The sequence below is a fragment of the Pan troglodytes genome, chromosome 3 (assembly GCF_028858775.2).
Source record: "Pan troglodytes isolate AG18354 chromosome 3, NHGRI_mPanTro3-v2.0_pri, whole genome shotgun sequence".
In the NCBI taxonomy this organism is placed as follows: Eukaryota; Metazoa; Chordata; class Mammalia; order Primates; family Hominidae; genus Pan; species Pan troglodytes.
This window is the reverse complement of record NC_072401.2, coordinates 58,341,741-58,413,829: the sequence shown is the minus strand read 5'-3', so window position 1 is coordinate 58,413,829 and position 72,089 is coordinate 58,341,741. Positions and strand designations below refer to the sequence as shown.

Here is a 72,089-nt window from a genome sequence, read left to right as displayed (position 1 = left end):
GAGGCTGAGGCAGGAAAATCACTGGAACTTGGGAGGCGGAGTTTACAGTGAGCCAAGATTGTGCCATTGCACTCCAGCCTGGGCAACAAGAGTGAAACTCCATCTCAAAAAAAAAGAATACAACCTTTTCACATTTTTTCTGACACTGTCACTATAGTGTTTTAAGTTCCCATACATTCCTGGATTTCTACTTTATTCTGTTTATTTACTGGTATATTATACATTACTTATTTGTATGGCTTTGTATTATGTCTTGGTATTTGGTTAAACACATTACCACATGTTACTCATTTTTGTGGCAGATTTTATTGTAGACTTTTATGTTTCTACATAAAATTTTTAATAAGAATGCTGAGTGACTAAAAAAATTCATCTGGGCTGGGCGCGGTGGCTCACGCCTGTAATCCCAGCACTTTGGGAGGCCGAGGCGGGTGGATCATGAGGTCAGGAGATCGAGACCATCCTGGCTAACAAGGTGAAACCCCGTCTCTACTAAAAATACAAAAAAAAAAATTAGCCGGGCGCGGTGGCGGGCGCCTGTAGTCCCAGCTACTTGGGAGGCTGAGGCAGGAGAATGGCATGAACCCGGGAAGCGGAGCTTGCAGTGAGCCGAGATTGCGCCACTGCAGTCCGCAGTCTGGCCTGGGCGACAGAGCGAGACTCCGTCTCAAAAAAAAAAAAAAAAAAAAAAAAAAATTCATCTGGAATTTTAATGGGAATTGCATTTAATTTATTTATAAATTTGGGAAGAATCGATACTTTTATGATAGCAAGTCATTTACTCCAAGAGCATGGACTGACTGTCTTTTCACTTAATTGGACTATCTTTTACGACTTCTTTAGAGTTTTAAACTTTTTCAAAAGCAAAGGCAGATTGTAGAAGGTTTTCTTCAGCTTTCGTTGCCCCAGGACGAATCTACTATAATTCAATCTCCTTTTCTCACAATGTTCCCAAGTTCAAGGCGGTCTTTAAGGAATGCTTCAGCCTTCAGACATCTCAAAGGCTCTCATAATTATTGTTGTTATGGCTATTAGTTTCTTAAGTTATTGCTAGTTTCCTCTCATACTTACAGTTGTCACCATCCTGAAACACTGGGGCATATGGTTTGGCTGTGTCCCCACCCAAATCTCACCTTGAATTGTAATAATCCTCATGTGTCATGGGGGAAGTTTCCCCGATACTGTTCTCATGGTAGAGAATAAGTCTAATGAGATCTGATGATTTTATAAATAGGAGTTGTCTCTGTACAAACTCTTTTGCCTGCCACCATGTAAGATGTGACTTTGCTCTTCCTTCACCTTCTGCCGTGATTGTGAGGCCTCCCCAGCCATGTGGAACTGTGAGTCCATTAAATCTGTTTCCTTTATAAATTACCTAGTCTCAGGAATATCTTTTATTAGCAGCATGAGAATAAACTAATACACCTGGGTACAATTTGTTGTTAAACCTGTTTGGGTAAGGCTGTATATTGCTGTTGTGTAGCAGGAGAAAGAGAAGTAAGAGAAGTCACTTACTTGATCCATTTCAGTACCTCTAAAATAAATACCTGACACTGAAACTGCAGGCCTATGCATAAGAATACAAATGGAGGCCCACATAGCATGTGTCTAAATATTTAAACCTTTGAAATCTAGCTGACAAGCTGTTAAATAAAACATGTTCTATCCTCCTAAGTTGGCAAATATTCTTTTAAAGTAACCTGAAAATTAAGGTTTAGCTTTAAATAATATTCCTCTGAGCTCTAAAATAGAACTTGGCAGAATGAGGAGAACCACCTTTCAGTCCATGCCTGTCCCTCTTCCTTCCCAGCCCCAACTCTGCCCAGTTCTGTGGGATCACATACATATGCATGTGCAGACCTCAGCCCGCATGTCTAAACACTACCTACATCCTCCACAAATAACTGCCTCTTGACCACCCCTCATGCCTAGAGTTTTGCTGAGAAGCAGTCTTGTCTACTTAGAGAGGAGGTCTGTTTAGTCGCTGCAAGTTTGCATGCAATTCTGGCATCCAAATGAATAAAATTTATCTTTGACCCTCTTATTCTGTTTTTCGGTGCCCCTTCTTCTCCAAGGCTTTTCCCGACTTCCTCAGGTACTCCATTCCACAATGGCCAGGAAATATTCAGATGCAACCCCCTCCCATATGTCTCAGCTAGTTGCCAGTTGTTCTTGGCCATGTCCTATTGGCCAGCATCCTATTGTTACTACTCAGGCCCTATACATGCCAATTGTTAAGTACTGTATTTTGAATGTCACCCCTGTAAATGGTCTTTGGTCTCATTTTTTTGCCCTAAAAATTTGGCTTTTAGGAACATGGTCGGTGATCTCATTTTTTAACATATTTCTATAAATTTGGGTCAATGTCTTACATTTTCAAGAGCACTGCATTGGAGGATAGTGAGGTGGTTTTGTTTAACGTTGGGGCATTTAAGTAAATAGTGGGTAAGGTTACTTACAGAGTTGACTGGCTTCACAAAGAATCTGAGAGGACACATCCACATGCTATTTTCTGGAGAGCCAACTGTTTAAAATCTTTTTTCCTATCCATGTGTCTCTAAAACTTGTAACATATTGAGTCCCTTGGCTTCCACTTTCAGCCAATAAGTTTTTCTTTTTTTTAAATATATTTCTTGGAAAGATAATATTAAATTAAATCACTTTTGGGTATTAGTCGATTTTGGGGATCAAATAAGCATATCAAATGCAGTAATAAAATTAAAAATGCATTGAGATATAAAAATAAGGAATTATTATCGTTGTTATCAGAACACTGGAAACCTTGAGGAGAGTTTGAGGGAGAGAATTCCTAAAAGTACAAAAGGGAGTCCAGAGCTGGTTGTTGTGGGCCTTGGAAGACATATCCTGCCTCCTCCCTGTTTGCCCAGAACCTGGTGGTTTAGAGGTGGCAGCATGATTTCTTCTATTTATTATTTGATGTGTCAACTCTCCACCAATCATTAAAGTAAGCCAAAATAAATTTAAAAAAAAGAACGCAAACAACTTACAGTGACTTTTCAATGAGAAATCAATGAACGATATATTGTTCTCATTGCCCTTCTAAGCTTCAAATCCCAGATAGAATTTCAGGAAAGCTGTGTTGCCTGGTGAGATGAAGGAGAAATGACAGATGGCAGCTCCCTGCACAGTACAAGAAGCCTTACAAGGTAATCTGCCCTGGAGCTAACTTAATAGCAGAGAGCACCATTTCATGTTAAAAAGCCTGTGCCAATATTCAAACTGCAGACCTGCCACTGACCAGTTTTCCTCTCAGCTCATCCTCAATGATACCCTTCTGTCTACCTGGGTCGTTCATTTCCTAACTTTATTAGTGCATGTGTCTGTCGTCTGTACTAGAGCGGAAGTTCCTTTGATGATAGGGACTGTGCTTTGTAAATGCTGACTAGATGCTCAATAAATGTTTATTTAAAAGGTATATTCTGCAAAACATACCCTGGCTAGATATAATTTTCTTATAAAACTAGGATAAAAGGAAATAGAAATAAAGCCTTTTTAATTTTTTTACCTGATAATTGTGATTGATAGCAAAATACCCTTCAGAATTGTTAGTATATATCCAGCTACCAATTTCAACATCAAGAGAGTATGCATAGAGGTTAAGAATATATAGTGTGCTAGGTGCGGTGGCTGAAGCCTGTAATCCCAGCACTTTGGGAGGTTAGGTGGGAGGATTGCTTGAGACCAGGAATTTGAGAATAGCTTGGGCAACATAGTGGGACCCTGCCTCTACAAAACATAAAAAATTAGCTGAGTGAGGTGGTATGTACCTGTAATCCCAGCTACTAAGGAGGCTGAGTTGGGAGGATTGCTTAAGCCCAGAAGATTGAGGCTGCAGTGAACCATGTTCACTTCACTGGACCCCATCCTGGGCGACAGAGTGAGACCCTATTGATACATATGGGCTGCGCTCCCAGCTAAACCCCACCCTTAAACCTGGAACCAAGGCCCTAAGTGAAAACAGCTGACCCTGTTTTTCTGCCTAAATGTTGCATTTTGGCCTGCCACACCCCTATCCTGTGCCCATAAAAAGATTTCAGCTGGCAGAGCAACACAAGTGGCTGAGCGCTGAGAATACAAGCAGCTGAATGGTGAGCAGAGAAGCAACTGAGCATTGGAAACTACAGATAGATGTGGTTAACTTCAGATGTGCGACTTCAAAGAGGGGCCTGGCCCTTAGCCAGGCTTCAGGGAAAGAACACCTTCTTCCCGCGCCATCTTCTTCGAATTCCCCATCCCGCTGAGAGCCACTTCCATTACCCAATAAAATCCCCCGCCTACACTACCCTTCAATCCATTCGTATGACCTGATTCTTCCTGGAGGCCAGACAAGAACCTGGGTGCCGAGAGGGCAGGGGCTGCCACCTGGGCCCTCCGCTGAGTTGGTTGGCACTTGATCATCCCTGGATGGCAGAGCTGAAAAAGCATTGGTTGTAACACACTTGGATGCTGCTGTGGGGCCTGCACAGAGCCTGCTCCTGCCAGACAGGAGTGACTGGCCAGTTTCAGCGTTCATTACCTCCGGTTCCCCCACTCGTTTGCACACTCCCTTTTACGAGGAGTGGCCAGAGGCAGGCTGAGTGAAACGAGCCACTCCAGTTTCTGCCCACAAAGGGGGTCAAGGGAATTATCTCGTCTTGCCATCTCAATAAATAAATAATGTATATATATATATAGTATATATATGTAATGTTGCAGGGTCAAACTATCTGGAATTAAATTTTACCAATGAAACTTACTAGATATTGACCATGGGAGATTATCTGACCATGCTGTGCCTCAACTTCCTCATCCATAATATAAAGATAATAGCAGTACCTATCTCAAGGAGACTACTGAAGATAATCTATATGTGATTATTTTAAAACATCTGCAAATTATTTGATACTATACTCATCAAAAATCGCAGTCTGTTTCTCCTCTTGTTGAACTTAAATGGGTCTTTGGATTTCTTTGATTAATTTAATATGGTAGAAAGGAAGTTGCCTGACTTCTGAGGGTCGGCTAAAAAGGATAACTTCTGCCATTGTCTTGTGGGAAACTCACTCTAGGACTCTTCAGCCACCACATGAAAAATCTGGCTGCCCTGAGGCTGCCATGTGGAGAAACCACCTGAAGAGACCACTTAGAGAGAGATGCTCAAGGAGCCCATCTATTCTGGACCCCAGGTGTTTGATTTCTTCCAGCCCAACTGCCAAACTACATGAGTAGAAAACCTTTCAAGATGGCCCGGCCCAAGCTCCAGCCACTGTGTGGCTGCAACTGCATGAGAAACTCTGAGCCCACTCAACCCCCAGATTTGTGAGCACAGTTAATGATTGTTATGGTTTTAAGCTGTTTTTTTCTGGGTGGCATGTTACTAAGCAATAGATAAGTGACTCAGTTACAAAGCAGTAAGGGTTGTACTTAAGAAAAGTTCTCAATAAATGCTCTCTATTGTTAAATCAGTCTTTGCTGTTTGCTTGTGTGTGCCCTTATTAGTGTGTCCATCTCACTGAACCTATTCTATCTGTAAATTACATGTAATAGACCTGGGTTATCAGCCTCATGTGATTTTGATGAAGATTAGATGAGAAAATAGATAGGAAAGTCCTTTGAAAAGTAGTAAAGTGTATAAAAAATGAGTATTACTATCTGTTTTGCACATTTTTTCCTTTCCTTAAATTTAGCAGGAGTTTAATGTTGAGTAGACACTCGTACTCCAAAACTAGTGCTATTTTAAGAGATATTTTTTCTCATATTTTTAAACATTCTCAGGAACTAAATGAAAAATTTGGATGGATGATTTGTTCTGTGTGTACAAAGTTGCCAAATTGACATAATTGTTAAAATCTCTGAGAATAAAAGTGTTAACTGCTTTTCATGTTGCTCTACAGCTGTAGCACAAAGTAAGCATATCCCAGATGATTTTGTATTAATTTAATTAAGATCTGATTTCAGAATCTATTTTTGCACAGTCATCTGCATTTAAACATGTCATCCACAAGGTGGAAGCAAAGGTTTTTATCTGAAGCAGGCATTTCTTTTGAGGCTTTTCATGGTGCAGCATACAACACATGCAAAGATTTATACTGTTTTTTTTTTCACTTGTCTCCATTTCACTTTATTCTTTTTTTTTTTATTATACTTTAAGTTTTAGGGTACATGTGCACAACGTGCAGTTTAGTTACCTATGTATACATGCGCCATGTTGCTGTGCTGCACCCAGTAACTCGTCATTTAACATTAGGTATATCTCTGCTATCCCTCCCTGCTCCCCCCACCCCACAACAGGCCCCGGTGTGTGATGTTCCCCTTCCTGTGTCCATGTGTTCTCATCATTCAATTCCCACCTATGAGTGAGAACATGCGGTGTTTGGTTTTTTGTCCTTGCAATAGTTTGCTGAGAATGTTGGTTTCCAGCTTCATCCATGTCCCTACAAAGGACATGAACTCATCCTTTTTTATGGCTGTATAGTATTCCATGGTGTGTATGTGCCACATTTTCTTAATCCAGTCTATCTTTGTTGGACATCTGGGTTGGTTCCAAGTCTTTGCTATTGTGAATAGTGCCACAATAAACATACGTGTGCATATGTCTTTATAGCAGCATGGTTTATAATCCTTTGGGTATATTATATACCCAGTAATGGGATTACTGGGTCAAATGGTATTTCTAGTTCTAGATCCCTGAGGAATTGCCACACTGACTTCCACAAAGATTGAATTATTTTACAGTCCCACCAACAGTGCAAAAGTGTTCCTATTTCTCCACATCCTCTCCAGCACCTGTTGTTTCCTGACTTTTTAATGATTGCCATTCTAACTGGTGTGAAATGGTATCTCATTGTGGTTTTGATTTGCATTTCTCTGATGGTCAGTGATGATGAGCATTTTTTCATGTGTCTTTTGGCTGCATAAATGTCTTCTTTTGAGAAGTGTCTGTTCATATCCTTCACCCGCTTTTTGATGGGGTTGTTTGTTTTTTTCTTGTAAATTTGTTGGAGTTCATTAAACTGAATCCAGCAGCACATCAAAAAGCTTATCCACCATGACCAAATGGGCTTCATCCCTGGGATGCAAGGCTGGTTCAACATACGCAAATCAATAAACATAATCCAGCATATGAACAAAACCAATGACCAAAACCATATGATTATCTCAATAGATGCAGAAAAGGCCTTTGACAAAATTCAACAACCCTTCATGCTAAAAACTCTCAATAAATTAGGTATTGATGGGACATATCTCAAAATAATAAGAGCTATGTATGACAAACCCACAGCCAATATCATACTGAATGGGCAAAAACTGGAAGCATTCCCTTTGAAAACTGGCACAAGACAGGGATGATGCCCTTTCTCTCCAGTCCTATTCAACATAGTGTTGGAAGTTCTGGCCAGGGCAATAGGAAGGAGAAGGAAATAAAGGGTATTCAGTTAGGAAAAGAGGAAGTCAAATTGTCCCTGTTTGCAGATGACATGATTGTATATCTAGAAAACCCCATCGTCTCAGCCCAAAATCTCCTTCAGCTGATAAGCAACTTCAGCAAAGTCTCAGGATACAAAATCAATGTACAAAAATCACAAGCATTCTTATACACCAATAACAGACAAACAGAGAGCCAAATCATGAGTGAAGTCCCATTCACAATTGCTTCGAAGAGAATAAAATACCTAGGAATCCCACTTACAAGGGATGTGAAGGACCTCTTCAAGGAGAACTACAAACCACTGCTCAATGAAATAAAAGAGGATACAAACAAATGGAAGAACATTCCATGCTCATGGGTAGGAAGAATCAATATCGTGAAAATGGCCATACTGCACAAGGTAATTTATAGATTCAATGCCATCCCCATCAAGCTACCAATGACTTTCTTCACAGAATTGGAAAAAACTACTTGAAAGTTCATATGGAACCAAAAAAGAGCCCTCATCGCCAAGTCAATCCTAAGCCAAAAGAACAAAGCTGGAGGCGTCACGCTACCGGCCTTCAAACTATACTACAAGGCTACAGTAACCAAAACAGCATGGTACTGGTACCAAAACAGAGATATAGACCCATGGAACAGAACAGAGCCCTCAGAAATAATGCCGCATATCTACAACCATCTGATCTTTGACAAACCTGACAAAAACAAGCAATGGGGAAAGGATTCCCTATTTAATAAATGGTGCTGGGAAAACTGGCTAGCCATATGTAGAAAGCTGAAACTGGATCCCTTCCTTACACCTTATACAAAAATTAATTCAAGATGGATTAAAGACTTACATGTGAGACCTAAAACCATAAAAACCCTAGAAGAAAACCTAGGCAATACCATTTAGGACATAGGCATGCGCAAGGACTTCATGTCTGAAACAGCAAAAGCAATGGCAACAAAAGCCAAAATTGACAAATGGGATCTAATTAAACTAAAGAGCTTCTGCACAGCAAAAGAAACTACCATCAGAGTGAACAGGCAACCTACAGAATGGGAGAAAATTTTTGCAATCTACTCATATACTTTTGATATTGAAAAGAATAGACATAGACAGTCAATCCATTGTTAGAAACTTTTTTACTTGAGTAGAAGCATTGTATGAATCCCAAGTGCCTTATCCATGGATGGGCAATAAGGTACTACTATTGTTAATTGCAAACTAGAATTTTCCAGAATGCTTTACCTATGAAACTAGTAGCCTTGTGGTGGTGGTTGTCATGGAAGAAACAATTAGATGCTTTCTTGGCCTAATAGAGAGAAAAGAATATTTCAGATCCTGGAAAAAATGGACAAGGATAAAATAGCCTCTGGGAAAGAGAATCTTTTGACCTGATTATCAGTGACTGAGATCTGTTTAGTGGGAGTAAGAGTTTATTTTATAATTAAGGACAAAAATACTCAAAATGCAGTGCAGACTGAGATAATACAATGTTGGAAATTTACACTTGCTACAGTTTCATTAGTTATGTGGCCAACCTCTTTAATTGGTTAATCTAAAGTGCTTTTCCCTTTCTAATTTGGGTGAAGGCACCAAGCTTCTAAAGCAGTGATTGGCAGGTTTGGTTGCAGGGCATGTTTCACTCAAGATAGCTTAAATCTGAATCTCTGAGGGGGTGCCTGGGCACTGGTATTTTTTCCAAAACTCTCCATATAATTCTAAGATGCAGCTAGGGTTGGGAATCACATTTATAGGTTGGGGAAGGGTGAGACCTCTCTGTTGGGGAGAAGTGCACACCAGGGAGACCAGAGATGTAAAAACAACCTTCTAAGCCTTCCTATTTGAGCTATTTATCTCCAAATGGAAATTGGGTAAACTCTCAAGCTGATCAAATTCTTGCTTCATTAGGGCCTATTGCTATTGAATTAAATGACACCTTAGAAAGGCCTTTCACTTGTTATGTTTTTAAATTAAAATCGTCATAAAAAGAAGCTTTGTTTCTTTAGAACTTCCAGGTGAGATATTAATACTCTAATCCCGTGAAGACCATTTAAGGTGATGGTTCCCAGGTGATATATAAGAACGACTTGTGGGATGATCTCGGAATCCAGAGAAACACAGGAAGTCAATACTGCAACTTGAAAGACTTTAGACCTTATAGATGACAAGAGAAAGTTTGTGAGATAGTTAAATTGTATGTGCCAATTTGTCTAGGCTATGGTAATCATTTGTTTGGTGAAACATTAGTCTGGACATTGCTGGAAAGAGATTTTGCACATGTGATTAACATTTACCATAAGTTGACCTTAAGTAAAGGAGCTAACCATTGATAATGTGATAATCTGAGTGAATGTCATCCAGTTGAAAGCCTTAAGAGCAAAATCAGGTTTTTCCAGAAAAGAAGAATTCAACCTCAACACTGTAATGTAGAAATCCTGCTGGTGGTCTGGGTGTGGTGGCTCATGCCTGTAATCCCAGCACTTTGGGAGGCCACGGCAGGTGGATCATGAGGTCAGGAGTTTGAGACCAGCTTGACCAATATGGTGACACTCCATCTCTATTAAAAATACAAAAAAATTAGCTGGGTGTGGTGGTGCACACCTGTAGTCCCAGCTACTTGGGAGGCTGAGGCAGAAGAATAGCTTGAACCCAGGAGGCAGAGGTTGTAGTGAGCTGAGATCGTGCCACTGCACTCCAACCTGGGTGACAGAGCAAGACTCCACCTAAAAAAAAAAAAAAAAAAAAGAAATCCTGCCTGTGTTTCTAGACTATTTCAGACTTGCCAGCTTCACAACTGCATAAGCAATTTCTTAAAATAAATCTCTTTATCTCCTGCTGTTTCCTTGGAGAATCCTAACTGATAGAACTTGTAAACATCATTCTTAGAAACAAATTTGATATGGTTTGTCTGTGTCCCCACCCAAATCTCATCTTGACTTCCCGTGTGTTGTGGGAGGGACCCAGTGGGAGGTAACTGAATCATGAGGCCAGGTCTTTCCCATGCTGTTCTCATGATAGTGAGTAAGTCTCATGATATCTGAAGGTTATTATAAGGGAGAGTTTTCCCACACAAGCTCTCTTTGCCTGCCGCCATCCATGTAAGACGTGACTTGCTCCTGCTTTCCTTCTGTCATTAATGTGAGGCTTCCCCTATCACATGGAACTGTGAAGTTGCCCAGTCTTGGGTATGTATTGATCAGCAGCATGAAAACAGACTAATACAGTAAATTGGTACCAGTAGGGTGGGGAACCACTGAAAAGATACCCAAATATGTGGAAGCAAGTTTGGAACTGGATAACAGGCAGGGGTTGAAACAGTTTGGAGGGCTCAGAAGAAGACAGAAAAATGTTGGAAAGTTTGAAACTTCCTAGAAACTTGTTGAATGGCTTTGACCAGAAGCCTGTCAGCCATATGGACAATAGGGTCCAGGCTGAAGTGGTCTCAAATGGAGATGAGGAACTTGTTGGGAACTGGAGCAAAGATGACTTGTTACGTTTCAGCAAGAGACTGGTGGCATTTTGCCTCTGCCCTAGAGATTTGTGGAACTTTGAACTTGAGAGAGATGATTTAGGGTATCTGGTGGAAGAAATTTCTAAGCAGCAAAGCATTCAAGAGGTGACTTGGGTGCTGCTAAAGGCATTCAGTTTCATAAGGGAAGAAAGCATAAAAGTTCAGGAAATTTGCAGCCTGACAATGTGATAGAAAGAAAAGCCCATTTTCTGAGGAGATATTGAAGCTGGCTGCATAAAATTTGCATAAATAATGAGGAGCCAAATGTTAATCTCTCGAAGACAATGGGGAAAATGTCTCCAGGGCATGTCAGAGGTCTTCATGGCAGCCCCTCCCATCACAGGCCCAGAAGCCTAGGAGAAAATGGTTTCGTGGGCCAGGCCCAGGCTCCATGTGCTGTGTGTTCAGTCTAGGGACTTGGTGCCCTGCATCCCAGCCACTCTAGCCATAACTAAAAGGGGCCAAGGTACAGCTCAGGATGTTGCTTCGGAGGGTGGAAGCCCCAAGCATTGGCAGCTTCCATGTGATGTTGAGCTTGTAGGTACACAGAAATCAAAAATTGAGATTTGGAAACCTCTGCCTAGATTTCAGAAGATGTATGGAAATACCTGGATGCCAAGGCAAAAGTTTGCTGCAGGGGCAGGGCCCTCATGGAGAACCTCTGCTAGAGCAGTGTGGAAGGGAAATGTGGGGTTGGAGGCCCCACACTGAGTCCTTACTGGGGCACTGCCTAGTGGAGCTGTGAGAAGAGGGCCATGGTCCACCAGAATGCAGAATGCTAGATCCACCGACAGCTTGCACCATGCGCCTGGAAAAGCCACAGACACTCAACAGCAGCCTATGAAAGCAGTCAGGAGGGAGTCCATACCCTGCCAAGCCACAGGGCTGAAGCTGCTCAAGACCATGGGAACCCACCTCTTGCATCAGCGTGACCTGGATGTGAGACATGCAGTCAATGGAGATCATTTTGGAGCTTTAAGATTTGACTGCCCCATTGGATTTCAGATTACTGCAGCCCATTTGTTTTGGCCAATGTCTCCCATTTGGAATGGCTGCATTTATTCAATGCCTGTACCTGCATTGTTTCTAGGAAATAACTAACTTGCTTTTGATTTTAAAGGCTCATAGGTAGAAAAGACTTGACTTGTCTTGGATGAGACTTTGGACTGTGGACTTTTGAGTTAATGCTAAAATGAGTTAACATTTGGGGGACTGTTGGGAAGGCATGATTGATTTTGAAATGTGAGGACATGAGTTTTGGGAGAGCCCAGGGTTGGAATGATCTGGTTTGGCTCTGTGTCCCCACCTAAATCTCATCTTGAACTCCCACGTGTTGTGGGAGGGACCGGGTGGGAGGTAATTGAATCATGGAGGCAAGTCTTTCCTGTGCTGGTCTCATGATAGTGAGTAAGTCTCACGAGATGTGATGGTTATTATAAGGGAGAATTTTCTTGCACAAGCTCTCTTTGCCTGCTGCCATCCACATAAGATGTGAATTGCTCCTGTTTGCCTTCTGCCATGATTGTGAGACCTCCCCAACCATGTGGAACTGAGTTCTCCATTAAACCTCTTTCCTTCGTAAATTGCCCAGTCTTGGGTAGGTCCTGTTCAGCAGTGTGAAAACAGACTAATACAAAATTACAGCACGTTTGTTTGTTTGTTTTCAATCATAGTGAGGACCCAGGTTTTCAGATGAAGGTGATATGTAAGGTGTAAAAAATTGAGGACTTATTATACAAAGGAAATTATCTAGTGAGATCAGCTATGGTTGACAGTAAATGGATATTCAAAAGCATCTCTTTAATGTTGAGCAGCACTTAGGAAGCAGGCATAAAATTTGGCAATATATTATCAAAAGAGCTCTGCTTCCTAGGAAATGGAACAAATGACATCATTATGCATATTAGATCTAACATTAAAACTCTTTTACTAAAATTACAATATTTCTGTCAGCGATTCTTAATATAAGAAAAAATGGTGAAATGTGTTTAGAGTGTGCTGGAAAATATATCCATGGGAACTATGAAAACCCTACTTCAGTGAATTGTATATTTATTGACTACTTCGTGACAAAAAAAACACCCAATTCCATCAGGTCAAGCATGAAAATACTTTACCAAAATGGACCAGTTTGCAGTAGTTAATGAATGATTTATAAATGTAATTTTTCAAATAAGAAAAGAATTTTCCAAAATTAATTTTATAGAGAATAATTCTGGGAAATAGAAAAAGGAAAAGGGGTTAGCCCTTAAATAAATCTGGAAGCACTGAATTACATACAGCACACTGGGACTCTTCAAAGAAGAGATATACTATACTGATGGTAAAACTAATTTGATCAGGTAACACATTCGTCAGGTATGTCCATCCACCTTCCATGGAATGCTGCAATTGAAAACTAAGGCCTTGTTTTGTTATTTGCTAACTCTGTGACTTAGAACCACTGATTCACATTTTTGGAGTCTCAGTCTCCTTGTGTCTTATCAATGCAATGATACCTACTTCTCAGAGTTGTTTGAAGCTTCAGTAAGGTAATTTTTCTAAGAGAATTTTTTAAAAATCTAAAATGCTGCCTAAATATTAGCAGATAGTTTGTTGCTTTTTGACTTTCTGTCATCCAAAGAACTTCTCTGTTTGAGGTTTATTTCTCATTTTGAAATCTTTGTGAAAGGCAGGGCTGCACCTTCTATGTAGAAGCTGCAAGCGGCAGGCATTTTATTTCCCAGTTCCTGGCAGCTAAAGGCATGGTCACTTGACCTTGGCTCACTTAATGAAATCCTCCTTCATGGGACTTAGAATTTTGAGGAGTGACAGGTATGTTAGTTAATTTGACTCAAATTATATATGCCATAAAATTGTTTCATCTATTGTATAACTCTACATCTAACATGAGGTGAGTTCAAATTCCCTGATGCAATTAACTCTACATATAGAAGGTTGCATGGTTTTTAGTAGTTTCAGAGAGGTATTTACTCTGAACATATGAACTTTCCTTTAAAGCAGAATAGAGAGAACACTTTCATTTTCCCTGGGCAAAGACAGCACATAGAATGTTGTATATGTTTTTATATGTGGTATATTGAATTAAGCAGAAAAATCATGTTTTTAGAACTTTGTCTCTATAAATTTCTCTCAGGAGTTTTTGTAAAAGTAAACTTGTCCAAGCTACAAAGATTTTCTTTTTGCAAGACAGATACTACTTAATTAATTCCAAGCAACTTGTGGCTGGAAGCAAGAAGGTAGTTTCAGGAGTATTTTTGTTACTGTTGTTGATTTTTGGCTGTTAGTTTTTAAAAAGTGAGATATTATAGGCTTTATAGTGGAAGGCTGTCTAACTTTTTCTTTTCTTTTCTTTTTTTGAGACAGAGTCTTGCTCTGTTGCCTAGGCTGGCGTGCAGTAGCGTGATCTCCCTCACTATAACCTCCACCTCCCAGGTTCAAGCAATTATCCTGCCTAGCCTCCTGAGTAGCTGGAACTACAGGCACATGCCACCACATCCGGCTAATTTTTGTATTTTTAGTAGAGACAGGGTTTCACCATATTGGCCAGGCTGGTCTCGAACTCCTGATCTTGTGATCTGCCCGCCTTGGCCTCCCAAAGTGCTGGGGTTACAGGCGTGAGACTCTGTGCCCAGCCTAACTTTTTCTTAATGGTACCTACTAAGCCTGAGAATCAATCAGGGAATGGAGTTTAGCATACTGGGAATTGTAAAGTGGATGCTTAATGTTGAGTCTTTTAGAAGGAAACAGCAGAGATCTAGACAAAAACAGGCCTTATGAGATTGCCTACTGTAGCATTTTTGTGAAAGACACAGGAATAGTTCTGAAGATCAACATTGCGAAGAGCCACATAATTCTCAGTCATATTTATGGTTTGCATTATATTTCAATTTATTTTGATAGCAAATCATCATACTTGTCATTGTATGAAGATATTATAGCTAGAAAAAGTAGAAAGTATCCTAGTTGTCTTCCCAGAAGCTCAGTGGTTTTGCTTAGGTTAGGTCATCAGAGATCATTCCCCTGGGTGGCTCCAACTCTGGTCTATGAGAATAATGAAATGAATTTTATGTTAGAAAAACAGAGCTAATGGGCAACAACCATAATATTGCTCAACAGACGCATATAACCTCATGCTATTTTAATATTTATGCCAAAAATGACTCTGTCTAGGATGACCCATATATCCACTATGGCCCATCTCATAGGTCCAGAATAAGAAAAAAATGTTAAGACAGTCCAAATACCAATAGTGATGGCTTTATATGCCATACACCAGGGTACATTGTACATTGTGCAGTGTTTTTTTAATTATATTTTTAACTGGTGATGAATGTGACTTTTTGCTCTGTGGTAATAACAATTATGGCCAAGGCAAAACTGTCAACTAGTGGCATAATGAGGCCCCCAATCATCATGGAATTGAGACAATAGTTGAGTAGTTTTAGCAAAACATGAGTGTGAATTTTTATCAAATCATCTTCTACTTTGTATTAGGGCCAATTCGTCTCCCTTAATTTTTTCCCTCTTCCAAGACAATATAATATAGTTATGTCACAGTTCTATTTGCACGGTATAAAAAATTCCATGTTTCATTGTCTTCAACAAGTTTATGCTTTGGAGTGAGGATGCAATAAGGGACACGAATCTGTTCCCTCACAGCCTCAGTTCCTATGTTTCTCTCACAGTGTGAGCAACTCTCTGTGCTGAGTGTGATTCTGGTATCTAAAATATTTTCACCCAATCTGATTCTACACTGTGAGCCAATTCATTTATGTTTTTGGCAACCCAGAGGGACTACTCCTTGCTTCCAAAGCTAACAATAAAAAATACCTGGCTTTGTGAGATAATTAAGAGACAGAGATTTGCTGGGCATGGTGGCTCACGCCTGTAATCCCAGCACTTTGGGAGGCCAAGGTGGGTGGATCACAAGGTCAGAAGATGGAGACCATCCTGGCTAACATGGTGAAACCCCGTCTCTACTAAAAATACAAAAAATTAGCCAGGCATGGTGGCGGGCGCCTGTAGTCCCAGCTCCTCGGGTGGCTGAGGCAGGAGAATGGTGTGAACCTGGGAGGCGGAGCTTGCGGTGAGCCCAGATTGCGCCACTGCACTCCAGACTGGGCGACAGAGTGAGACTCCGTCTTGGTGTGGACAGGGTGGGGGGTAAGAGACAGAGATTCTGTCTCCAAAAGTGCATGCAAGTGTGGCCACAATCAATTTGGAGCTTGAAGGCTTGAAGAAAAAGATTGATCAAGGAGACCAATAACTGTCAAGATGAGAACTGAAGTTTTTAATAAGACTCTAATTGAGAGTGAAATAGCGTGAAACTGTTGACTGGAAGACATGAATTGTAGGTATTACTAGGGATCGGAATACCTTGAGACAAAAGGCTTCAACTTCTATGAGTGAGTCAAATCTCTAACTAGAGATGGGTAGGCTTAAATGGAAATGAAACACATAGCCAACCAAAGTTGGCTTAATGGTTTTAGGAACTGCTTCACTCTAAACAATGTGCCACTTCTGCGGATCACCTGTTACAACAAGGGAAAAATCATTGAAGAAAATGGATATTTTCTACTTGAATAATTTAATATATGATGAAAAGACTGATCTATCTGAGGGAAAGTACTCAGCACTTACTCTGAAATCATTACGTTAAGACCTGGATTTAGAGCAACTCATGACTAGGATTGTGTTATTTTGGGGGCAATGCTGCTGATAGTTGGATGACTTCATAATTGTCCAATACAGCTACAAAATTCTCCCTGGAACCCAGGAACTGCAATGAGTTGGTTGTGTTCTGGAAACCTAAGATAAGTGGTAAAGTTGTGGTCTCATTATTTCTGGATATCAAGTACCTCAGACCTATAACTTTGTGAACAAGGTATAATTTGCTTTTTCAAAGCCATGTAACTATTCCTGAAATAATTGAACATTGGTAGGCCTTCATCATTGCAGAATGCAATGGTGATAAACAAGCAGTGGATAAAATTGAGCTCAAAACACTCAATGCATGTTACCAAAATCCATGGAAGGGATATGTGAATAATTTTAGGAAGGAATATGTGAATATGTGAGTAATCCATCCAGATGATCAAAATGTATTTGGGTAGCCAAACAATTTAGTGGTACAGAAATCAAAGGATTAATTAAAGGCCAGAGAAAAATGTAGACTAACACAGGAGAAATGATAAGAAATTTCATTTCTTCATCTTATCAGATGAAGATAATGACCATGAACCAGAAGAATCAGTATATTAGAATCTTCATTAGCTTGTCACTGACAAACCAAGTTTATCTCTTGATTGAGTTAGCATTAAAAATACTTCTGGGCCAGGCGCAGTGGCTCATGCCTGTAATCCCAGCACTTCAGGAGGCCGAGGCGGGAGGATCACGAGGTCAGGAGATAGAGACCATCCTGGCTAACACAGTGAAACCCCATCTCTACTAAAAATACAAAAAAAAAAAAAAAAAACCAAATTAGCTGGGCGTGGTGGCGGGCGCCTGTAGCCCCAGCTCCTCGGGAGGCTGAGGCAGGAGAATGTCGTGAACCCAGGAGGCGGAGCTTGCAGCAAGCCGAGATCGCGCCACTGCACTCCAGCCTGGGCGACAGAGTGAGACTCCATCTCAAAAAAAAAAAAAAAAAAAAAAAGTTACTTCTGAAATTTGTTCTGAAAAGAAATCTCTTGAAATCCATCAAATTATTACTTCCTCCTTACTTATCTTAGGATATCTTCTCCTATTTTAATTAGTTTTCCCAAAGCCTAAAAACATACAACACTAAGGAAATACACTCTGAGTTCTGAATAATAACACAGTCCAGTGAAAAACATATTCAAAATCAAAGTTATCATATAGCTTTCCAAATAACCCTGACTCTTAATTAAAGCTTAAGAAATCTTGAAGGATGAGAGGTGAGGTCACTGTTGCATATTGGGATTTTAACTCTTTGGAGATTATTATATGGGGATTGAGATAAAGGGAAAGATTCATTCAAATGGGTGGAAGATGTAATAATTTAGCAGCAACAGAGATCAGAAACTATTTTAACTCTATTTACACTTCAAATAACTTGCATTTTGATTTTTATTCCTTGGAAAATTATTTAGAGAACTTACTTTATCGTTGGGACATGATATTTGTATACCAGAGCACAAAAATATATGGGCAGGAAAACTTTTTAGTTTAGATTCAACCAGTAGTAGTAGGAGCATCAGTGCAACAACTTTGCTAGTATTACTGCTAATATTCATTTTTACTACTTTTTAAATATTTGATATACATCACCTCAATCACTGTAACAACACTGTGAGGGAGATATGGAAATTTTCATTTTACATGAAAGGAAACTCATCTTTAGACAGGATAGATAACTTGCTCAAATTCACAGACAGATAGTTAGAGTGGGGATTCTAATTCAGGTTGGGTGATTTCAAATACAAGTTTTCTTGACCATCCCCCTTGTACTGGTTCTCAGAGTGTTAATTTTCTTTTTTACAGCTTCAGAGGATTTAAATAATAGTTGAAAAGCTGAATATGGTGAAATGATTTAATGTTATTAATGAATGGATTGGAAGGCTTTTGTTTCCACATTATTTTGGGCAGAGTTGTCAGTAAGTCAGCAAAATAAACGTTGACATTATTGAAAAGCCTCAGTTCAGCTAAGAACTGAGATCCAAACAAGTTTGCATCAAAAGTCTCAGGTGTAATATCTTTAGCATACATACAATTGAATCTGGAGAGAAAATATTGTTGTTGAAATGTGCAGAGTTCGGCGGGGGTGCTCTTCAGTTTAAGATGTGAACTTACGTTGGAATAAACTATTTTATGTTCTTAATATCTTCATCTGGCATTTTTTAATAGGTGAAAATATAGTAACTGAAAAAAGCAAGTAATAATATTTTAACAGTATTGTTTTCATTTGAATAAGAATGTCCCTTTCCTCCTAAGGTCCTTGCTGTGTTATTTTTAAGACTTGATGAGCCCTGTCTTTAAACTCAGAGTTCTTCCTATTGAAGTGCATCAGATTCCTTTAAATGTTCTTTATGGTATCATTATGTTACATGTGAGATTATGATGGATGAAGCACAAGGCAGGGGACCAGTAAACCTGGATTCTAGTCTTACATATATCAGAAATTGACTGCTCTTGTATAAGTGTAAGCTCTTTAACTTTTCTCGGTGCTTAATATTCTCATCTGTAAAATGAGTTTGAACAGATAAGAATAAATTTATTAAAGTCTCCTTCCCATTCTTTGATATTTAAAATACATCCTACAATGCTGGATCTGTTGGTCCTGCATTTATAAAATATACTTACCAAAGTTAATAAACATGCTTCAGGACTACAGGATATTCTTCAATTCAGCATCAATCTGATAATGAAAAAAGAATGTTATATAACTTATGAAGTATTTCATTTGTAGGCTACTAGATCATGCAGAAGGTATACAAAATCTTGAAACCTTGGTTAGGGGAGCGGATTCTTGCCAAGATGCAATGTTACATGGCAGTTTTTTATTAGCCACCCTTTGCATTTATTTAGCTTTACATCATCTCTGCCCTTGAAGGGCTTACAGTCTGCTGGGAAAAGTAGACAAGAAAAAATGGCAGTAGAGTTTAATAAGTGCTAATTATTGGGTGCAAACAGAATGTTGTGGGACAACAGAGAAGTTTGAGTGCCAGGGAAGAATTCTCAGCGGAGGAGATGTCTTCTAACTTGAACTCTAAAGCCTGATGAACGATTCAGCCAAGGCAAGCCTGATGAGAAATAGGGCAAGCGGGTGGAGTCATTATGTGCAAAGGCCTTGAGGTAAAAGCAAGTTTAATGTGTTTGGAAAACTGCAAGTAGTTCAGGAGAACCCAAGCAGGAGGCACAACAAGTGATGATAGCAAGTCACTACTTGGAGAAGAAATCAAGGTCCAAAATACCTCTATTTTGTTAAAAAAAAAAATAGTACTTTAATTTGGAAGCAATGAGAACTATTAGAGAAGAGTATTAACCATTTTTGTGTTTTAAAAAGGTTGATTTGACCTCAGTATAGAGATGGGATTAGAATGTGAAGCACTGTGGGCAGACTGGAGGTGGGAGACCAATGGACAGGCTATAAACCAGGTGAAAGATTGCCTGAAACTAAATACCAAGATTGTAGAAGAATGTGGGTGGGAGATTGAGAGATGTTGCAGAATTAGAATTGATGGGATTTGGAATTTTATTTGATGCATATGGAAAAAGAGAAGGAGAAATAAAAAGAGTCACTAAATTTTCATCGTGGGGCAATGGGTAAATGATGATAATATTCATAAACTCAAAAAACATTAAGAGCAGGTTATAGGAAAAATATTTTGTCCATGTTGATTTTCAATTTCTCATGGGACAAGATATTGGGGGAGAAGAGAGTCCTAGACAGCTGGATAAAAAATCCTAATGCTGAGGGAGAGATCTTGGTTGGAGGTAGAGATTTGGAGATTAAAAGCATAAGCATTGATGAAAACAGTTGAGAAAATGTAGTGCCATGGAAATGAAGAGCAAGGAAAAAACTCTGGAAACAAATTTAAGAGACAGGTAAAGGAAGAGGACAATATGAAATAGAACAAGAAGAGAGGAATCATAGAAAAACAAAAAGTAGAAAATAATACTACAGGTGCTAAGTAAATTGTTTCAAGAAGGAAGGTATACTTATGGGTATCAACTGTTTTGTGGAGAAATCTGGTAAGAATTGAAAAATGTTTATTAGATTTAACAAGAAGGATATTGTTGGCGTGCCTTTGTTGACAGTCATATGGTACCATCAAAAGCCAGACTGCAAAGGGTTGAGGAATTAATAAGAGGTGTGAGGAGTTGGAGTATATGGTATTCTTGCAAGAATCTTGGCTGTAAGGGAGGAGAAAGAAATATAGCTAGGGAGGTGTCTAAAGTGCCTTATTTATTATTTTTTAAGATAAGAAGAAGAGTAACTTTAATACAAATTAGACAGAGCTGGCAAAAATGTTGACACAAAAGAAGAGAGTATACCTAATGGAGGAAGAGTCCAAGGAAGTGAGATGGATAAAATTCACAGCGATATTACCAACCTGGTATCATTTTTGCTACTTAAAAATAATTTTGGATTTTCAGTCAATAGTCTTCTATCAATAGTTTGCTTTGGTCATGACTAGCTAAGTTAGGGCTGACGTCTATGACAAGGACATTGAGGGAGAGTAACAGACTAATACAGAATAAATTTAGATTTTCCTAACATCATATAACCTCTGTAAGTTTCATTCAACCCATCTGTAAAAGGGGGAATTAAAATATTAATTAACATCTAGCATTGTTTTGGGTTATTCTATAAATACATACATGCCAGGCTATTAATATTTCTGCTTAACAAATAGCAATGGCTTAATCAATGATAGCTATGACACTGAAGATTATAAAATCAAGTTATACTGAGAGATAAAACAAACTACAGTGACTATACTAGTTTTTCCTGACACAAGAAAGACAGGTGGTGGGGGGTAGACAGTATATCACTCTACTTGTTAGTCTCCTCTTTGCCCGGCTTCCACTTGGCTATTTGTATTTGTCTCTGTGTTTTTAAGATTTTAGTGATCAATTCCAGCATATTACAATGACTTTTGGAATACTTTGGGAAATCATATCTGATGCTCACTAGCAGTCTGTTGAAACATTTTAAAGGAAGCATAGTAATGAGTTCTCAGAAGAGCCCAAAGGGATGCCCTGCCTGAATGATGGTAGAAAGAGAAAAGAAGATTTCAAGTCTAATTTTGTAACTATAGGCTTTTCTGTAGGCAAATGGGCCTTTTTTGGCATAAACAAATGAACCACTTCTAAGAGTGCCATGGTAAAGCCAAAAGAAAATGATATTGATTGTTCTATTTCCTGGTCATTTCAAGATTGGGTGAGGATAGGGGTAGATAGCCATGTAATGAAACACTAAGTATGGTTCAGAAGCCCCTTTTCCCAGTCTTCCAGTAGTTGTGCCAAGTGTATTTGGAATGACAAGTAGAGACTGATCCCTGGATATAAGTGACTTGCAGTGAAAGGAGTAGATGGATATTACTTTTAAGGAAAAGTTTTTTCAAGCAAATGTATGACAAGGAGATCTCACAAATTAGGATCCAAATATTATAGGACAAATGGGACATTCATGTTAGGCATTGGAAATTAAAGAGAATGCTGTTCAAACAGATGTTGCACTAAGGTAAAGTCAGAAAGGAGGGGTGAGCTTGCCTACCTAGCTATGAGATCAGTTTACAAAGGCAATCAGAGGGCTAATTGAAATAGCAGAGGATTTAATCTCTGCGTACTCTGAATAATCAAATGTGCACAAGTATCTCAACAACTCCATTCATCGCACTCTACTTTAGCAATTACTGAAAGATAGGCTACTCAGCTGCTATAAATTTACTGTCGATAAAGCAAGAAGTGAGAGAGCTACAAACCTGTCTTCTCATCATTGTAATGATTTGAATGGCAATATGTTATATTGAAAACCAACTCAAAGAAATGAAAAACCAGGGGCTTTTAGGAAGCATGAATTTGCGCTTAAAGCTCAGTTTGTCTTGTATGGTGTCAGGCAGGACAGTGCATATCTGTATAGACAGATAACAAAGGGACAGGGAAGGGTTTCAAAAGTGATATTTCTTATAGAATCTAAAAGACATTTAGACTGTTTTCTTCTTCTTTCATAATAACAGACTCTCAGAGAAAATTTTTCTGGTAGCAAACAACTTCTATGTAAGGTGATTTTATTTTTCTAGGTTAAGGCCACCTAAATTGGAACTAAATTTAGATTACTAAAAGCAACTTGGTGTGAAAAGAAAGAACTGTTCAATTTAATTAATTATTTTATGCTAAAAATGTTTTAAGGCCCACAATGACCAAAATATTCTGACAATCCAGCTTCTTCTGTTTTTATGTTGAGAATCTTAAGTAGTTTGAATTTTAATGAAAGATTAAGATGGCATATTTGTCAGGAGAATTTAAAGAAAAGGCTTTTATTCTACTGTACTCTCTTCATCTGGAATTCTGACTTTATAAATTGTTACAAACAAGATTAGCAAATAGGTTTGGGACCAGGGTGTAAATATGGAAATTAGAAAAGAAACCAGAATCCCTAAGGTTATAAGGAAGAAATTAGAAAAAGATGTAGCTCCATTTGTCAAACTAAGACTTTTTTCTTAGGCACTGTACAATAAAATAAAACAAAACAAAACATAACAAAACAAATAAAACTTTACTAAAATATGAATATTAAGAAATTTGGAATGCATAGCCCAAGACTTTAAAAAAATACTTAACACAGCTTAATTTTTAAAAAGTCACTTCAAGTATAAAAGAGCTGCTATTGCGGACAGAGAATAGACATTTTCTAGTTGATAGAGAAAGCCAGGGTGATTGCAGGAGAAATTACAAAGGGAATATCACAGCTTAATTTATAGAAGAATGTCCTCATAATGCAGCTACCTGGCAATGAAATAGGCCATTTCCATTTCTACTCTTAGGAGTAGATAAATTGACTATAGAAATTTAAATGGAGGCTGAATGCACCTCTGGAAGGAATTAACTGAGTGAGAAATTACACTAGATGATCTTTATAGTTTTCTTTCAACATTTATACTTTTGTGACTTGCTTTTTTAAAAATTAAGTTCTTGGGTATTTTTAAATGCAGTCTAATAGAAACTGGGCTTTATTGCTTTCGTGGCTGATAAATGAACAAAACTTCAGGTAAATTCTTAAATTATTTCACTTATAGAAAGGGGCTTCTGGCCGGGCACAGTGGCTCACACCTGTAATCTCAGCACTTTGGGAGGCTGAGGCGGGCGGATCCCTTGAGGTCAGGAGTTCCAGATCAGCCTGGCCAACATGGTGAAACTCTTTCTCTACCAAAAATACAAAAATTAGCTGGGCGTGGTGGCAGGCACCTATAATACCAGCTACTCGGGAGGCTGAGGCAGGAGAATCACTTGATCCCAGGAGGTGAAGTTTTCAGTGAGCCGAGATCTCACCACTGCACTCCAGCCTGGGTGACAGAATGGGACTTCATCTCCAAAAAAAAAACAAAAAACAAAAAACAAAAAACAAAAAAAAACAACGGGTTTAAGGGCTTCTAATTCTAACTGGCATGAAATCATTTAACCTAAATATCATTTGGTATGGCATAGAATTGTTCCTAACCCTGCCTCTATATTTCAGAAATAGAGTGGGCAAGACAACACAATTCTTGGAGTTATTACTAATGTCTCCAAATAAGCAGTAAAGTGAAATGAAGTGCTGTTTTTATCTTTTGACTCTTCTAAAAAAGTGAAATGCTTGCTGGAGAGTAACAGGTAAAATGGAGGATGTGAACATATGGGCTGACATTTTCTGAAAAAGGCCAGCAAAATACACCTCTCACCATGAGAATAGGGCAGATGCTGACTTGGTGAAAGAAATCTTAGCATAAGACACTTGAAATCTCAGAAGTCGAAGCATAGCTCAGGTCTACTAACAATGGGCCCACACAACCTACCTGAGGTCTCCTCCCCTCTCTCACACCTTCAGTCTATATAAAGATGGGCAGAATACAAGATACCAACCTAACACTGTGGTTTATAGGAGAAAACCAATAGGCCTCGGATGTGGTGATTAGATAAACACTAATTCATCTATTAATACTGTCAGAGAAAACAAAAAGGTCTGGTCAGAACTGCTGGTGTTTTGCACAAATTAAAAAATAAATGATCTGGCAACTATGCAAATACATTTATGGGAGAGAAGGGAAAAGAGAGAAAGGAGGAGGGGAATAGGGGAAAGGGTTATTTTACTGTTAACAATATTGGACCTGAACCAGGAAGCGGGAGGGGAAGGAAGAAAAAGGGGAGACAGGGAGGAGGGGAAGGGACATTTAAAGAAAGATGAATCCAAGAACTATCCAAAATTGAGGGGAGTAGGGAAGGAAATTGGAAGATATATAGGACTTCTAATATCTTTAGCTTTCAGAGTTTGGAGCCAATTGATAGTGTCTAAAAAAGAAATTCGTAATAAAAAATAACTAAAATTTTAATATTCTTTAAAATCATTTTTTAGTGTTTAGAAAATAACTCTTATAGTAACAAAACATTTATGTGACCTTTAGAAATTCTTCAGTTGCATTTTCTTATGTCATATTAAAACAAAGTTAAATAATATTTTTATAATTAACATATTAATAGAAGGTATGATATGACCCCATTTTTCTAAAGTATTTATTTTTATCAATCTACCTGCCTATATATGCATATGTATATATCTACATAAACACACATACAGGTATATGAAATACAATTTACCTTCACTATGTGAAGGTAATGAACTCTGATGTTCTCACTGTATTCTTATTCTTCTCTTTTTCATTTAAATAGGCTGTTACTAGGTTACAACTCACAATTTGTAAAACACTACACATACTTTGTTGCCTGTATTCACAGACTCTTTTGTTTCTTAAAAAAAGTATAAAATGTCCTAAGTTTTACGACTACCTCAACTTGCTTTTAAATGAGCATAGCATGAAAACAGTTATGTTTCTTACTTTCATTGCAAAGACAGCCAAGTTACAATAACACCAGGAAAAGCCTGTCACATAATGGCATCTCAATAACAGGAAAGAAATGAGTAGATTGGAGTGCATACGTTCTTAAAAGATTCTGCCATGTTAAGTGGAGGGTTACATTTTCCTACCTCTGAATCACAGTAAAGAGGAGGTGAGTTTATGGAACAGCAGTTGGAGGCAAAGTCTGAGCGCTTGTTAACCAGCTTTGCCAGTTCCGTGGGTGTGGCATCAGGCAATTTTGCTTTTAGTCGCTCTGCCAGTCTGAAAAACCATTTAAATGTAAGGTCTTACCACATGTATTTATTTTATACAAATTTCTAATGCAAAATAATAGCCATTTCAGATCTTTTACAATAAAAATGAAAATAGAAATACTTGCCTGTCTCAAGAAAATTCTATACCTGTGGTATAGAATAGTCAATTTGAGATCAGAAAGTGAAACATGCCTCTTCGAGATCATAAAAATAAACATACAAATCGCTGCTGAATTGGAAGTCCAGTCTTCTTTCATTTGCTCATTATTTCAACATGGAAGAGTACCTCTTCTATTTTATCCTAACCTTTCACCTTCTCTTCAGTTTTAAATTTCAAATTCCTTAAAGAATATTTCCTTTACAGGACCTCATACCAGCTTAATGCCTTTTTTTCCTCTCATAATTTATATAATTTCACCCTCAATTTATCTACTTCTCAACTCACTATGTTGGAAAACACCAATACAGGAGTAAGGAAATTTTCACTCTTATTTTTAGCTCTACTAAAAATGAACTCTCCATCTCTCTTTCAGGATGGTGATAAGACTTGCTATCTCCTGATTCTTTCAATTTGTACAATCGATGATCTCGGCGTCTCTCCACTCCCATGAACAACTCAGCCTGGTTTTATGACTTTCTTCAGGAAATGCTTGCCAGCCCAGCGGTGGGCAATGGGAGGTAAGGAGACTCAAATTAATCTAGAGTTGGGCTTGGCAAGAGTGGATGCTGGGAAGGGACAAAAGGGTAAGGGGGACCAGTTAGTTCATAAAAGCATTGTTGAAACAAGTAGGTTTGAGCTGCCGGGGGGTGCAAATGAGGCAAGAAGAGACTCAAAGGAGGCAAAAAAAAAAAAAAAAAAAAAAAGAAAGTTGGGGGGAGGGAATAGGATCTGAGAAATTTACTAACGTTAGGAAAAATGACATGGTCTTCTCAATGGAGACTTTCCCCAAGAACCCAGTACCACTTCTTACCTTATTATGGCCTATTATTTTACTGTTAATGTCTATTTATAGAGAAATGCTTTTTCCTTCTCTTAATTGAGAAAAATGACTATTATATAACATTATTGGTAGTTAACATTTCTATTTCTAATTTATAGGGAATATATGCTGGTGATAGCTGACAGTATGCTTGATTGAAAGTTTGGGTCTTCTTGCCAGGCAATATGACATGAAGTTAGATAACACTTTTAGCAGTTTTATAGGTCCTCAATTTTGTACAGCAATATCTACAGAAAATTCTGGGGTAAGAATGTTGCTAAGCTATGTGCTCATTTTGCCATTTTGACTCAAGTTCCTGCAGATAGATTTCGTCATCTATATTTTTATGGCTGTTTTAATTGGCCACCCACTTGCTACACATGACATGTTTCCCCCAGAAAAACTTAGCTTCTTCTTATACAGATGTTAGATTCCAACTACGTTTAAAAAAATAAAATGATTTAGGGGGTACAAGTGCATTTTTGTTACATGGATGTATGGCATAGTGGTGAAGTCTAGGTTTTTAGTATAATCATCACCCAAATAGTGTACATTGTATCCAATAGGGAATTCCTTATCCTTCACCCCTCTCCTACCCTCCCACCTTTTGGGGTCTCCAGTGTCTATTATTCCACTCTATGAGATTCTGACTACTTTAAAAAACTCCTAATTGAACCTCCTTTTGTTGTTGTTCACTGAAGACAAGCTTAAGTGTTCAACTATGCTTTCAATTCATAGTACTATGAAAATATTATTGATAAATTTGGAGGATACAGCCAGAACAAGTTTCTTACTTTTTCTTGTACTCAGTAAATGTATTTTCTGAATAATCTGCACATAGTTCTTGTCCCTTGTCAATGAAAGAAGATAGTTCCTTCTTTAGTAGAGGGCCCTGTAAGAAAACAATAATTGCATAACAAAATTATTTGTCTTGAAACATTGTCCCATCAAGCCATTAAATCAAAATTCCAAATATTGTATCAGTATGAGTATTATCTACATTAAGCATTGGCAACTATTTTCTACAGAAGGCCGGATAATAATTTTAGGGTTTGCAGGCCATATGTGGCCTTTGTTGCAACTACTCAACTCTGTACAGAAGCAGTTGTAAGCTTTGCAGAAACAATGAGAATGATTGTGTCCCAGTGGAAGTTAATGTATGTATGAACACTGAAATTTGAATTTTGAATAATTTTCATGGGTCATGAGATACTGATGTTCTTTTGCTTTTTTCCCAACAATGTAAAAATGTAAAACCATTCTTCTGTTCTTAGTTTGTAGGCCATACAAAAGTAGGCAGTGAGCAAGTTTTGGCCCATGAACTATAATTTTCCAACCCTTGATCTATGTGCTTGATAAAGAAAATCTAGCAAATATACCTTAGCATTAAAACAGGTAGTTGAGTCTTCAACATCACAGCATTCACCAAGGCTTTTTAGGGTTGGCTCAAGTACTTTACTGAGGAATACTTCCGGAAGATGAGTCCTTCTGCTTAGTTCAAACGTATACCTAGCATGAGGGAGAAAAGGAGATATGTGTTATATATATTTCCTATTTATTTATTTATTTATTTTTTGTGACAGAGTCTCCCTCTGTCACCCAGGTTGGAGTGAAGTCGTGCCATCTTGGCTCGCTGTAACCTCTGCCTCCTGGGTTCAAGCGATTCTCATGCCTCAGCCTCCTGAGTAGTTGGGATTATAGGCGCCCACCACCATGCCCGGCTAATTTTTGTATTTTTAGTGGAGACAGGATTTCACCATGTTGGCTAGGGTGGTCTGGAACTTCTGACCTCAAGTGATCCGCCTGACTCGGCCTGCCAAAGTGCTGGGATTAGATGGATGAGCCACTGTGCCTGGCCTACATTTTAAAATGTGAAATATCTATCATAAAGGCAGAGCACCTGGTTTCTGCATCTTAATTAAAAAGAAGAGATTTAGCTCAGACTGACTCTAAATCAACAGGCTTTGGATTATAAAATACTTTCATTGAGATACAAGCTGTTAATACTTGCTGTTGTGACTAGTCAATACTGAATTAAAGCTTTGCGTATAATATACATTTAAATATATTATATGTAAACATATCTACTTCAAATGCATATGGAACTGTCTTTGTGCAAGCATAATGCAATTGACTGTATAAAGCATCAAGTGGATACTTCAAAAAGCTTTTCTGTGAAAATTGGTTTGTGTAAATTCTTTCATTATGTCTTACCCCACTGCTGTCTATGCACGTATAAAAGCAATACACATTTAGAAAAATGTAAATTAAAGTTTCAGTCCTATGTAACTTCTGCCATCTGATATTGCTAATTGATATTTCAACCTGCTGCTTCAAACTATTTGTGAAATATTTTTATGCCATCATTATGCATACACATCTATTCAAACCATGGTATATTTAACTTACTTTTTTTTAGTTGGATGAAACAGGATAAAAGTTTACCATTTCTTTGCATTAAATCTCTTTTTAAATTTAATGAAAATGAATATTGATAATGCTAAGAAAAAAATATTCTGTGCTTGGTATCTCTTTTATTTGTATCAAATGCTTATTGTCCAAAAGTTTAGTATACTTTAGACTTTTGATTTGTGACTTTGAACCAGAAGTAATATGATAAAACTAGTTAATAATATTATAAACATTTCCGGTTGCATGATATATTTTACATGTGTTCAGCATTGTATGCAAATATATGTTTTCACATTTACTTTCACTTACATTTCTACATGCATTTCTCATTAGCAGTCTGTGTGTTAAGTAAGGCAAGTTTAACATTTCCAAATTAATTAACAATAGGCTGAAGTTCAGAATTATCAAGTCACTTCTTTTGGCCATGCACAGGAAACAGAGAAGGCACAATTAGGAACTCTAAGCTCCTTTCTCCCTACACAAAATATTTCTATCACACTCAATTGATTATGGTGTTTTAAAAATTTTAGTCATTTACAATTAATTAACAAATACTTAAAGTCCATGAAAAGCATAAAGGTAGTACTTTGCCTATGTTTGAAATGAGTGATAGCATACCTTCCCTCCATCTGGCTGGCCCCCACTTTTTGTCCAGATGAACTTAAAATGGGAACACGTTTTCACATCACCTCTACTTACTTATCCATGACTTTGGTGTTTCCTGGATCACACACATCTTTGTTTGTGGGCAACTCTACATCTGGAAGCTCGGGGAGTTGGGCAGCTGGCATGAAGTAAGTGCACACAAAAACGTCCATGGCTGTTTTTTCTTGACAACAGTCTTGAAACTTAGAATTCTTTGTAGATAAATTGTCACAGAGTTTTACTGTGTGTTCAGGCAGCTACAAAACGAATGGTTAGTTTGTGCATTGTTAGTTTCCTGATAGTCTAATTAAAAATAAGAATTACATAGGCTTACAAGCTTTGGCATCACATTTATGAAAGTCAATATGAAGACTCTCAGAAAGAAAATTGGTACAATATTTGGAAAGGCAGTTTGTCAATATGTACTGAAAGTCTTAAAAATGTACAATTCTATTTTTAAGAATTTATACTCAAAATAATTGTAGATAAAACGACAACAACTATAAGGCTATTAAGTGCAACGTTGCCTAAAATATTTTTAAAAATCCAACACAACCTAAATACAATAGAGGATTAGTAAAATAAAAATATGGTGTGTCTAGATAGATAGATGTAATACATGACATGGATATAGGCAACAGAGTCCTATTTAGCCATTATAAATCCTTATAGAAAAGCATCTATTAACACAGACATGCATTTTTAATGGAAAAAGACAAGGCAACACAATGAATCTATTACTACACAGATTGACAAGATCTTGGAGACTGACCTTCAGCTAAAGCAATTATTCAAATTTAAATAGTTTTAAAGGATTATGAAAATGAAAAATGGTAAAAAAAAAATTGAGATGGGCATCAAATTATAAAAAGTATACTAAAAACAGTAGTAGCGTCTACTAGTATAATGGTTGAAGTGCTGCTTAATGGAACTTTACGCAATAATGAAAATGATCTGTATTTGCACTATCCAATACCATTGTGCATTTGAAATGTGGTTAGTGAAACTGAAGAACTGAATTTTAAATCATATTCAACTTAAACATATATGTTTAACTTTAACTATAATTAAATTTAAATGACCATATGTGGTAATGAATACCATACAGTGCAAGTAGCATAAGGTCTTGGGAATCAGATAATCTCATCTTTGCATATGGACTTTGCCACTTACTAGTTGTGTGGTAACAAATTATTGACCCTTACTAATCTTCTGTTTTCTCACCTGTACAGTGATGTTAATAATTATTTATATTTCATAGAATACATGTGAGCATCCGTTAGGATAATGCATATGAAATAGAGCTTAGAAGAGTACCTGCCACTCAGTACTTGGCACTCAATACCTGGCACATGGTGATAATGATAATAAAGCTTGTCTTACCTCTTTGGCCATGCAATCTTCAGAGGCAGACTCACAGCATTTGGAGAGGATGTTAGTAATATCTTCAGCTAGTGGCAAAACATCCTCCAGATCAGCAGTAGGCACTTTTTGGGCTAACTTTATGAGATTGCTAAACAGTTAAAAATACATTTGTTAGCTTATCAACATTCTCAGTTTTCTTGGTTTTGTGATGAACGCACTATTTGGAGAAATAATATCACAGTTTCAACTCCTTGGCCTCAAGAGATGCATGGGAGCACATCTGCCATGTGATAGATCTTATGTACCCAAGCCACAGACTCAAGATCAAGAGATCCCTAATGAATCTTTTCAAATTTTCAGTACCCAAATGCAGCTTCTCTTCTTGCCAGATATACATAATGAAAGCACTCCTTTAAAATGTTAGATCTAAAGCATCAATGAAGAAGTCACAAATGTCTCTTTCTCTCTATTCATAAGGCCAATGTTGTATTTTTGTGGCCTCTCACAGAGTTGTAAAAGTGTGTTTTATAAATTCTTTTAGAAACTATAGAGACCTGTAGCTTTACACCACAGAGTTAATAAATGTTCACATTTTGGGTGTGTAACCTTTCAGTATTTTATGTGTGAATGGTATGCTATACTATTCTCATATTTGCCTTTTTCACTTAATATACCAGGAATAACATTAAATATTTTTTCAATATTAATATTCCTAATATATCATGAATATGATTAAATATTATTTTAAAAAATTGTGGTGAAAATGACATTAAATTTACTATCTTGACCATTTTTAAGGTATACATTCAGTATTTAAGTATATTTACATTGCTTTGCAACAGATCTCTAGAAATTTTTCTCATGCAAAACTAAAACTCTGTACTCATTAAACACTGATTTGCTCTGCTCCCACTTCCCCTCACTCATCCTCCCACTCCTTGGCAACCACCTTTCTATTTTCTGTCTTTATGATTTTGATTACTTTAAATACTTCGTATGAGTTGGAATTGTACAGTATTTGTCCTTTTCAGACTGGCATATTTCACTTAGCATAATGAAAGTCCTCAAGGTTCATCCTTGTAGCATGTGACAGGATTTTCTTTTTTTTTCAGGCTACATAATATTCCATTGTATGTATATACCACATTGTCTTCATCCATTCATCTGTTGATGGACATATGGGTTGCTTCCACCTCTTGGTTATTGTGAATAATTCTGCAGTGAACATGGAAGTGCAAATCTCTTTGAGATCCCACTTTGAATTTTTAAGATATATACCCAGAAGTGGAATTGATGGATTACATGTTAATTCTATTTTTAATGTTTTGAGGGACTTCCATACTGTTTTCCATAATGATTGCACCACTTTACATTCCTACCAACAGTGTACAAGCGTTCCAATTTCTATGCAACTTTGCTAACATTTGCCAATTTCTGTTCTTTTGATAGTGATTATCCTAATGGGTATAAGGTGATACCTCACTGTAGTTATGGTTTGCATTTCCCCCATCCAATTATTATACTAACTAGGCCTGACCCTGCTTAGCTTCTGAGATCAGACAAGATTGGGCGCGTTCAGAGTGGTATGGCGGTAGACTTGATTTGCATGTATCTTAAGGTTAGTGACGTTGAGCATCTTTTCATATGTTTATTGGACATTAGTATATTTTGTTTCAATAATTGTTTATTCAAGTCTTTTACCCCTATTTTAATTAAGCTACTTGTTTTTTTGTTATTGAGTTATAGAAGTTCCTTATATATTCCGAATATTAAACCCTTATCAGATAGCTAAATCTGTTCATAGCAAATGCTATTTCCTTGAAGTACATTTCTGGACATGAATACAAGTATCACTTAATGATTATATAAGTAATATATATGGTGGCTTTATATTATAAATTCCCTCTGTTCTGCCTGTCAAACTACTATCTCTATGTAAAAGGAAAACTAAAGAAAGGACTAGAGAAACTGTCATTGAGTATTCAAGTAGTTCTGAGGGACTGTTATATTTAAAGAAACTAGTTTTTGTTTGTTTGTTTGTTTGAGACGGAGTCTCGCTCTGTCGCCCCAGGCTGGAGTGCAGTGGTGCAATCTTGGCTTACTGCAAGCTCTGCCTCCCAGGTTCATGCCATTCTCCTGCCTCAGCCTCCTGAGTAGCTGGGACTACAGGCACCCGCCACCATGCCTGGCTAATTTTTTTTTTTTATTTTTTTTTTATTTTTAGTAGAGACGGGGTTTCATCGTGTTAGCCAGGATGATCTCGATCTCCTGACCTCGTGAACCACCTGCTTCGGCCTCCCAAAGTGCTGGGATTACAGGTGTGAGCCACCGTGCCTGGACAAGAAAGTAGTTTCTATTCCCATTACGGAAGCTTATTATGCATTGCTGGCAAGAAGTTATTTGATTATCATTAGAGGAAAAAAACTTCTGAGGACAGTAGAAGGAATCAAAGAGACTGTAAGTACGGAGGGAAAAAAAGTTGGCAAATCTAGATGTTTGATAAAGTATGAGAGAAGTGCAGCATAGAAACTATCAAAATTAAAATACAAGTTAACAGTAGTCATACAAAAATCAAAGTGAAGGTTGCAAATATAAGGTTGATATGGTTTGGCTATGTCCCCACGCAAATCTCATCTTTAATTGTAACTTACACAATTCCCACATGTGGTGGGAGAAACCTGGTGGGAGGTGATTGAATCATGGGGGTGGGTCTTTCCTGAGCTGTTCCCGTGACAGTGAATGAGTCTCACAAGATCTGATAGTTTTGAAAACAGGAGTTTCTCTGCACAAGCTCTCTCTTTGCCTGCGACCATCCATGTAAGATATGATTTGCTCCTCCTTGCCTTCCACCATGATTGTGAGGCCTCCCTAGCCATGTGAAACTGTGAGTCCAATTAAACCTCTTTCTTTGTAAATTGCCCAGTCTCAGGTATGTCTTTATCAGCAGCATGAAAAGAGATTAATACAGTAAATTTGTACCAGGAGTGCGGTGCTGCTGAAAAGATACCCGAAAATGTGGAAGTGACTTTGGAACTGGGTAACAGGCAGAGGTTGGAACAGTTTGGAGGGCTCAGAAGAAGACAGGAAAATGTGGGAAAGTTTGAAACTTCCTAGAGACTTGTTGAATGGCTTTGCCCAAAATGCTAATAGCGATATGGACAATAAGGTCCAGGCTAAGGTGGTCTCAGATGGAAATGAGGAGCTTTTTGGGAACTGGAGCAAAGGTGACTCTTGTTATGTATTAGCAAAGAGACTGGTGACATTTTGCCCCGGCCCTGGAGATCTGTGGAACTTTGAACTTGAGGAAAATAATTTAGAATATCTGGCAGAAGGAATTTCTAAGCAGCAAAGCATTCAAGAGGTGAATTGAGTGCTGTTAAAGGCATTCAGTTTCAAAAGGGAAGCAGAGCATAAAAGTTCAGAAAATTTGCAGCCAGACAATGTGAGAGAAAAGAAAAGCCCTTTTTCTGAGGAGAAATTCAAGCTGGCTATAGAAATTTGCATAAGTAACAAGGAGCTGAATGTTAATCCCCAATACAATGGGGGAAAATGTATCCAAGACATGTCAGAAGTCTTCACAGCAGCCCATCCCATCACAGGCCTGGAGACCTAGGAGGACAAAGTGGTTTCTTGGACCAGGCTCAGGGTTCCCGTGCTGTGTGCAGTCTAGGTATTTGGTGCCCTGCATTCCAGCTGCTCCAACCATGGCTGAAAGGGGCCAATGTAGAGCTTGGGGCATGGCTTCAGAGAGTGCAAGCCTCAAGCCTTGACAGCTTTCACGTGGTGTTGAGCCTGTGAGTGCACAGAAGTCAAGAATTGGGTTTTGGGAACTTCCACCTAGATTTCAGAGGATGTATGGAAACACTTGGATGTCCAGGCAGAGGTTTGCTGCAGGGGCAGGGCTCTCATGGAGAACCTCTGCTATGGCAGTGCAGAAGGGAAATGTGGGGGTGGAGCCTCCAAATAGAGTCCCTACTGGGGCACTGCCTTATGGAGCTATGAGAAGAGGGCCACCGTTCTCCAGACCCCAGAATGGTAGATCTACTGACAGCTTGCACTGTGCACCTGGAAAAGCCACAGATGCTCAATGCCAGCCTTTGAAAGCAGCTGGGAGGGAGGCTGTACCCTGCAAAGCCACAGAGGTGGAGCTGCCCAAGACCATGGGAATATGCCTGTTGCAGCAGCGTGAGCTGGATATGAGACATGGAGTCAAAGGCGATCATTTTGGACCTTTAAGATTTGACTGCCCCACTGGATTTTGAACTTGCATGGGGCCTGTAGCCCCTTTGTTTTGGCCAATTTTTCCCATTTTTAATGGCTGCATTTACCCAATGCCTGTACCCCCATTGTATCTAGGAAGTAACTAGCTTGCTTTTGATTTTACAGGCACATAGGCAGAAGGGACTTGCCTTGTCTTGGATGAGACATTGTACTGTGGACTTTTGAGTTAATGCTGAAGTGAGTTAAGACTTTGGGGGACTGTTGGGAAGGCGTGATTAGTTTTGAAATGTGAGGACATGATATTTGGGAAGTGCCAGGGGTGGGATGATATGGTTTGGCTGTGTCCCCACACAAATCTCATCTTGAATTATAACTCCCACAATTTCCACATGTCATAGGAAGAAACCAGTGGGAGGTGATTAAATTATTGGGGTGGGTCTTTCCTGTGCTGTTCTCATGATAGTGAATGAGTTTCATGAGATCTGATCATTTTAAAAACAGGAGTTTCTCTGCACAAGCTCTCTCTTTGCCTGCTGCCATCCACGTAAGATGTGACTTGCTCCTCCTTGCCTTCCACCATGATTGTGAGGCCTCCCCAGCCATGTGGAACTGTTAGTCCAATTAAACCTCTTGCTTTTGTAAATTCCCCAGTTTCGGGTATGTCTTTATCAGCAGAGTGAAAATAGACTAATACAAAGGTAGATAACTAATGAGAATAAATTAATGAAGGGCAAGAGATATATACTGTATAGCACAAGTCTTCATACAACAAGTAAGAATTCAGATGTCTCATTCCAAGAAAAATTGGGCAAGGCAAATAACAGGTAATAAACAAAAGGTTGTGTTTTTTTGGTTTGTTTTTGTTCTTGTTTTGCTTTTTTGCTTGTAACATATGCTAATATGAACACTGAAAAAATATTTTCTAGTGGTCAACTATATGGAAAAGATTGATTAAAAGCAAATCTCATGTTTTATGACATAAACTTTTTCCTTATTTTTCATAATCTGTATAGAGAAAAGACAACGAGAATTTGGCCAGATTTTTGAAGATTATTGGAGCTGAAACGTCTATTTTATATCTTTCAATATAGACAGCTTCTTAAAAAACCCTAATATTATGGATAGACAGTGCAGAACCAAACATCTAAATATGACAATAGCACTTAATCTTTACCTGAGCCTTGATTTCTTCTCCCCATAAGCAGCATATTGTGAGCAGACTCTATTTGACAGAGTGGTGAGAAGTGATAAATGTTTAAGCTGGAGTCTCTAGAAAACAAGTGAAAGAATCTCATTATATGGTCAAGACTCATTGAATACTGTATAAATGGCAAAAATAGGGACTATTAATTTCATGATTTTTTAATGAATAGGAAACTGAACACTGGTGAAAGGAACTTATTGATATTACTTTTCCGGAGGTATTACATTTATTTTCCAATTAAGAAGATGCAAGGGTGGCATTTTAGAAACTTTTACTGATTGCAAAATCTCAATTTCTACCATTATCTAAAAGGAATGCTATTAGAAGAAAAAAACGTAAACAAATAATAAGTAAAATGGGACATACCTCTTTCAAAAAGCATACAGTTGGGCTTGCAGAGGTACAGCAGGACCCTACCATAGAAAGATAACTCTTGGTGTAACTGACTAAAAGTGACAGAGGAGCTTGTCCATAATTAGTGGAATATTCCCACATAAATCTGTGGAGGAAAAAATAGAATTGGTTAAAAAATTTGTGAATAAAGAAAATCTACTTTTTTATTTGAGACAGTGTCTTGCCCTGTCATCTAGGCTGGAGTACATGGTATAATCATAGCTCACTGCAGTCTCAACCTCCTGGCCTCAAGCGATCCTCCTGCTTCAGCTTCCTGAGTAGCTGGGACTTCAGGTGCATGCCACCATGCTCATCTAATTTTTTAATTTCTTGTATAAATTAGGTCTCACTAATTGTCCCAGGTTGGTCTTGAACTCCTGGGCTCAAGTGATCCTCTGACCTCAGCCTCTCAAAGTGCTAGGATTACAGATGTGAGCCACCATGCTTGGCCCCCAAAACCTACTTTTTAGTAAGTATTTTGATGGACAAAGGATATATGTTACATTAATTTATAGTTTTAATATCTAAAAAACACTAAGAATTTAGAGAAAAGGTTATAATACTGGCCACTATTAATCAGTATATTCATTAAAAATAGATTTACAAATTTCTATGTGGTTTGTGTGAGAGGAGGGGCCATTTGTCCCTTTATTCACTCAATGTCTGGTCAGGTGTATCACCCATGGTATCTGCTTGTTAATTAAGCTGCTAATTGAATTAATTAAAATGAATGTAATTGCTAGATTATTTTTCGTTATCTATCTCAGTTTATTATTTTAGATAATTATTATGTATAGATTACTTATTTTTTGGAAGAAATAATTTCTATTTCTGGGAATAGATGTCCTTATGGATCTAAAAGGGACTGAAATTCTGGGCAAAATCCTCTTTGAAAATTGACAGGAATGAGCAATCCTACTAATTTTTACAATTTGTGACCACTTTGAATGACATTGCTCCTGGTTTTTGAATATGTATATATTTCTTACTTTAATAAATGTATTTTCCCCCAGTTTTGTTCATTTTTGTGACCTTCCAAGACTAACATAAAGATTCAGTGTATAATCTGGCCCCTTGTGCATGTTAAACAATAAAAATTTCAAGGTTATGTGTTTACTTGATGTAGTAGATGTGTCATATTTACACGTACACGTCACATGTTTCTGGGATGTATAGGAGTGAAGAGAGAAGCTGTCTATTTTTTATGCTTTACTGGAAATTAAGTATTTAAAATGTGTACAGCAATAAAATTGCTTCTATCATATGACATACGCAATGATCCTTAGCATCAGGGAAATCACCACAGGGGCTGTCAAATATTTGAAAATATATCATGTGGACAGGATACTCAAGTGATTCTGGTTCAGATAATAGGATTAGGGTTAGTAAGAGTTTGGGAAAATTGATTTTATCTCTGAGAAAGGCATTCACAAAACTCAGCACCAAAGGGAAGATGGGCTGTCTCGGATGACAGTCAAGTTATCAGAATTTGTTCAGGTTGCTGTAGAAGAGGTGTTTCCACAGAGTAGGGGGTTAGATTAGAGTCATTTCTGATACTTTAGGTCCTAAAGTTCTATTTATGATGAAAGCACTCACTGATTAGCATATTCCTTTGGATCTTTCCTGAACGCCTCACAGATTTCATCATTTGTGGGTTCCACGTAGGTAGGGAATTCCTGTGGCTGGTGTTTCAGAGCAGCCATGCAGAGCTTTCGTTCCAGGCCCTCTTTCGTGCAGCACTCAGCAGTGCCTGGGTGAACGGGGAATGGAGAATTACTTTCACAGGACTTGGCAGACAGTGCTGAGGTCTGGAGGAGAAGGAAAAAGGAAACTCATATATATATGTAAATTTCCAGGCTTTTAGACTTCCATTTAATATAATATCTTAGCCTATAATTAGAAAATTCTCATTTATAACTATGTATTCATGCCAAGGGCTCCATGAAGTGATTTTTTAACATGACAAGTTGTGTGATTATCGGCAAGTATAGGATCTTATTTATGTTAATAAATGACTCCTCAGAGTAGAACAAAAATAGAACTTTGAATAACAAATGGACAGTGTTTATCTGATTAGAGCCATTAGAATTGTACTCTGTAGCCTAGTGTTCCTCCGTGGGGATATTAACATCTCTGAGGATGAGAGGGTCATTTGAAAAAGCTCCACAGACGATTCTGTCTTCATCTCCCACCTGCTTTCTGCTGTAAATGCCCCAATAAGAGTGAGGAGGACCTCCCTCTGTTTATTAAATGAGCTCTCCTTCCCTCCCTTTGTGAAATGAGTAGACTCTTGATTGCTGGTTCCTTTAACTTTCTACATTATTTGCATTCTCTTACCTAATGATTCTTGAACCTGCTTTTGCATCAGAATTACTCATAAACTGCATAAAATAAAAAATGCTTTGGTTGCACAACACAGAAATTCTGTTTCAGTAGGTCAAAAATAGGGCCTGAAAATCTGTTTTTCCCAAGCTCCAAGATTTATGTGCAGGTGCAGTGTAGGTTGAAAACCACTGATGCACCTGCATTTACTGCTTCAACAATGATACACTGATACCTGTGAGCAGACTAAGCACCATCAAAACAATCGTAGCATCAAAATGTTCTTTTTGGAAAAATTTCATATTTGAAATTAAAATCTAAAATAGAGTCACCATAGAGGAAAAAAGAATAGAAATAGTCATCATGGAAAAAATTACTTTGGGATTTATATGGGAAACAGTACTTTGACATTCTTATACTTAATTTATAAGTTAGTCATCTTTTTAAGGTAAAATTTCTAAAAATCTTTTCTACCAGTGAAGAATGGCAACGTGATGAATTACTTATGTAAACTAACTTCTCACCATCTTCCGTACCATCCTTTCATCAGATTCGGAGAAGTTAAAAATTAGACTCTTTTTCATCCTATCTCTCTTTTCAGTCCATCTTTTTCCTTTCCATTCATTTCCCTGGCAACCCTTCTTTTTGCCTTTTTAAAGTTATCTTCTTTCAAGTAAAAAAAGGTTGACAAAATGTCAAAACACTTTTCAAAAATGTTTTGAACAAGCAGGAGAAAGAGAAATATATCATGCAAAAAATATCAATGCCGTATCTGTTTTCTTATGCTCCAGGATTGTAGAGACAGATCATATCTCTGATCAAGGGATGTATTAGCAAATATATGAAATAAAATAAAAATGTGCTCTGTCATGTTGATGATTTGATGCTTTCTTATTTTAAGGTGGTACAGAAGTTCAGGTTGAAATAAAAAATATTTATGAACTTGGTGGAAGAAAAGGATTATAAAATTCTGAAAAAATAGATAAGGGACAGGTAAAGCAATTAATGGGTAAGAATATTCATTGTGTAGAATCTATTCTAATCAGATCTTTGGAGCATTGTTTCTGTATGATATCTGCTGAAGGCTTGAACAGTGAGACAAATCTGTCTGTAAAAGCCTTTATCAAAATGCATCTAAATGTCATTTGCATCAGGCCTGACGACTGCATTAATAAATTGCTGAAACTCCTTAGGTTTAACCCTTTTCAGCTACTGTCTGAACATGTCAGCATTTTAATTTTTGCATAAGTGCTATAGGGGAGAAACCTAGAATTTAGTTATGGGCACACAGGGCAACTTTTGAATCCTCCTTCCAAATTTGAAACCAACACTAAATTATTCTGGAGCACTTGGTACCAGTCCTGGCATGATGATAAAAGAGGATAAAGCTATGATCAGGTTTTTAAGCTATACACAATATTTTAGGATTCTTTCAAGAGGTTCATGAGCTGATATGTATATATATATTAAATTATATAATATATAAAATGTATATATACATATATATTTAATTTCAATAGTTTTGGGGGAACAAAACTATTTTGTTTTTGGTTACATGGCTAAGTTCTTTAGGGGTGATTTCTGAGATTTTGGTGTACCTATCACCGGAGCCGTGTACAGTGTACCTAATGTATAGTTTTTTATCCCTCACCCCCTTCACCCTTCTCTCCAAGTTCCCAAAGTCCATTATATCCTTCTTATGCCTTTAAATCCTCATAGCTTAGCTCCCACTTATAAGTGAGAACATACGATATTTGGGTTTTCATTCCTGAGTTACTTCACTTAGAATAATGATCCATGGGCTGATATTTGAGATCAAATGTATGGTGATAAAAACTTAGGTTTTAGAGTCATATCTGGATTTATATTTTATAACTCCTTCTTGCTAGCAATGTACATTTAATAAATCACTAAATTACTCTATGACCCAGTTTTCTCATTTGAACCTTGTAGGAAGAATGGGTAATATTGACTCATTATGTTAGAATAAACCAGGCTGTAAACACAACAGGCTTCATATTTCCCCCAAACTAGGAGTAAATGGAGTTGCTGTCTAAAATTTTTTCAACACATGGTATAAAGGCCTATTTTGGCTTCCTTCTCTGGGCTGCCACAGAGACAGCCAGCCACAGAAACCTACCCTGGTGTCATAGCAGTCAGGGTCAGCCCCTTCCGCACAGCAGGCTTCGGTCAAGGAGACAACTTCCTTCACAAGTTGGCTGACCTGTTCAAACGTGCCACTGGGAAATTTTCTACTGTACAGGACTAGTGACCTGAGGGGAAAATAAGACAATATATCAATTAGAACTGAAAGGTTTTTTTTTTTTGAGACGGAGTCTCGCTCTGTTACCCAGGCTGGAGTGCAGTGGTATGATCTCAGCTCACTGCACTCTCTGCCTCCCAGGTTCAAGCAATTCTGCCTCAGCCTCCCGAGTAGCTGGGACTACAGGTGTGCACCACTACGCCCGGCTAATTTTTGTATTTTTAGTAGAGACAGGGTTTCACCATGTTGGCCAGGATGGTCTAGATCTCTTCACTTCGCAATCCACCCTCCTTGTCCTCCCAAAGTGCTGGGATTACAGGCGTGAGCCGCCGTGCCCGACCAGAACTGAAACTTTCTTTTTACATTTTGGCACATTAAAATATGAAACCTGTTCAATGTTTAAATGAAATATTGTACACATTTACTTCTTTATTTGGCTAATGAAAAAAATGAGGTTTAATTTAAAAAGCAGTTTTTGTTCTAGGCAAATTTATCTTGGAAAGCAGTAGAAATTGAACTTAGGACTTCCATCAAACCAATATGGTGTTGTCCTTCTTAAGCCTCCCCAAATGTACTTGCTCTGTACCTCATTGCCTTGGTTTCCCAGATTCCTAGAATGTACAATTGCATTTTAATGACCTTAGAAAGCTATGCTTTACGTATTATCTTTGAACTCATTCATAAACTTACTGGTGACAAATTCTTAGACTGTGGTAACCAGAGGTCATCTGGAATCTCTGGATGTCCTTAATTTGCTTGACTCCTGTGCCTACCTTGGGCCTGGGGCTCTGTCCTCTTACTCTTGGCAAGGATTAAGGATTAACCTCCATGCTGAGTCAAAGTTACCTCACACTCAGTTTTGTTCAAGATCAAATCACCAACAGAGTGAGTGGCTGCTGCACACTTACAGAGATGTGAAGTCCTCCTTTCCCAGATGGGAGAATTCCTTGCAGACTTTATTCTTTTCATAATCCCGGCCTAGGAGGCAGAAATAGAAAAATTTGTATGTGTCCCCTTTTGATGAATATTATGTTACATGTACATGTACAAAGTGATCTTCCACATGGCCTACAATGAAAGTCGTATTTTCTCAATGTCTATATGCAATTTCATATTTTGGGGGCCTTTCTAGCTCTTCTCTCATAACAGGCCACAATTTTATGACATTCTGTTATATTTTAGTCACCAGCAGAACAAAAGGAGAGAGTAAACTAATACTGAACGTAAGTGAGTCAAATGATACGTGTCAACTAGTGAGTCAGAAGCTATTGATATGGCAACTATTAGGTCCTATCTTTATAATGATATCAAAATGAGAATTTTTCTCCTTCCCTCCCTCCTTCCCACCCTGCTTCCTCCCTTCCTTCTTTTATTGTCTCAGTTTTACCTAAGGCCTGAAAAGAAAAACAGAACTACAAATAATTGGAGACTGTCTCCACTCCAAGGTGAGGGGCTGGCGCCACTAATGCAGGACTTTAAAGGAGGTGCAGGAGAGTTAGTGCTGCCACCCATGCTCTGCTACTCGGCTCCTGGCTGTCTAAGGGAAGGCTAGGAATTCAGCTGGGGACAAGGTGGAAATCAGGCAAAGAATATTTTAGACAAAGTGTGGCGAGTCTGGGGGATGGTGGGAAGTGTTTCCTTTCACTTTCACATAGTGACAAGGGCTTCAAGAAACCACTCAGCACTTGACAGGGAGCTCCTGGAATTTGGGGGGTAATGGACAGGTGTCTGATTCAGGCTGAAGAAATCTAGAGGGTGATGGGCTTGCTAAGTGGCCTGGAGAACAAAGCAGAGGACTGGGTGGGACGTTGTTGTGTGACCTGCCGACCTGATGTAGCTCAAGCAGGAGAGCGAGCTGGCTAGGAGTTGTCTTAAATATATTTCCCCCAGTCCCAGCTCTACCTCCAACAAAGTGCTATCTACAGAGCAGTGGACTGACAACAGTTGGGTCTCCGTGTGGAGGTAGACAATTTGAAAACCAGGGGCCCAGAGGAGAGTCTTAAGGTGCCAGCTGCATATGAGAGATCTCCAGGAATAACAAGGGAGAGAGATCACAGAAGAACACAGTAAGAGAAAACGGCAGCTTTACACATCTTGGTAACCAGAGGAGACAACCTTGGCTCACCATGCTGCCCATTGAATTTTTTGTCCATTGAGTTGAGTTTTTCCTGCTGCTATCTCTCTTACTAGCTTCTCCTTTCCTATGTTAGCCCTGGAGGGGGTAGAAGCAGCCTAGAGAGTAGGAGGAAGGAGGAAAAGAGAATAGGCAAAGGAGACAAGAGGCAGGTATCTGTGTCTTCCTTTCCCACCACAGGCAATAGAACTGAAACAGGCCTGAATGGGGGAGTAGCTTCAACTTTCAATGAATTAAAACATTTTTGACTATTAAATGTAACTAGCCATTCTCATGATGAAATGACATTGGTATTTGAGAGGGAACAGAAAAATCACAGTACCTGCTCTTGAGTTCATTCACGCTACAGGGAAGAGCTAGTTACTAATCATGAGACCCTCTTGTTCAACATGTCCATCACATATGTAATAGGGCGGACACATCAAAGTCAGTCAGTGTTCTCCTAACCTGACTCATCATTTATGCAAATAAGCCCAGGAAATTTCCGTCCTGTGATGTTATATCTTCGGAAAAAAATGTAGGAAGTATATAAATTGCTTACTCTGTTTTAAGTGGCTTTAACTTTTAGTGGTTTATCCTTCTCACTTTAAAGGTTGGGAAAGTCATCTCAGGTGATATGATGGTAACTGCTGTCAGGCTTTAATCCCAAAGATTTCCTCTCCTCTCTAACAGTTACAATTTTATGGAAGACAGTGTAAACATATGCCTGGGTGGAAATTTCTATTTGATGGCTTGCAGTGGAGGTGGTGGTGATTAGATACAGACTTGAAAGGGTTGTATTTTTTTTTTTTTAAAGATTCTCTTTAGGACTCATCAGATTAATGTCACCTGTTTAATGTCAGATTGCCTGTAGAGGAAGCAGTCACAGCATGTACTTTTTTGGATGGATACCCCCCCAAAATATTTTTGAGGTGAGAAAAGTCGGATTTGATAATTGTGAGAAAAAGACATTCTTCAGCAGCACTTTTTAACAAGAGACCTACTCAAACACCCTCAAAACCACACAGAAGGTGGAAAAGAATCCACATACCTGAATCCTGAATCCGATGTTATTCTGGCAACTAGGACAAGGCAGTAGAGTTGATAAAGCTAATTGTCAGTGGAACCAAAAAAACCACTTGCAACAAACCTCTGTAATGTCTGAGAACCTTCACATCTTGTACATTTTCTGAAATGTATTGATTAGTTTACAAGGCTGGATATTGTGACACGTTCAAAAGGTTAAGCAAGGCAGAAAATTTCCATTAATCATTAATGGTATTTTATGGAACTGAAGACTAGAACACAGAGAAGAATAATTAGGGCTAGAACTGTCCTCATGTGGTGATGAGCTGTACTTACGATGTCAAGAGTTGTTTTTAGTTTGCTCCTAAAGCAGAGCTAGGAGAAATGGCTGGCAGTTACATGGCAGTAGATTCTAGTAAGAAATCTTTATTCCAACTGTGTCTATTTTATAACTGAAATGAAAGCAGCCTTTTGAAGAGGTGAGTTTGTTTTATCATTGTAAATATCAAAATAGATTTAAATAACCATATATTGTAAAGATCCCTGAATTTAGTACAATGTATCCTCATCATCTATAAGATCACTTGCTGGGGATTATAATCTAGTCTCTTTTAAAAATAGCGAGAGATTATAAGGAATATTTTTTCCCAAGGCTTACTGTATTTTAAGACATACACAAAATAGCCCTAATAAGAACTTCTTTTCCTTATAATAAATAGGAGCTAAGTTTGTTTAAATTCCCCCCTACAAAATGGAAGAGGTTATTTTTATTAGTACTTCTCTTGTGACCATTCAATAACATGCAAAGTGAAATCCTGTATTCAAATGGGGTACCCCCGATGAACATTTTGAGAAATATTTTGTTTCTAACCTTCCAGATTCTGATTTCTCATTTCACTAAAAATGTAAAGTTTCATTTCATATATTATGGGAATGTGAGTGTGCATGTGAAGGTAGTGTAACTGGGCACTGCATGTTATCCCATCAGTTTGAATTTGATTAACTATTTGTGTTTGCACACAGCACTTTAGAATTCATGGGCATTATATACTGCTTTAGTTAGAATGCAAACTGATGAGAGAAAAGTGGGAAACTAGATGGAATGAATAAGGCTTAAAGAGGTTTTGAAACTATTTTTGCTGGAACATTCAGCCTTGGGCATAACAGGAAGCAAGGGAGGAAACTCAAGAGGGATATTGAGAAAGCTCAGAATTAAAATATAAAAATAACCTGTAGAGGAAGCTGTTGCACCATGATCTTTCAGGTGAGCTACCCAAAATGTACTTCTGATAAAATAATTTTATAAATTCATTTGCCCAAAGAGAAGATATCTAGCTTACAAGACAAAGCCAATGTATGTCAATCATTGTCTCAATTTTCAAATACAGCAAATAAATACTAAAGTTAATTTGCAATGTGATTATTACTAATTGATTCCCCATTCCATGGAATACTGCTTAATAAATGTTTTTGGTGTAAAACCAGTTGAGCTCACTCCAATTCATATAGTTAAATCCTGTCTCAAATGAACTGTAAAATTATACGCTCTGTTTTCAAATGTACCATTTGGTTATAAAGAAGGTGATTTGGACTTTGATACGGCCCTAGTAAATATTGGCATAATCTTAGTGACTCTGATGAAATCACTTTCACATGAAGTGACCCCCACAGTACTAAGTGTTTACAAATTTCACTAACAGAATTTTTGCTTTCTGCAATAGCATGTTCCACTTTTTATCTATATTGTGAAACATTCTGGTAAGTCCTGTTTAATTCTGAACTTTTGAAAGCCAGTGTGATTTATTTTCAGGAAATCTTTGCTGCTTCAGGCACCTTACCTCTGCCAACAGAGTTGACAATATTCATTCATACACGTAACAGATATTTTTTGAGGCTTACTTTGTGCCAGGCATTGGGTTCAATATTGAATTTGAACATACAATGGAGCCCAAAATAGACACATTCTTGCCCTCATGTAACTTTCGTTGTAATGGGGGTAGCTAATAAGATACTGCTTTGTTACAAAGTTTATTAAAGTAGGTATTTGGATGCCTTCACTATTACTAGTCTTTCACTAAAACCTAATTTGGCTCCCTAGAACAGTTATTCGTATACCAAGTACATTAATGGATCCTAAATATCATTGACATAAATAAGTGCTCATACAGGATGCTAGGAACTATCTCAAGTTGCTGTTTTCCTATTGTGTTCTGGAGAATCATGGGCTTTAACAGCTCTGTTGGGCATTTTATATTTTCACAATTTCATTTCTTTGGCATTTTTATTTCTATTCTGTACTGACAGACTCATCCGTGTCAGAAAAGCTCAGTATATTTGTTAGTGTTTTTTTAAATAAATTTACCTTTTAAGAATATGGTTTGCAGTGTTTATTCAAACTAGTCAGGCATGATATTGTTCATTTCACAGTAGTGAATTGACTTAAATAGTAAACATTATTGAGCTGGTTTAGGAAGCTGATCTGGTTATAAGAGATTTCTATATCACTAAAAATATTGCCAATGAAAAAGTTTGAGCTTGAGTCAATGAAAAGAAATTCAACCCTTTTAATACTAAACCCAGAGACCCACATGACATCTATAGATAAACTAATCTAGAAGTTAACTGTACCTCTTAGGATGATATCAGTGCGACAAATTGAGTGTCCTTTCAGACTTTGAAAATTCAAACACAAACGAAAACAGCAAAAGATATATAGTCAATGGGTTAATTACTCAGAAACTGCAACTGCAATAGGAGACAGCATCACAGACTCACTCCAACTAATGTCCTCGGGTTCACCTCGGGTGGTAGCCTGTCCTTTGTGACACTTACCAAAGTCCCAGAGGAAGCATTTTTTCTCCATGCATCTCATCCCACCTCTCTTTCCTTTTGTGGGTTGGTTACCTCCTCATCTGTAATTGCTTTTGTAGGGGTAAAGATAGAGGAGGAGGTTTGTCTCTTCCACTTTTGGGATGGGTAAAGGTGATATCCCCTGCATTTAATTTGGAAGCTTAGAACACATTGAAGCACTTCGATTCTACAGCAATATAAGTATAAATAATAATAATATCATGATAACAATGAACATTTGAGTGCCAACAATTTGGTGGTACTGTTCTAAATATTTGACATGTATTACCTGCTTTAATCTTCACAAAAATTTTATGAGGTTTGTGGTTATCACAGTTTACATCCCATGTTTACTACCTATTTTTATGCATCATTTTAAGAACTTCATCTCATATTTAAATTATTTCTATGAAAAATTGTACTTTAACTTCTAAATAACATATAACTTTTTGAGCACATTTTGTCCATGGGTTAGAGAATTACTCTATTGAAATTTAGTGATATTCTTTTTATGGTATCGAAAGATTCATTATTATTCATGCCTGTTTAAAAATCTTTATCTTTGACTATCAGTCCTGGAAAAAAGTCATTCTTATTCTTCATTTTCTCCCCCGGCCCTTTTTTTTTTTTTTAAATGAAAAAGTTTGCAGGGTTTGGCACAGGAAAATAGAAAGGTAAGCAGATTGGTTGAAAGACTCAGGCGCTTTGGTCTTAGTAGTGACAGAGACTTGAAGTAATACTCACTAGATGTTTGCTAATAGATCTTATAAAGGCGGCATATACTAATATTGCCTTTAAGCAAAATTGTCTTTATTTTCCATGAAGGTTCTTTCAGGGCAAAGATCATGTCTAAATTTTTAGGTCCTGGATGCCTGGCACAATTCTGGACATTCCCATAAAAGTCACTTCATTAAGCAAGTATTATAAAATCTGAAGAAAGTATCATTCAACAAGGGATGGCACAGTCATAGTTCCACATGGCACTCCTTTGATAAGGTGATATAAACAGTAAGTGGTGGTGATTCTGCCTCCCTGGCTAGCCATGTATGATCTATCTCAATTAAAACTTGAGAAAATATCAACTCAAAATGGATTAAAGGCTTAAATGTAAGACCTGAAGCTGTTAAACTAATATAAGAAAACATAGGGGAAAAGCTCCATGATGTTGGTCTAGGCAATGAGTTTTTTGGACATGACGCTGAAATTACAGGCAACAAAAGCAAAAAATAGACAAATGGGATTGCATCATACTAAAAGGCTACTGCACAGCAAAGGAAAAATTAACAAAGTGAAGAGACAACCCACAGAGTGGGAGAAAATATTTGCAAACCACATATCTGATAACAGGTTAATATACAAAATATGTAAGGAACTCAAACAACTCAACAACAAGAAAACCAATAACCCATTTAAAACATTAGCAAAGAACCCAAACAGACATTTCTCAGAAGAAAACATACAAATGGCCAACAGGTTTATAAAAAATGTTCAGCATCAGGAATCATTAAGGAGATGCAAATTAAAACCACAATGAGATATCACCTCACACCTGTTAGAATGGCTATTGCCAGAAAGATTGAAAGAAAAGCATTGGCAAGAATGTGGAGAAAAGGGAACTCTTTTCCACTGTTGGTGGAAATATACATTAGTACAGCCGTTATGGAAAACAGTATGGATGTTTCTCAAGAAACTAAAAATAGAACTACCATATGATTTAACAATACCACTTCTGGGTATATATCCAAAGAAATATAAATTAATAGGTTGAAGGGATGTCTGCCCTCCCATGTTTACTGTAGCATTATTCACAGCTACCGAGATGCTGAAACAACCTAAGTGTCCATCAACAGATTAATGGATAAAGAAAATGTGATGTATTTACACAGTTGAATACTATTCAGCCTTAAAAAGAGAAGGAGGGGAATTCTGTCATTTGTGACAACATGGATGACCCTGGAGAACATTATGTTAAGTAAAATAAGCCAGGTACAGAAAGAAAAATCCTGCATTATATCATATATGGAATCTGAAAAAGTTGAACTCATAGAAAAGTAAAATGATGGTTACTAGAGGCTGCAGGGAGAAGAGGAGGGAGGGAATGAGGAGCTGCTGGGAAAATAGTGCAAAATTTCAGTTAGACAGGAGGACTGTTTTGAGATCTATTTTGCGTCAGGGTGACTATAGTTAATCATGTATTTTATATTTCAAAATAACTTGAGTAAATTTCAAATGCCTCAGAAAAAATGATAAGCAGTGAGATGGTAGAGGAGTTCATTGATGATTTTATCATTCCCCATTATATATAGATATCAAACTATTCCATTGTGCCCCAGAAATGTATATAATTATAATTTGCCAATTAAAAAACAGTACATTTTAAACCAGAAAACACTGTACATGGGTGATTTCCTTTCACTGTTTCCTAACAAAATACACATCTTAATGACTACTGAAGTTATACTGTATAAACCGAAATCAAATTATGCAATCTAATGGAGAGGATATATTGGATGTGTATCATTATTTATGTCTCTGTCATCACACATGTTTTTGTCAAACAGATCCCCGAGCCATTTAAATGCATTTGAAGTCCAACAGATTGCATTGTCTTGTAGTGGAAAATTTCTATTTCAAAGATTAGTAATTTATCTTTTTAAAATTATAAAAAGTAGATATTTATATATTAATTTTTAGTATGGCCAAAAGAGTTTTATGGTGCTTGTCTGCTATAGTGATGTGTTAGCAAGAATTTTTTTTCATGAATGGAATATAATTTTCTAATTTTCTTATTAAATCCCAGTAAGAAACTGAAGGCTTATTATTGGACACTTGTAAGAACTGTAATTTAAATGGGAAATTTCACTATCAAGTACTCAATGCTATTTTGTGTTAACCATTGTGATATACATTGCTTTAAGTGCTTTTATAGCACTTCATTTGTCTTAGTAAGGCTAAAGAGAGCCTTTTAAACAAATAAATTAATAATGAGCTTTGCAGTATCATGTAGATGGAAAATGGAATGCCAATGTTTTCTACAGGATATATACTAGATATTACATTCCAATTGCCACCAGGATATAATTCCTTAGATATATTTGCTAAGAAAACTTAAAAGGAACACTCACTTCAATGTTAGCCTAGTCAACAATCCAACCATGTATTTTGTTATTTATATTTTTTAAAATCCAGTATGCAATTGTCAAATAAAAGTATTTTCATTTTAAAACCAATTATTACCTAACATTTGCAGCAGAACTGATAATATCAAAATAACAAATTTACTTTCGTGTAGTAAAATTTGAAGACTGAAATGTGTTATTCTAAGACTGTGCTCTTGCTATTGTATTTTTTAATAGATAACAAAATCACAGTTATTTCCATATAAAAATATTTTCACTCATAAATGGGAGTCGAACAGTGAGAACACATGGACACAGGGAGGGGAACATCACACACTGGGAACATCACACACTCCAATCCACTGGGTTGGAGGCTAGGGGAGGAATAGCATTAGGAGAAACACCTACTGTAGATGGTGGGTTGATGGGTGCAGCAAACCACCATGGAACATGTATACCTATGTAACAAACCTGCAGATTCTGCACATGTATTCCAGAACTTAAAGTTCATATATATATATATATATATATATATATATATATACACAAAATAAAACCCACATAGGAATTCAGCTGCATCAGCAGATACGAATGTGAAAGACATGTATAACTACATAACACTCCTTGTATATTCCAATAAATCTTTCTAAATCAGCTTTCAAAAAAAAGTTATGTAAGTTTCACTTCTCTAGGATGAAAAACAATTTGTTAAATGTAAACATATTTAAACAATTCATATGTGATTTCATTTATAGAGAATAAAAATGGCTGGTAACTAATTATTTTGCCTATTTTAAATGTAAAGATACAATCATTTGTTAATATTATTTTCTTTAGGTAGTGTTAAACCTCAAGTTACTATTTTACCATGACACCCAGGTTAGCAAACCCAAATGCTCATAGGATCTAGGAACCACACAACTTACATTTGATCCAAGGGAAGAAAGCATTAAATGCTCAGTGGTGAAAACTGAGGGTTTAGTCCAAAAGGAGGAGTGACAATTCAGCTCCAGTTCATCATTGCCATGTGAAAATTTGGCCCTTATTACCACACATTCCTGTGTTTCCAGAGAAGCTAGAAATCTAGAATTTTGTGGAATCTCCAGGTTTTAAAATGTTGACAAGTTAAATGAGACTTTAAAGGCAGACTTAAAGAAACTTTGTTGGCCCAAACCATGAGGGCCAAAGAAAACATCCATACGAGGCTGTATTTTATCATGATTTAAGATAGAGGCTTTGGATACAGACCACCTGGATTTGAATTCCTGCTACCCTAGGTGATAGTGAGACCGCTGGCAAGTTGCTTATCCTCTCTGTTCTTCCTCAGTTTTCTCATTTGTAAAATGAAGATGATTGTATCCTCAGGAAACAGAATATTGCCGTCAGTTATTATTATTATTATTATTATTATTATTATTATTAGCTAAATCCAGTTAGTTCATGATCATTGTTATACATATGAGTGTATATATTTATGTACATATCTATTTACACACACACACAAAAACACACACAGACACATCAGCTATCTCCTGGGAGCATGGCATCATATGAAAGAAAACTCTAAAGCCACCAATCTTTAAGGAACCTGAGTCTGATTGTAGACATACATATACAAAATCCCAATTTTGTAATATTACACAATAATTTTTTGAACACCTACTAAATGCCAAGTAATGTTCTATTACTGGGAATTACAGGAAATAACAAAAGTTCTTAATTTCACAAGGCTTACATTCTATATTTGTTACAATAAGCAAATGAACAACCAGTGATAAGATAAGGTACTAGGTGCTATGAAGAAAAAATAAATCCAAATAAGGGGATGGAAGATAATGGACTGGTAGGTGTTATTTGCGGTAGGTTGGCTACGGAAGCCCCCTCTATAAATAGACTTGTAGTAGATGCCTGAAGAAGGTGAGGAAGGGAGCTGTGAGAATATCTGGACAATCAATGTTCTAGGAATAGAGAAGAACTAATGCAAAGCCCTGGGGTGCAAAGGACTTAGAGTGTGAGATAATGTGGAGGCCAGTGTGGTCAGATCAGAATGAATGAGAAAAATAGGAGAGAGAGAGAAGAAGCAATGGGTAGAATGAAGAAGTTAGGTTACCAAAAATATTGGGGAAGGGCATCATCAATTCATTTTAGAGGTTTCTTCATTTTCTCCTATCCTAAATAGATTAAGCTGGTGGTGTTTTACAGAGTGTGCACACTTCTCCTTATATTACATATTGGTGACTGCATATGTGGCATTGCACCCGATATCAGTAAGATGAAACATTGCTATTGATTTTCAGGGAGGTTAACATTGCTCTCAGTGATGAGAGCTGTATGACCTCAGCCCTTGTGTAGGGCTGTTTTGACAGGGAAGGAAGAGAAGGAAAAGTGTAGCTCACCCACCAACCCAAAGGGAACTTTCTTCTTGCAGTTTTATATCATGTTTAATAAAAAAAATGCTGTGAATTAAATGCTTAAAGCAAAAAGGAAAATGTTCATAATAAAAACCTGTTTTTGCCAACAGCTCTTATCAACTGCAGTGGTTTATTTCCTGTTGGCATGATTACCTTAATAATTTTGTAGCTGTGTCACGACCCTCTGATCTTTGACAAACCTGACAAAAACAAGAAATGGAGAAAGGGTTCCCTATTTAATAAATGGTGCTGGGAAAACTGGCTAGCCATATGTAGAAAGCTGAAACTGGATCCCTTCCTTACACCTTATACAAAAATTAATTCAAGATGGATTAAAGGCTTAAATGTTAGACCTAAAACCATAAAAACCCTAGAAGAAAAGCTAGGCAATACCATTCAGGACATAGGTGTGGACAAGGACTTCATGACTAAAACACCAAAAGCAACGGCAACGAAAGCCAAAATTGACAAATGGGATCTAATTAAACTCAAGAGCTTCTGCACAGCAAAAGAAACTACCATCGAGTGAACAGGCAACCTACAGAATGGGAGAAAATTTTTGCAATCTACCCATCTGACAAAGGGCTAATATCCAGCTTCTACAAAGAACTTAAACAAATTTATAAGAAAAAAACAACCCCATCAAAAAGTGGGCAAAGGATATGAACAGACACTTCTCAAAAGAAGACATTTATGCAGCCAACAGACACATGAAAAAATGCTCATCAGCACTGGTCATCAGAGAAATGCAAATGAAAACCACAATGAGACACCATCTCACACCAGTTAGAATAGTGATGATTAAAAAGTCAGGAAACAACAGATGCTGGAGAGGATGTGGAGACACAGGAACACTTCTACACTGTTGGTAGGAGTGTAAACTAGTTCAACCATTGCGGAAGACAGTGTGACTATTCCTCAAGGATGTGGAGACACAGGAACACTTCTACACTGTTGGTAGGAGTGTAAACTAGTTCAACCATTGCGGAAGACAGTGTGACTATTCCTCAAGGATCTAGAACTGGAAATACCATTTGACTCAGCCATCTCATTACTGGGTATATACCCAAAGGATTTTAAATCATGCTGCTATAAAGACACATGCACATGTATGTTTATTGTGGCACTATTCAAAATAGCAAAGACTTGGAACCAACCCAAATGTCCATCAATGATAGACCGGATTAAGAAAATGTGGCACATATACACCATGGAATACTATGCAGCCATAAAAAAGGATGAGTTCATGTCTTTTGCAGGGACATGGATGAAGCTGGAAACCATCATTCTGAGCAAACTATCACAAGGACAGAAAACCAAACACCACATGTTCTCACTCATAGTTGGGAGTTGAACAGTGAGAACACTTGGTCACAGGGTGGGGAACATCATAGCCTGGGGCCTGTCATGGGGTGGGGAGCAGGGGGAGGGATAGCATTAGGAGAAATACCTAATGTAAATGACGAGTTAATGGGTGTCAGCAAACCAACATGGCACATGTATACATATGTATCAAACCTGCACGTTGTGCACATGTACCCTAGAACTTAAAGTATAACAGTAATAAAAAAGAAAACTTGAATCGAAAAAAAAGAAAAGAAAAAAATGCAAAAAAAATATATTTTTAGTGCTCCATTAACAGTGTGTAACTTAAAACTGAGATTTTTTTGGTGTAGTTTAATTTTAAAAATCAATTTTTATAAATGTTTCCTGGTCATTAAGGTAACTTTTCTATCTGCAAGTTAAAAAAAAATTATAGCTGTATCACCAGTCTTTGTTACTTGGTTTCTTTGGAAGGGAAGAGGGAAAGATATATTGTATAATAGTATTTCATCCATTTCAGTCCTAGGGGAAGAAGCTACTTGTAGGCAACTGGGAAATACTGCCTTGTTGCTTCTCATAGGGTAGCAAAAGTGGACATTTTCTTATGACACTAACCAGATTTAGCAGATTTGGTAAGCTCTTTTCTCCAAGATGTACCCAGTGGCTTGGGAACAAGATTCCCAATGCTGTTTGATAGGAGAGGGCTGGCTTAATTGGAACCTGTCCAGTAAAGGTTCATCTGTAACAGTATCCATTTTAGATCCAAGGTTTCCAGAGAATAGTTCCACAGGTATAGACATTGTAGAAAAGGGTCAATATGTTTAGATACTCCGAGTTAGATAAGATTTCTTTCCTGTAGTGTTTCTCAGAACCTTTAGGACAACAAAGGCATGGGTTGTGAAACCACCAAGAAGGAATAAATTATGGCTCATTTCTTAAATATATTTGGCCACAGAAACTTCTTTTCAAGGTAAGTCTTGAGTGTAATATATTTTGAAACAGGTGCTTAAATAAATGCTGTGGGTGGTCAGCTCTCTGGAACTATAACAGGCAGAGAAAACTGCAATTCAAACCAATCCCCCACAATACAAGGCTACTCAGAACCTAAGAGTTCTCAGAACTCCCTTAATCTGTACACTTTGTAACTTCCTGCCAGGAAAGAACACAGCTAGCTTCTAAGTAAACTGCTGACTTGGTCTTTGGGTCATGCTCAGGTATTAAAGAATAGAGAATTGATAGATCAGGACTACTCCCCCCAAGTATTGAAAGTTAATGCTTACAAGTGTATTATGTATGTCTCAAGATATCATCTGGCATATGGCACATGGGTTATAAGAATGAAGTTTAGATCTTCTAGGGGACTGACTGGAGGTTTTTAGCATCCATTTCATCAGAATCTGAGGACTGCTGAGAATGTTGAAATAGAGATTGCAGAATGCTCTGTTATTCTCCAAAGGACACTTTCATTCTTTGAGGTGAAGCCAATGCGCACCTATTGAGTCAGCAGTCTAAGATGGTGATTCATGCTCCTGGTTATGGCCTCCGTATATAATTCCAATTCCTAGCCATTATTGGGCCTTCTGTGTTTGAAGATCCTGATCTGAACCTGCTTCAGTAGGATTTTTCAGGATCAGATCTGCCCCAGCAAATCCTTGGCCAAAAGAATAAGACTTAAAGGGATTTCTTGGAACATGGCCTATTCAGAGGTCTTATAAGGGACACAATTTATGTTGCTTTTTTATACCCTATGCTGTCTGGGAAAGACTTTGTAGTCTTACCTAAGGATGCATAGCTTACTTAAGAATTGATGGGTAAGACAAGTTAAAATAATTTGAATGATGAAAGTAAGACCAAGGAAAAGTAAATGTAAGAAGAAGAATAAAAAGTCAAGAGTGAGGTTATTCATGTTACAGTTAATAACTGATAATTCTTGGGAACACACATTTTATTCCAATGGTAAAATACATTACTATTATGAATAATAGTGTACGAATTAGGTGAGGCTGTTAACTGACAGCCCTAAATGAAAATCTTAATTTTACAAAGCAGGATAAATGCAGATGTCCCTTGTGAACATTAAAGAATCAGCCAGAAAAGTAAATTGAAGCTAGTGATGAAAAGTTTCCCAGCTGTAGAATTCATAAAGTTGTATACTTCCCATAATCTCAGTCTTTATCATGTAAAAAAATTTTTAAATATTGCCCAAAGATGAACACACCATCTGAAGAATAATTTCAATGAAAAATATAACTGAATTATCTTATTTGTGGTTATGTTTCATTGCTATAGAAAAATCTTATGTGATGGATATTTTTAAAAATACAATGCATTTTCAAATATTGCATGTATAGGATTCATCTAAGGGGATCAAAGAAATCTCTAAGTTGACATCATGCATCATTGGCATGGTATATTACACTCGATGGTAATAAATATTTGAAGTCTGAATAAATGCTTAATGGTGGATCACAGTCTTTATATGCATTATCTTGTAACAATTAGCAAATGTCTAATTTTAAATTATTCTCTCTAGGTCTTGCTTATCAACAAAGGAGGGAGAGATAATTGACAAATTATATCATTCCATTTACTTTCTTTAACAAGATTCTTGTGTTGATTTTTTTTGTCAATTCCAATTCAACATTACATGGCATCGTGGAGCTCTGATTAATGCCTCTCTGGTCCTTATCCCTCTCCCCAACATATTCACCAGTTCTTCTGTTTCTTACTTTTTATTTCATTTTTTAAGTGATAATATAAAATTAAACTAGTAAGAATTTCTGTAAATGGTCACAACAAAAGAAATCTTACCTCTCTCTAAAGCATGTCCAAATGCCACAGCAAGCAGTAGTACCAGGACCCTCTTCATTTTTCTACCAGAGAGTCTTTCTTGCAGCACCTCCTCTCTCCTGTAGGTGACCATGTAAAGTGGTAGCCAAAAGTAATTGGTTTCCTTTTTACGAAGATTCCTGACTATGAATTAATCAATTATTAATCTCTACACAGAAGCAAGGGGCTGTTATCTTTGGCCCAAAAGAGATAAAATAATATCAATCAAGGTAAATAGACACCCTGGGGATACTGTAGTGGAAAATCTAGGAGATTTTAATCATTAACTTTGTCAAACTGCAAAAGAGCCAAGGTATATAGATTATTTTCCACTGCTGTTCCTCACTAAAGTTTACTTAATATGTTAGTAACGCACACCTTCTCCCCCTGTATAGGGCTATGTGTCTTCTTTGGACACCCCACCTTTCTCATATGTAAGTGGAAAATCGGAAACTCTGTCTTTACCTCTCTTCCTCTCTTTGTTTAAATCTACTACAAATAAGCATTACCTTAAAATATTGCAGACCAGATGTTCTAAGTAAAAGGGGAAAAAGACTGAGAAGCCAATTCAACATAATATTTTAAATCCATAATTCTGATGCTATGAAGTAATCTTATTTTAGATGATGGCATAGTACTTTGTATTTCTATGCTATATTGCACTTTGTGAAGCACTGACATATATAAGAAAAATAATCTTTGAAGTGAGGCAAATAACTGGAGAGGTTAAATGGCTCACCACTGCCAATCCATAAAAAGTTAGTGGCAAATCTTGGACTCCGTACAGTGATTTTAAAGCTCCTTCTACTAATAGTTTACAACTAGTATATTTTATGGGCATGTAACTTGAGAGCTCAGAGAGGCCCTGTAGGACATGAAATCCAACATCTTCATTTTACAGAAGAGTGAACTGAGCACTGGGTAAATTCTGTGACTTGTCTAGAGAGTCATAGGTAGATCATTCATTGGAATTAGATGAGTTCCACTCCTGGTTTTTGCAGTAGCCCTATTTTCAGGAAATGGTCAGGTACAGGTTGTTACACATGCTCTAAAATCAAATCCCTACTCAGCTTTCATAGCTGTGTAACCTTGGGAAATTTATTTTACCCCTCTAAGTTTCATTTTCCTCATATGCAATGTGGTGATAACTCAGTACATTTGACACAACATTGCTATGAGGTTAATTAAGGTAATCTGGGTGCAGGGCTCATGGTAACATCCATCACATAGTAACATGGATTAATGTCACCTATTACTCTTATTCTAGTTATTGCCACGTTCTCCCACTGGCTTTCCAAATTTATAATATCTGTGAAGGTCAATGAAACTAATGAGGCCATTGGAACTCAGTGGAAGAGTTTAAAGACAGCCCTGTGTCCAGGGTCCCGCAAATAAGTGATTTAAAACTTCATTATCAACTCAGTAGCCAAGGGTTATCTACATGGGCAGAGTCTATCAAAATTTCAGTAAGCCAATTCAGGTAGTTACATGTTTAGTCAGATTTTCTATCTATACTGAAAATCCTTGGGTGTTAGGTTCAGAAAATAGAGTCCAGCTAGTTGGAAAAAGATACCTATGCCAGATCAAAGCACAAGTATATCTGTAAGGCCAGTGGAAATCCATATGGTCAAGGAGATAGCTTTCCTGTCCAAGAGCCAACTCTATCTTGTTCAAGGATCAACTTCCTGATTACTATAAATCTAAATTTTCAGTTCCCTTTGGCTGAATTCCTAGTTTACTGTGCAAGTTAATTTAAAAATGTATTTTAGTTCTATGGCAAATTATTTGGAAATGATACTCCAAATGAGTGTGAAAAAGTTTAAAAAGTACTCAGAACCCCGGAACTCAAGAGAGGTAGGTAACACATTAGCATATTGATACAGTTTTCGTTTTTCTTTAAGATAATATACTGTATTTATACTTCTGTATCCCTTTTATTCAACTGTATTTCAGTCATCTTCTGATTAGTTCATTCAAAAAGACACACTCAAATTATTTTCTACGAATTTTGATACAGAGTTTAAGACCAGCTCATTCTTTCATTTTTAAAAAAATTAAACTTTATCTCTCCTTTTGCAATAATATTTACCACTTTTGTTTAATGATAAACTACATGTAGCAAGAATTGCAACATCTCATTTAGATGCCCTCTTGAGAAATCTCTATAAGAGCTGCCAAATGCATTCTCTTGGCTGAGTTTTTCTAACTGAAATTCGGCAAAACAGGCTAGTAGCTAAATATATGAGCCTTTTTTTCAGTCTTATTTATGTAACTTTCCTTAATCTTTCAAATGTTGATTGCTTACTGTGATTCTAAAACTGGGAAGAAATAATCATAATTGGCCTAAATGAGAGGCCTCATGTGACAATGATTACTCTAGTAAGTCAGATGGGGAAAAAATGGGTGAAAAAGACCAAATCAAACCTTCTCACATTGTCTATGATAGCAGCAGTTATAGCAACTAGAAATGTATCACTGAATATATATATTTAACAAGAATTATTTATTGAATACATAAGCAGTAGAATTTTCCAGGAGCTGTTTTTCCTGTAAAAAACTGATTTGAAGTAGCCTCTTTCCCTCTTTCCTCTTTTTCTATCTTGCCATTGGCTTCAGAGGAAATGCAGATCTCTTCCTAACTAGGGCTAGTTCCAGGCAAAATTGTGAGGCAGATAAAGCCTGTCTTTAGTTCTTTTCTCTATCCCATGTATCTTCTTTCAGTAAACCTTAGTTACTAAAAGATAACACTGATAACTGCTCTTTATCAGAACAGTACATTCCTTTAATGCTGCGACAGTCTTCTAAAAACTCTTTACAGTACTCCTGTAGAAATGACCTTCTTCAGAATGATTTTGTCTGCTGTTCTTTTCGTTCAGATTCTCTTTATACTATTAAAATGCATTATCAGTATCTTTTCCTGAGAAATGACCTGATGAAATTGATATTAGTGGATCGAAGTAATATCTTTAAAGTTGATGTACAGAGAAGAACAGAATACAATCCAGGTTTCAGAAAATTCTTATAGCCCAGCCATTTAGCTATGATTGACTTCCATGACAAATTCCAATATCCTTGTAATAAATCTCTTTTTACTTAAGCTTATTCTAGCTGAATTTGCAATGAAAAGCATTCTAACTAACCTACCTTTAAATCATTCTCCCCTCTGTTGCTGCCATTATTTATCAAAAATGCAAATAAGACTGTGTTACTGCCTCCCTATTTAAAATGACTTAGGCCAATGCCTGTGCTTAAAGTTCATAAATTAATCCTACTTACCTCTAAAAAGGATTCTTTGCTGTGTATGTACATTAAAATTAGGTACGGCTGAACTACTTGTGGTTCACTGAACACATTGTGCTATTGAGCTTTCCACAGCCTTTGTTCACATTCTTCTTTTTTCCCTTACTCTATTTTACGTGTTTGTTGTCCCTCGTCTGTCAGTCTTTCATGTATTCATTTAACATATATTTAATTCATACCACTTTGTACCAAGTAACATGCAAGCTATTGGTACTACCATATCAAAAGATCTACATGGCTCTTCCCCTCATGGACCTTCTTAGTCTAGCTAGGAAGACAGAGGTTGAAGACAAAATGACAAGTGTGCTGAGTTGTGAGGGTGCAGAGAATAGGAGGGGTAAGAGTAGATACAGTGAGAGCAGCTTGAAGACTGCTTTAGAAGTCCAAGCAAGGGATGACAGAAGTGTGGCCTGTGGTGCTGGCAGAGGCGTGAGATGGCTTAAGACACAGAATCATCAGGGAGTGGTAATTGACTAGACTTTGGCTGAGGGGGGAAGAGTGAGAAGTTATGCCCAAGTTTCTAGCTTGTGCAAGTGGATGGATATTAATGCCAATATCCAAAATAGAAGACACTGAAGAAGACACACAGTCTGATGGAAGATGTGTTCAGGTGGAATTTTGAGTAGGCAGCTGGGTCCATGACTCTGGAGCTTGGAAGACACCCAAAATTTCCAGGTTGTGCTGTGTCCACCTCCTCTGTGCTTTGCTCTCCCACAGTGCTCCTACTATAGCTAAACCACCTTCATTTTGGTATTCCCAACAGCTAGCACAGCTAGCACAGATAGAAACTGAATGTAGTAAACACTAGTCATAATCAGTTTAATGAAGGAATTTAAATGCCTAGAGAATTTTATCAACCCTGGATTTAAAAATGAAAGACATGCTAGAATTCCGTAATTCGTTTATGCTCACTGAAATCCAGGTATAATTTGAGTAATCATGGTTTTCATGAACAAGCCAATTCATTTTTAATTTTACTTGGATTTTCATGAAAATCTGCAAATGATTTATTCATATTTTAAAACAATAGGGGCGGTTATAGAAATATATTCTACAGAGTGCAGGAGTTCAGAAAATGCTGACAAATATAAATGAGTTTATTAACCAAATGGTTTCATTTATTTTAAAATAAAAATTTGAGGTACAATTAGAGATAAATTGTCTTCTGCCATGACGCTCTTTACTAAGGCTGTAGTAGTTTATGAGGTCTTGTATAACAAACTGCCAAATAACCATAACTTTCCCAAAAACACTTTCATAAAGAAATATACATCCCTGAAGAGAAACATAGATATTTAAGAGAAATGATGGTTCAGACTAGATGCAAATGATTTTATCTTCTGCTTGAAAAAAAAAGAAAGAAAGAGAGAAAGAAGGAAAGAAAGAAAGAAAAGAAAGAGAGAAAAAAAGAAAAAGAAAGAATGAGAAAGAAAGAAAGAAATTGAAAATAGAATTTAAAAAATAGTGCAGGAACAAGGTTTATATGAGACTTAGCTGATAATCACAGAGAGGCAGCTACACCTCTTTCCACCTCTATTGTTCAATGGAATGCAGAATGCCATAATAATCACTGTTAAAGATATAGTCATAACTAGTTAACTGTGAGCTAAATGTTCTTAAGTAAAATATTTAGGTTCTTAGTATTCTTAAGTAAAAATATTTAGGTTCAGTTAATTAAAAATGGTTTTATAATAATTTTTTAATGAACTATTTTCCAACACTGAAGCCAGGTAATTTGTAGAAACAGGTCTGAATATTAAAACTGTGTAATTACTTTTACAAGTATTGACAATTGTAGTATATTTTTGCATTATGTATAGAGAGAAAGAGAAGCAGAAGGTGATAAAGAGAAAATGAGAGAATCGAGAAAAGAAGAGAATAAAAGATAAAATATAATATGTGAGAGAATGAGAAAATAAGCCAATATATACTAAAACATTCATATGTGAACCACCCTGATAGATGTCCCCAAATGTACATATATACATTTAGATTTTAAATATATATATTTCCAGGAATAGAATGGAGTCCTAAAAAATAGAACAAATGTTGATTTTCATAGCCTGGCTAATCTTTGTTAAGAGCTTCTAATAATGCTGTTTTATGTACATTCTCTAATGAACAGGACTCTAAAGAGGAAGGACTGGCAATTTGAATAAATAAAGCTGACCCTTAACTTGGGTTATATGAGTGAGTTTTAAAAAGTTTTTAGGATCATATTGCAAAATAAGTTAAAATATTAGATGATCTAATAGATTCTCTATACTGAAGGAGAAATGAATTTTCTCAGTTTTCAGGAATTTCTTTTCAGAGCCATCTATAAAGTCAGGAAAAGGCAGAATAATGGCCGACCAAAGGTGCCCACACCCTAATCCCTGCAACCTGTAATTCTGTTATGTTACCTGGCAAGGGGGAATTGCGGTTGCAGATAAAATTAATCAGTTTACTTTAAAATACAGGGATTTTCTTGGATTATTAGGGTGGGCTCAATGTTATCACAAAGGTCCTTTATGTGTAGAAGAATGAGGCAGAACATCAGAGTGAAAGAGATGTGAGAAGGAAAGCAGAGGTTGGAGGGATGGGATTGCTGACTTTGAAGATGGAAGGAATCTGTGAGCCAAGAAATGCAGGCAGCCCCTAGATGCTGGAAAGGGCAAGAAAATGGAAAGGAGTGTTAAAATCTCCAATTCCCATTGAGAATTTTAGCACTTCCCCTTGTAGTTTTTAGTCTATTGTGTTTTTGCTGCTTGAAATTTGAAGCTCTGTTATTATACACATACAGAATTTTAATGATTATCTTTCTGATAAGTTATTCCTTTGGTCAGTATGTCCTTCTTTATCTATGATAATACTTTGTCTTGAAATCTGTTTTGTCTAATACTATTAGGTGGGTGCAAAAGTAATTGTGGTTTTTGCCATTAAAAGTCATGTTCTTATTTAGTAGTTTTGCCATTACTTTCAATAGTAAAAACCATTTTGCACCAACCAAAAAAACTTTTGCAACAACCTAATAATATAGCCATGACAACTTTCTTATACTTAATGATTAAATGGTACATCTTTTTACATATTTTTACTTTCAATCTAGTTGTGCCTTTGTGTTTAAAGTGAATCTCTTGAAAAGAACCATTCAAAAATCTTGCTTGTTTTATCAAGACATATTCTTGGAGTGTTTAGTTCATTTATGTTTAATGTTCTTATTGCTATGATTGGTTTTGAATGTACATTCTGATTATTTTTTCATATGTTTGCTTCCCACTTTTTTCTTCTGTATTTTTTTCCTTTTCTTGTTCATTTTCTGACTCTTTTGTCTCAGTTGAATATTTTATTGTTTTATTTTAATATTTGTGAGTTTTAAGCTATTAATTTTGTTAAATTGTAATGGTTTCTCTAGGGCTAATAATATTTTATCTTTAATATGTCCAAGTTTATTGGTTTTTCATCCTACACTTTTCACTTTCTTTTTTTAATTTAATTTAATTTAATTATTATTATACTTTAAGTTTTAGGGTACATGTGCACAATGTGCAGGTTAGTTACATATGTATACATGTGCCATGCTGGTGTGCTGCACCCATTAACTCATCATTTAGCATTAGATATATCTCCTAAAGCTATCCCTCCCCTCTCCCTACACCCCACAACAGTCCCCAGAGTGTGAAACAAACAATCCCATTAAAAAGTGGGTGAAGGACATGAACAGACACTTCTCAAAAGAAGACATTTATGCAGCCAAAAAACATGAAAAAATGCTCACCATCACTGGCCATCAGAGAAATGCAATTCACTTTCTATTTTATACCTGACAGTTTTTTCTTCACATTTTCACACCTCATACATCATATTTTTATATCACATTTCCTACATTTAAAAAGCTTACAACAGTATATCATTTACCAATCCCATTGTTTGTACTATTTTTAAAATACCTTTTGTTTATTCAGGCTTCATAAACTTTTCTTTCAAAGCTATTATTTTTGCTTAAAAGTTTTTTTGCACTATAAACATGATTTTTCATTATCTTCTGATAAGGAGTTAACAGTTATTCTTTTCATTGCTGTCCTGTGGGTAGTATTTTTTTTCCTCTGGTTGCTTTTAAGATGATTACTTTACCTTTGTTTTTCAGTGATTATCCTCAGATATGCACTGTATGATTCTCTCTCTTTTCTTTTTAATTGCTGGGATTTTTATTGGGATTGCATTAAATCTATAGATCAAGTTGGAAAGAACGTAAATCTCGACAGTACTGAATCTTCCTATCCATGAACTTAAAATATCTCTACATTCATTTACTTATTCTTTGATTTGTTTCATCAGAGGTTGTAGTTTCCCTCACATAGGTCTTGTATGTATTTCATTGGATTTATACCTAAGTATTTCTTTTTTTTTAATACCTTAAGTTCTAGGGTACATGTGCACAACGTGCAGGTTTGTTACATAGGTATATGTGTGCCATATTGGTTTGCTGCACCCATCAACTTGTCATTTACATTAGGTATTTCTCCTAATGCTATCCCTTCCCCAACCCCTACTCCCTGACAGGCCCCTGTGTGTGATGCTCCCCGCCCTGTGTCCAAGTGTTCTCATTGTTCAATTCCCACCTATGAATGAGAACATGCAGTGTTTGGTTTTCTGTCCTTGTGATAGTTCGCTCAGAATGATGGTTTCCAGCTTCATCCATGTCCCTGCAAAGGATATGGACTCATCCTTTTTTATGGCTGGATAGTATTCCATGGTGTATGTGTGCCACATTTTCTTAAACCAGTCTATCATTGATGGACATTTGGGATGGTTCCAAGTCTTTGCTATTGTGAATAGTGCTGCAATAAACATATGTGTGCATGTGTCTTTATAGTAGCATGATTTATAATCCTTTGGGTATATACCCAGTAATGGGATGGCTGAGTCAAATGGTATTTCTAGTTCTAGATCCTTGAGGAATCGTCATACTGTTTTCCACAATGGTTGAACTAATTTACACTCCCACCAACAGTGTAAAAGCATTCCTATTTCTCCACATCCTCTCCAGCATCTGTTGTTTCCTGACTTTTTAATGATCACCATTCTAACTGGCGTGAGATGGTATCTCATTGTGGTTTTGATTTGCATTTCTCTGATAACCAGTGATGATGAGCATTTTTTCATGTTGACTGCATAAATGTCTTCTTTTAAGAAGTGTCTGTTCATATCCTTTGCCCACTTTTTGATGGGGCTTTTTGTTTTTTTTCTTGTAAATTTGTTTAAGTTCTTTGTAGATTCTGGATATTAGCCCTTTGTCAGATGGGTACATTGCAAAAATTTTCTCCCATTCTTAGGTTGTCTGTTCATTCTGGTGGTAGTTTCTTTTGCTGTGCAGAAGCTCTTTAATTTAATTGGATCCCATTTGTCTATTTTGACTTTTGTTGCCATAGCTTTTGGTGTTTTAGTCATAAAGTCCTTGCCCATGCCTATGGTCTGAATGATATTGCCTAGGTTTTCTTCAAGAGTTTTTATGGTTTTAGATCTAACATTTAAGCCTTTAATCCATCTTGAATTAATTTTTGTATAAGGTGTAAGGAAGGGATCCAGTTTCAGCTTTCTACATATGGCTAGCCAGTTTTCCCAGCACCATTTATTAACTAGGGAATCCTTTCCCCATTGCTTGTTTTTGTCTGATTTGTCAAAGATCAGATGGTTGTAGATGTGTGGTGTTATTTCTGAGGCCTCTGTTCTGTTCCATTGGTCTATATCTCTGTTGGGGTACAAGTACCATGCTGTTTTCGTTACTGTAGCCTTGTAGCATAGTTTGAAGTCAGGTAGCATGATTCTTCCAGCTTTGTTCTTGTTGCTTAGGATTGTCTTGGCAAGTCAGGCTCTTTTTTGGTTCTATATGAACTTTAAAGTGTTTTTTTCCAATTCTGTGAAGAAAGTCATTGGTAGCTTGATGTGGTTGGCATTGAATCTATAAATTACCTTGGGCAGTATGGCCATTTTCACAATATTGATTCTTCCTATCCATGAGCATAGAATATTCTTCCATTTGTTTGTGTCCTCTTATTTTGTTGAGCAGTGGTTTGTATTTCTCCTTGAAGAGGTCCTTCACATCCCTTGTCAGTTGTATTCCTAGGTATTTTATTCTCTTTGTAGCAATTGTCAATGGGAGTTCACTCATGATTTGGCTCTCTGTTTATTACCGGTGTATAGGAATGCTTGTGATTTTTGTACATTGATTTTGTATCCTGAGACTTTGCTGAAATTGCTTATCAGCTTCAGGAGGTTTTGGGCTGAGATGATGGGGTTTTCTAAATATACAATCATGTCATCTGCAAACAGGGACAATTTGACTTCCTCTTTTCCTAATTGAATACCCTTTATTTCTTTCTCTTGCCTGATTGCCCCAACCGGAACTTCCAACACTATGCTGAATAGGAGTGGTGAGAAAGGGCATCCTTTTCTTGTGCTGGTTTTCAAAGGGAATGCTTCTGGTTTTTGCCCATTCAGTATGATATTGGCTGTGGGTTTGTGATAAATAGTTCTTATTATTGTGAGATATGTTCCATCAATACCTAGTTTATTGAGCGTTTTTAGCATGAAGAGCTGTTGAATTTTGTCAAATGCCTTTTCTGCATCTATTGAGATAATCATGTGGTCTTTGTTGTTGGACCTATTTATGTGATGGATTACGTTTATTGATTTGCTTATGTTGAACCAGCCTTGCATCCCAGGGATGAAGCCGGCTTGATCATGCTGGATAAGCTTTTTGATGTGCTGCTGGATTTGGTTTGCCAGTATTTTATTGAAGATTTTTGCATCATTGCTCATCAGGGATATTGGTCTAAAATTCTCTGTTTTTGTTATGTCTCTGCCAGGCTTTGGTATCAGGATGATGCTGGCCTCATAAAATGAGTTAGGGAGAATTCCCTCTTTTTCTATTGATTGGAATAGTTTCAGAAGGAATGGTACCAGCTCCTCTTTGTACCACTGGTAGAATTCGGCTGCGAATCTGTCTGGTCCTGGACTTTATTTGTTTGGTAAGCTATTAATTATTGCCTCAATTTCAGAGTCTGTTATTGGTCTATTCAGAGATTCAAATTCTTCCTGGTTTAGTCTTGGGAGAGTGCATGTGTCCAGAAATTTATCCATTTCTTCTATATTTTCTAGTTTATTTGCATAGAGGTGTTTATAGTATTCTCTGATGGTAGTTTGTATTTCTGTGGGATTGGTGGTGATATCCCCTTTATCATATTTTATTGCATCTATTTGATTCTTCTCTCTTTTCTTCTTTATTAGTCTAGCTAGTGGTCTATCAATTTTGTTGATTTTTTTAAAAAACCAGCTCCTGGATCCATTGATTTTTTGAAGGGTTTTTTTGTGTCTCTATCTCCTGGAGTTCTGCTCTGATCTTAGTTATTTCTTGCCTTCTGCTAGCTTTTAAATTTGTTTGCTCTTGCTTCTCTAGGTCTTTCAATTGTGATATTAGGGTGTTGATTTTTTATCTTTCCTGCTTTCTCTTGTGGGCATTTGGTGGTACAAATTTCCCGCTACATACTGCTTTAAATGTGTCTCAGAGATTCTGGTACGTTGTGTCTTTTTTCTCATTGGTTTCAAAGAACATCTTTATTTCTGCCTTCATTTCGTTATTTACCCAGTACTCATTCAGGAGCAGGTTGTTCAGTTTGCATGTACTTGTGCAGTGTTGAGTGAGTTTATTCATCCTGAGTTCTAATTTGATTGCACTGTGGTCTGAGAGACAGTTTGTTGTGATTTCTGTTCTTTTACATTTGCTAGGAAGTGCTTTACTTCCAATTACATGGTCAATTTTGGAATCAGTGTGATGTGGTGCTGAGAAGAATGCATATTCTGTTGATTTGGGGTGGAGAGTTCTGTAGCTGTCTATCAGGTCTGCTTGGTGCAGAGCTGAGTTCAAGTCCTGAATATCTTTGTTAATCTTCTGTCTCATTGATCTATCTAATATTGACAGTGGCATGTTAAAGTCTCCCATTATTATTGTGTGGGAGTCTAAGTCTCTTTGTAGGTCTCTAAAGACTTGTTTTATGAATTTCAGTGCCCCTGTATTGGGTGCATACATATTTAGCATAGTTAGCTCTTCTTATTGAGTTAATCCCTTTACCATTATGTAATGGCCTTGTTTGTCTCTTTTGATCTTTGTTGGTTTAAAGTCTGTTGTATCAGAGACTAGGATTGCAACTCCTGCTTTTTTTGCTTTCCATTTGCTTGGTAGATCTTCCTCCATCCCTTTATTTTGAGCCAATGTGTGTCTCTGCATGTGAAATGCGTCTCCTGAATACAGCACTCTGATGGGTCTTGACTCTTTATCCAATTTGCCAGTCTGTACCTTTTAATTGGGGCATTTAGCCCATTTACATTTAAGGTTAATATTGTTATATGTGAATTTGATCCTGTTATTATGATGTTAGCTACTTATTGTGCCTGTTAATTGATACAGTTTCTTCCTAGCATCTATGGTCTTTACAATTTGGCATGTTTTTGCAGTGGCTGGAACCAGTTGTTCCTTTCCATGTTTAGTGCTTCCTTCAAGAGCTCTTGTAAGGCAGGCCTGGTGGTGACAAAATCTCTCAGCATTTGCTTGTCTGTAAAGGATTTTATTTCTCCTTCATTTATGAAGCTTAGTTTGGCTGGATACGAAATTCTGGGTTGACAATTCTTTTCTTTAAGAATTTTGAATATTGGCCCCCACTCTCTTCTGGCTTGTAGAGTTTCTGCTGAGAGATCCGCTGTTAGTGTGATGGTTTTCCATTTGTGGGTAACCCGACCTTTCTCTCTGGCTGCCCTTAACACTTTTTCCTTTATTTCAACCTTGGTGGATCTGATCTGACAATTATGTTGCTTGGAGTTGCACTTCTTGAGGAGTATCTTTGCAGTGTGTTCTGTATTTCCTGAATTTGAATGTTGGCCTGCCTTGCTAGTTTGGGGAAGTTCTCCTGGATAATATCCTTAAGAGTGTTTTCCAACTTGGTTCCATTCTCCCCGTCACTTTCAGGTACAGCAATCAAACGTAGATTTGGTCTTTTCACATAGCCCCATATTTCTTGGAGGCTTTGTTTGTTTCTTTTTACTCTTTTTTCTCTTAATTTGTCTTTTCACTCTATTTCATTAATTTGATCTTCAATCGCTGATATCCTTTCTTCCATTTGATTGAATCAGCCACTGAAGCTTGTATATGCGTCACAAAGTTCTCTTGCCATGGTTTTCAGCTCCATCAGGTCATTTATGGTCTTCTTTACACTGTTTATTCTAGTTAGCCATTCATCTAACCTTTTTTCAAGGTTTTGAGCTTCCTTGCAATGGGTTAGAACACGGTCCTTTAGTTTGGTGAAGTTTGTTATTACTGACCTTCTGAAGCCTACTTCTGTCAGTTCGTCAAAGTCATTCTCCATCCAACTTTTTTCCGTTGCTGGCGAGGAGCTGCAATCCTTTGGAGGAGAAGAGGTGCTCTGGTTTTTAGAATTTTCAGCTTTTCTGCTCTGGTTTCTCCCCATCTTTGTGGTTTTGTCTACCTTTGATCTTTGATGTTGGTGACCTACATATGTTTTGGTGTGGATGTCCTTTTTGTTGATGTTGATGCTGTTCCCTTCTGTTTTGTTAGTTTTCTTTCTAACAGTCAGGTGCTTCAGTTGCAGGTCTGTTGGAGTTTGCTAAAGGTCCACTCCAGACCCTGTTTGCCTGGGTGTCACCAGTGGAGGCTGCAGAACAGCAAATATTGCAGAACAGCAAATATTGCTGCCTGATCCTTCCTCTGGAAGCTTCGTCCCAGAGGGGCACCTGCCTGTATGAGATGTCTGTCAGCCCCTACTGTGAGATGTCTCCCAGTTAGGCTACATGGGGTCAGGGACCCACTTGAGGAGGCAGTCTGTCCATTCTCAGAGCTCACATGCCATGCTGGGAGAACTACTACTGTCTTCAGGGCTGTTCAGACAGGGACATTTAAGTCTGCAGAAGTTTCTGCTGCCTTTTGTTCAGCTACACCCTGCCCACTGAGGTGGCATCTGTAGAGGCAGTAGGCCTTGCTGAGCTGTGGTGGGCTCCGCCCAGTTTAGTGGCTTCCCAGACACTTTGTTTACCTACTCAAGCCTCAGCAATGGTGGACACCCCTCCTCCCACTCAGCTGCAGCCTCGCAGTTCGATCTCAGACTGCTGCGCTAGCAGTGAGCAAGGCTCCATGGGCATGGGACCTGCCGAGCCAGGCAGGGGAAAGAATCTCCTGGTCTGCTGGTTGCTAAGACTGAGGGAAAAGTCCTTTTTTTTCCAGGTACATTCTGTCACGGCTTTCTTTGGCTAGGAAAGGGAAATCCCCCAACCCCTTGCACCTCCTGACTGAGGTGATGCCCTGCCCTGCTTTGGCTTGCCCTCCATGGGCAGCACCCACTGTCCAACAAGTCCCAATGAGATGAACCAGGTACCGCAGTTGGAAATGCAGAAATAACCTGTCTTCTGCGTCAATCACACTGGGAGCTGCAGACCAGAGCTGTTCCCATTCGGCCATCTTGAATGAAGATCATATGATTCTCTTTATATCTGTCTTGATAAGGGTTCATTGAGCTTCTCGTAAGTCAATGGTTTTTTTAAAATCAAATTTATGTAATGTCCAACCATTATTTCTAGATGACTTTCCTGCCCTGTTCTCACTTTCTTCTCTTTAAAACTTTAGTTACACATATTCCCAATGTTTTGTTAGACCACTTGATATTATCCCATGTGTGCCTGCTCAGTTTCTTCAACCTTTGTTGTCTCTGTTCTTCAGTTGGGATAGTTCTTATTCATTAATCTCAAGTTCATTGCTCTTCTGATATATCCAATTTCATTAGATTATTTTAGCATTTTTCATTTCAGAACTTCCATTTGATTTTAATTTATAGTTCCTATTTTGCTGCTGATATTCCCTATCTATTCACTTGACTATATTTGCTTTTAATTCTTCCAACATATTATCTTTTAAAGTTTTCATTTTATTAATAAAAGCTGCTTTAAATCTTTGTCTACTACATACTGTGTTTGCAGCATCTCAGAGTTGGTTTCTGTTGACTGATTTTTATCTGAACTATGAGTGACATTTTTTTGTTTGTTTCTTTACAAGTGCAGTAATTTTGCTTACTATACAATAGACATTGTTAAAGATATATTACAAAGATTCTGTGTTCTGTTATTTTACTGTAAAACTTTGACTTTTCTTTCTATTGGTGCTTCAGTTACTGGTTAATCATCTTGAACCTGTGTGAGCTAGATTTGTCTTTTCTTAGGGTGGTTGTGTGGAGGGCACAAAATGGTTCCCAAGCACCTCTAACTGGGGGGACTCATTCTCCAAACCCAATCTCCTATAGCTTTTATAAGGACTTGGATTTTAGACTTTATAAGAGTGAGTCTACAAAAAGCCTTTCTTTATTAGTGTATTAAGGTATAGTCTTCCAAGGTCTAGTATTTCCAGAGTCTTAGCTGGATACTTGGGTGTAAAAAAGCTTATAATGAGGCCTTTCCACTATAGATGGATGGGAGTGTCAATGTCTTTTAGCACCACTTAACTTGTAGTCTC

The 72,089-nt window shown here is 37.3% G+C and overlaps 1 protein-coding gene across 2 annotated transcripts; it reads right to left on the bottom strand.

Moving 5' to 3' along the window:
• Positions 1 to 14,798: 14,798 nt before the first annotated feature.
• Positions 14,799 to 57,367, bottom strand: GC (GC vitamin D binding protein). Of its 2 annotated transcripts, none has more exons than XM_009447755.2 (13): positions 57,224 to 57,367; positions 42,479 to 42,548; positions 41,448 to 41,580; positions 38,582 to 38,793; positions 36,959 to 37,091; positions 36,563 to 36,657; positions 31,186 to 31,315; positions 29,857 to 30,059; positions 28,125 to 28,254; positions 27,540 to 27,637; positions 25,640 to 25,772; positions 19,255 to 19,309; positions 14,799 to 14,976 (listed from the first exon to the last, which is right to left on the bottom strand). In XM_009447755.2, exons 1-12 carry the CDS (start codon positions 57,333 to 57,335, stop codon positions 19,280 to 19,282), a joined length of 1,479 nt encoding a protein of 492 aa, XP_009446030.1. In that variant the 5' UTR covers positions 57,336 to 57,367; the 3' UTR covers positions 14,799 to 14,976; positions 19,255 to 19,279. The 2 variants fall into 2 exon arrangements, with proteins under 2 accessions (XP_009446030.1, XP_016807093.1); XM_016951604.4 differs by lacking the exon at positions 14,799 to 14,976 and adding an exon at positions 18,761 to 18,813.
• Positions 57,368 to 72,089: the final 14,722 nt, after the last annotated feature.

Coding starts and splice junctions, on each gene's coding strand:
- GC (XM_009447755.2), bottom strand. CDS start 57,335: ATGGTCACCTACAGGAGAGAGGAGGTGCTGCAAGAAAGACTCTCTGGT. Junction 30,060..31,185: donor AAGATTGCATGGCCAAAGAG/GTAAGACAAGCT, acceptor TTCGTTTTGTAG/CTGCCTGAACACACAGTAAA. Junction 25,773..27,539: donor TTTACTGAGTACAAGAAAAA/GTAAGAAACTTG, acceptor ATGGTTTTTCAG/ACTGGCAGAGCGACTAAAAG.